This window comes from Cryptomeria japonica, chromosome 11 (genome assembly GCF_030272615.1).
Source record: "Cryptomeria japonica chromosome 11, Sugi_1.0, whole genome shotgun sequence".
NCBI classification, from domain to species: domain Eukaryota; kingdom Viridiplantae; phylum Streptophyta; class Pinopsida; order Cupressales; family Cupressaceae; genus Cryptomeria; species Cryptomeria japonica.
The window spans coordinates 44,106,613-44,178,701 of NC_081415.1; the positions used below are offsets into that span (position 1 = coordinate 44,106,613).

At 35.2% G+C, this 72,089-nt stretch overlaps 1 protein-coding gene across 1 annotated transcript; it reads left to right on the forward strand.

Moving 5' to 3' along the window:
- The first annotated feature begins 32,922 nt into the window (after window positions 1-32,922).
- Window positions 32,923-51,709, forward strand: LOC131076791 (BTB/POZ domain and ankyrin repeat-containing protein NPR1). The gene is made up of 4 exons (XM_058014117.2): window positions 32,923-34,828; window positions 40,078-40,825; window positions 50,504-50,707; window positions 50,815-51,709. The coding sequence occupies exons 1-4, from the start codon at window positions 34,220-34,222 to the stop codon at window positions 51,081-51,083; spliced, it is 1,830 nt and encodes a 609-aa protein (XP_057870100.1). The 5' UTR covers window positions 32,923-34,219; the 3' UTR covers window positions 51,084-51,709.
- Window positions 51,710-72,089: the final 20,380 nt, after the last annotated feature.

Consider the following 72,089-nt stretch of genomic DNA (forward strand, 5'->3'; position numbering starts at 1 on the left):
CAAGTTTACAAGATCAATAAAATGGAATCTAAAAATTAATTTCCCTTAAGTAATTTTCAAATAAATTAAGTAGTATAGTTGAATCCTATAAGAAGTTTTTTTGTCAAACCTCAATGATAGTTTCATGATCAAAACCATAAAATAAAAATAAATACTACATCAACTAATTACCTCAATCTAAAAACTATCAACATGCATGTATATCTTTATAAATAAATAAAAATTTATAATTGAATGAGCATCACAAGATCATATTTTCACTATCCATATAGTTATATGACTCTCATCTATGTCACACTAAAAAAGTGGGCGCTACCTTTCACAGGTAATATCACAAGAGTGTACCACATAGGAAGAACATAGGAACAAGTGCAAATGACCACTATAATGATCATAGATAATATAAACACATCACAAAATATATCCCCTTATCCAAGGCTTAAAAATAGTATCATACATATAGACTTCACTTGGTCTTGGTACAATAATAAATATCTTTTAATAAATTAATATAATGTCATGGCATTGGCTTTGCCACATAAAGTATAATAAACAAGACAATATATCCTCATCACTATCCAAATATGTCATGTGATATCAACATTGTTCATTGTCATTCTCATGTGACAAGATATTAGGTATAAAATTCAATCAAGAATAGTTAGTGGGATAATATGGAAGGATTGAAGGGGACCCCTATAAGCCCAATCCTTCTTTTTAATTATTTGGAAGACTAGATGAGATGGAAATTGGAAATCTGACATCCACTTTATCTCTATACATAAATATTTAGGGAACATAAATATTTAGGGAATTTTGTTGGATTACATAAGGCTCCTATTAGTGCATTTTATACTTATTACACGCTATATTTGGGTTAAGCTCAATTAGGGTTTCTTTTGAGCTAATTTGAGTTCCCTAATTATAGATTGGGTTTCTCTTTCTTTTTCTATAATTCAAGCCTTCATGCTTTTGTCTATTCATTCTTTCTTTTGAGGAATATAGAAAATATTTTATTGCTACTCACTAGAAGGTATTTTGCTTGTTGTATGATCTTGTAGGTGTTTGTGTTGTAAAATTCAATAGAGTATCATAGGAGTGGATTCAAAGGGGTTATTGAGTGAAACAAATAATGAAGATAAGGCTCGCACAATTCTTATAGGACTCCAAATTTTCATAATAATCTCATAATCAATAAGGTGCAAGTGGAAGGTGACTTCATATTGTTATCAATACAATTATAAAATAGGGCACAAAAATTTGGAATATCGATAGGATTTTATGCTAAATTCGGCAACTCTTTGATCTTTTGGAAGACATTTCAATCAAACATTGTATGCAATTCATAGTAGCCACACAAATAGACTAAATAGATTTATAATAGATGTTGAGAAGGGATGTCTCATTGGAAGGTCTATTGACAATTGGATAAAATACGATCTCAATCATTTTAATGATGTCTCTATATAATTCAAAGATCAACCCTCTTAGAATGGTAGTGATATATTAGGTTAATCATGTAATGATCTAAATTTAGTTGGGAATTTAGGTAACAATATAGGGATATAAACTTGTAGTATTGTCAGAATATGAATGGACAATATGGAAAAATCATAACAATATGTGTAGAGTGTGAAAAATGAACCACTACGAAGGGTAATCAAGCCCCTTAAGGATCCAAGTCCCAACTTTCCACTCGAAGAAAACCTCGAGTAACTATAGCCTCTGAGTTTGTTCACTATTTAAGAGGATTCGAGCATTTAACCAGCTATACTAATTAATTAAACTATTGAGATCATAGAAGATGAAAGTACAAGTCATAGAGACATTCCAAAAAACTCCATGAGCTCTCTATCTAGGATGCATTGTGTGAATCTAGGATAATAGCCCGACACACAAGTATCCTATGTAGACATAAGACAAAGATTAGAACCACAAAGTGCAGAGAAAACTATACTCTATTTTGGGAACTAATTACTATGAAAGTGTAGAATATAAAGAGTACTCAATATAATTAAAATAATGAAATAATATGGAGGAAGTAAAGGAATATCACTAGCGATCATGAACGAAGCTCCAATAAAGGAAACAATCTTCTCCACTAGAACCTACACACATAAGAGAGAGAAAAAATGTTGGGGTGGCTATATTAAGAGGTTTTCCTCAACCAAACCACCACTTTGGTGTTCCCACCTCTATGGACATACTTGTTGATGTGTTTTTTATGCACATGTGAACACAGAATAAAAGACCAAGGTATCTTATCCTCTCTTGAACAAAGTTTCCCAACTGCTGAAGATCTCACTGAAGGATCAATCAGAGTAACTCCAAGGTTCTTGTATTTAGGGTCTCTACGTATGGATAAGATATTGTGGTATGATGTGATTTTGCTGGAATCACAAGGGGACTTACACTCGATAACCTAAGCATCTGATTTTTTTTGGATATCACTGGAACGTGGGTCTTTACTGATCCTTGATTTTTAAAAAAGGGAGAAAAGGATAAGGGTTGGAGAGGAATCTAATTCTAACACTAAGAATGTAGGAGCAATGGATGACCTTTGATGAAACTTTAACTAAGTCTTTCTTTGACATGCTAGGATCATCTCCACAAGGTTAGTGCGATCTTCTAAGGAAAGCTTTATGATGTTTAGATCACCGCTACAAGCATAGACACCGTCAGGTTGATGCATATCAATGAAGAAGCGATAATTGAAGTTAAGCTTAAGCTGAATGATTCCAGTTGACTACGCAAGGAAAGTTTGCAATTAGCAAACCGCTAGTAGTATGGATATACAAATTTCACCATTGATCATACAAATTTCTTCCATTCATCTAATAACATGAAATTAAACTTGAAAAGTATAGAGACCATGCAAATTGTAGAATAGACACATAGAATTCACCATTCCTTCAATGAAGTTTACATGTCTTTTGCAACAACATCTTGGCAACAATCTTTGCCTTCTCTTTCTACTCTACTCTAAAATGCTATCTCTATCTTTTTTTGCTAATTCCTAACTATTAACTAATCTCTAACTAGTAACTATTAACCCTTACAAATGAGGAGCCAGGGCTTTATATAGAGAACCCTTTACAAACAGATGGCTCTGATTGACTTAGAATCGATGGCTAGGATTACAAGATAGAAACCCTAATTAGGGTTTGTTACAACAAACTTTCTTAGCCAATTAGAAAATTACATTCCCGGAGCGAGGACCAATAGGAAGCAGGGGTAGGTACACTGAAGTTTGTGCCACCTCTGATAAAATAGGTACATTGAATCTAGTCATGTTGAGGTAGACCAATCCTACTAGAGGAATGATGAGTGGGATGCCACATTGTCTAACGCTTGTGACTTGGTTGATCCTCCTCTGTTTCTGACGTGATGAATGATGTACTTCCTTGACTCCCTTGTGCTTGATAAGGCTTCCTTATGGTCAAGTCTTCTTCCTCCGGTAGCATATCTCGCCTTGAAGTGCTAGCAAAGCCTTTCTTTTTCATCTCGTGGTTCCTTAGTGTGGTGAAGTGAAGGTTTTGGAGACAACCTGCAATTCCTTGAACACTTGAAGTCTTCCAATGCTTCAAAACACCTTGAGTCCTCCTTTATGCATTTGGAATGTCCTTGATGGTGATGGGCCTAGAATAGGTCATCCTTGTCCTGGCCTGATTTTCTTCCACCTGCAAAACAAACCAAAAGATGATTAAGTACATATGATATATTTATCACATAGAATTTTCTACCTTAAATCATCAACAAAAAGGCATTAGAATGAAATTCGCTCAAGATCCTCCCCAGGGACAGGCCCTATAAGAATTTCGCTCTAGACCCTTTGGAAGGGTCAGGAGCGAAATTTGCATTTTAGCTCAAATTTCATCATCTCCTTGCCTTGAACTCCTCTTGACCTTTGAATCGCTTTCTCTTGAATACATCATTGATTTGACCTCCAAAAAGACCAAAAAAGAGGATTTCGATTTGGACCTTGGCCAAGGACATGACCTATAAGGAATTTCGCTCTGGACCCTTTGGAAGGGTCAGGAGCAAAATTTGCATTTTAGGACAAAATCTTCACATTTTGTGACCACAACTTTCTCAAATGCATGTCTAAGGATGCCTTTAATCTCAATCAACACTAGGTTTGATGCAAAATTGGAGCAAAATAGAGGTTTTAAGAATTTCGCTCTGGACCCTTTGGAAGGGTCAGGAGCGAAATTCCTGATTAGGCTCAAGTTATATCATTTCTCCACTCCAAAATGCCTCCCAAGGCAAGCACACACTAGTCTTCTTTCTACCTAGGCTTAGGAATCCATACCTTGACCTTCATCGTGAGCAAATTAGGTGAAATTGGGAATTTCACTCTAGACCCTTTGGAAGGGGCAGGAGCGAAATTCTCCTTTTGGGTTGATTTCTACCACTTAATCGCCTCAAACCTCTTCTCAAAGGCAAATATGCATCAAAGCCTCCTCAACCATACCTCAAAAATCCAAAACTTGGTCATATCAAAGAGCAAAATAGAGGAAAAGTGAATTTCGCTTTGGACCCTTTGGAAGGGTCAAGAGCGAAGTTCTCATTTGAGGCTCATTTTCACCTTTTTCCTCCCTTCTTTGGCTTGGATATAACTTATTAGGCCTCTCTAGATCATCCTCTAGTCCAAGTTAGCATTCACTTCAAGGTTTTGTGAAGAAAAAAGGGTCTCATATGAATTTCGCTCTGGACCCTTTGGAAGGGTCAGGAGTGAAATTCCTCCTTATGCTCAAATCCTGACTTCATTTTCATATTTCTTCACTCCAAATAACTGTTTTGCCCTCAATAATGCCTGGGAATGAGTTATTTCTAAGTTTGGATCAAAGTAGAATTTCCTAAAGAGGAATTCGGTCTGGACCCTTTGGAAGGGTTAGGAGCGAAATTTGACATTTTAGCCTCTCCATCAGGATTCATTTATGGAATATAACATTTAAGTATAAGTGACATTTCCTTATATCTTTCTTCTTTCTTATACTTTAAGTTATATTCCATATAAACTGTTAGGATGTTTGAGAGTGGTTTCGGACCTCCAAGAGTTATAATGCAAAATCTAGTTTTTGGAGGATTCTTCAATTTTCCAGACTTAGTCAAATTTCAGGATCAAGATGACATTCCAAACATAGCCAAATTTTAGGACATTTGAGGATCAGGATGACATTCCAGACTTCATCACTCACCAATTTGACCTAACTCAAATCTTCAAAGATGATATTCACTCACCAAGCTTCATTGACCTCCTGAAACTCAAACAAGACACTATTAGCAACAAGAGAAAAACTTGAAGTGACAATTAACAATTGAAGAATTTTTATGGAAGATAGGCAGGAGCGAAAAGGAGCGGGAATCCCAAATTTCAAATTGGGGAATGGTGGATTTCCTAGAGATTGCAGTTTTTCTTGAATCAGAACTGGCAAACAGGCAGGAGGCCAGGCTTCTCAAGGGTCAGAAGAGGACAAGGAAAAATCAAAATCGGGAGAGGATAAGATTCAAAACCCAGGGACCCACACAATAGAGGCAAAGGTAGAAAATGGTCTTCCCTCTTTGGAGTGAAGCCGCTGGCTAAATCTAGGATTCCAGAAGTTACAAATATCTCAAACTCAGCCTCTGGACTGGTTGTTATCTCTATTCCGGACAAAGTGGTTGATATGAATGTAGCTGGCTTATTCATGACTTTAGTGGGATGATGCTCTGGCTTTAGGCCTAACATCGATGATGTGAGGAATTTCATAAGGAGAAAATGGCTTGTAAAAGGTCAAGTGGACATGGTAGCGCTGCCACGAGGGTTTTTTTCCTTCGCTTTTAACTCTGAAGAAAACATGAATAAAGCTCTCTGCAAAGGCCCCGGGATGTTCGGCAAGTCATCCTTGGCTCTTTAGAAATGGGCCCCGAACCTCGCCCTTGACGAGTCTTTGTTTGTTTCTGCACCAGTTTGGATGTGCCTCCCGGGTCTCCCACTGGAATACTGGAATGAGGAAGTTTTCAAGGGTATTGAGAAATCCTTTGGAGAACTCCTAATGATTGACCCGATGACGGTGGCAAAATCAAGGTTAATCTTTGCTCACATTTGCATAAATGTTAATCAAATGACAGATATGCCTCAATCCATAGAAATCATATCAAAACTTGGAAAATGGTCCCAAGCTATTGAATATGAATCTCTTCCGTTTGCTTGTTTCCATTGCAAAAAATGGGGGCATTGGGCAAAATCATGTCCGCTCAAGAAAAGCAAGGAAAGCAAGACTGATAGCAATATCAAGAGCAAAAAGATTTGGCAAACGATAAATAAAAAAGGAGACCCATCAACTGAGTGTAACCAAAATAAGAATGTAATGGATTTAGTGAATGAAGTCAAGAGGATTGGGAATAACAATAATGATAAACAAGATTGTGTCTACTCTAACAACCAACCAAGGAGCTCTAAAGAAGTAGAGAAAGGAATTGAGTTGAACAATAAAAATAACCCAGAGGATTAGGAGGTTGGAACTGTTAGTTAGGAGAAGGAAGAAACCATTTCGGACCAGGAGGTTGAATTAGTTAGTCAGGAGAAGGAAGAAACCATTCCAGCCTCTTCTTTCTCAAAATCGGTTGAGGAAAACTTTAATGAAGCTCAAGACCCTTCTGACAATGAGCCCTTATTGCTTTTAACTAATGGAAGCCCAAAGCCTCTTCTCTATAAAACCCCCTCTCATAGTGTGGATATGCTAGAAGAGAATCTCTGGATTCTCGGTTCGAGAGAAGGAAAAATGAACAAGGAGGAACTCAATGGAGGAATCTCAACCAGAAGCAAGAACAAGAAAAAGGCAGATGTTGGAAGTCAGAACAAAAAGCAGGGAAGGCCATCCCTAAAACATCAAAGGGAACAGGAAAGCTGGAAGAACTGTGCTGATGGAACATAGTGTTCCATTGAGTCAGCTCTATCCCCAGTTAAAGTATGAAGATAATATCTTGGAATATCAGAGGGCTGAATGCCCCTCATAAGCAGGATGTGTTACAAAACATCACTAGAGATCATAAACCAGATGTGCTCCTCGTACAGGAAACCAAGATGTCTAAGGAAAAAGTTTAAAAGATTAGAATTTTCAAGGAAAATGGGGTCATAGGATCTAACTCGGAGGGAGCTTCAAGAGGAACTGCGATTTTTTGGAACCAAAAAACAATAAAAGGTAAGGAAATCATCTCTACTTTTAACAGGAACTCTATTCAGCTTGAGCATATTAAGGACAACTTTGTTTGGGTGTTATCTAATGTTTATGCGCCTAACACCAAAACCAGGAGAGTTAAATATTGGAAAAGCCTTGTAGTCGACAGACTCAAGTTTGCTGATCAAAGCTGGATTATTATGGGAGATTTCAATACTCTGCTCAAAGAGGAAGAGAAGATGGGAGGTATCCCTTTACAACTTGATGGGAAACAAGACCTTATTGATTTCATAAATGATCAAGCTCTCATTGGTGTGGATCTCCAGGGTATTAATTACACCTGGACCAATAGAAGAACCGGAGTTGATCTGATTCAAGTTAAGTTAGATAGATCTTTAATCTCTCCTAACTAGTTTTCCAAGTATAGCTACTCCCTTGCCTCTATTATCAAAATTGGGTCAGACCATTACCCCATCTCCTTTACTGCCAACTCTTTTTTGGCCAAGAGAAACTTCCCTTTCAGATTTGAAAAAGCTTGGCTTTCCCATCCTTCTCTAGAAGCTCGTATTGCTGATTGGTGGAATTTTGAAGTGGAGGGTACGACTCTTTTTAGAATTGCCAAAAAGCTCAATATCCTTAAAGCCAAAATTAAAATCTGGAACAAAGAGATTTTTGGGGATATATTCAAGAGTAAAATTCAAGTCAAAACTGAAATAAAGGAAGTTTAGGATAGAATCCAAGAGGCTGGGTTGTCTGAAGATCTTAGGATGGCTGAAAATGCTCTTTTATCTAAATACCACACCATCATTTATAATGAAGAGACGTTATGGAGACAAAGATCCAGAGCCTTGTTGCTGAAGGAAGGCGATAAAAACACCTGGTTCTTTCACTTAACTGCTCTTAAGCATAGGGCAGCTAATAGAATATCTAGATTATCCTACAATAAAGGCATCCTAACAGAGGATAGCGATATTTGGAAGGAAGCTCCTGAGCATTTCAGCACCCTGCTAGGAGATGTGGATAACTTGGATTTCAGCAATCAAAACACCCTTTTACAAGCTATTCCTTCTATCTTGACTGAAGCTGATAACAACTTTTTATCTCGTATTCCCTCTAATCTGGAAATCAAAAAGGCGGTGTTCTCCTTTCAGGGTGATAAATCCCCTGGACCAGACGGTTTCCCAATGTTTTTCTTCCAAAATTTTTGGCACATAGTGGAGGCTGACATCTGCAATGGTGTTAAAGAAATCTTTGGCTCTAGAAGACTCCTCAAGGAAATGAATGCCACCTTCATTGTCCTTATCCCAAAAATCCCCGGAGCTGATTCTCTCAACAAGTTTAGACCTATTAGCTTTTGTAACTCTGTTTACAAGATTTTATCCAAGGTTCTGACTTCCAGGTTGTTGGAAATTCTTCCAAGGATTATCTTTGTTCAGCAGAATGGCTTTGTCCCTGGAAGACAGATTTTGGACTCCATTATATCCGTTCATGAAAATATCCACTCCCTAAAAGTGGCAAATAACCAGGGCTTCTTCCTAAAGTTAGACATGGCTAAAGCTTTTGACGGAGTGAATTGGCAGTTTCTCCTTAGGATCATGAAAGCGTTTGGTTTTGGTGACAAAGTTATTCAGCTCTATTCTCAACTCATGGAAACTTCCTCCTCTGCTGTTATAGTCAATGGTTCCCCATCCAGTTTCTTCAAAATCTCTAGAGGTCTTAGACAGGGGGACCCCATTTCCCCTATCCTGTTCACTATTCTAGCTGAATGCCTGGGCAGATTTAATCTTAAAAATGTGGAAGATGGCAATCTCAGGGGTCTGAAACCTTCTTCTTCCAACGTTGTTTGTTCTCATGAACAATTCGTTGATGACTCTATTACCATGGGGGAAGCCACCATTATGGAAGCTAAAAATATGAAGAATATCTTGAATACTTATGAATTTGCCTCTGGCCAAAAAATCAACTAGGACAAAAGCTCTCTGTTCTTCATCAATACCCCAGTCCAAAGGCAACTAAGGATTGGAAGAATTCTTGGCTGCAATATTTCTGATCTTCCCTCTACTTATTTGGGGATTCCTCTGGGTCTCAAGCCCGAGGATTCCTTCTGGAATAAGCTGATAGATAGAATTAACTTGAAACTTGTTGGTTAGAAAGGGGCTGTGCTTAGTCAAGCGGGCAAAATTACTCTGCTCAAAGCCACTCTCCAAAATCTTCCTGTTTATGCTCTTAGCTTGTTCAAAATCCCCACAAAGTTTGCGGAAGCCATTGAAAGAATCCAAAAAAAGTTCCTTTGGTCAGGGGTGGAAGTCAAAAATAGAATGCCCCTTATTGCCTGGAATAAAATTTGCTCCCCTAAGGCCTCTGGTGGGTTGGGCTTAAGGAACATTGGTTCTATGAACAAAGCTTTATTAGCCAAACAAATATGGAGATTGAAAGGGGAGGAAAGAGAATGGAATTCAATCTGGAAAAACAAATACCTCTATATGCAACCTTTTGAGGAAGAATTCCTTGATAATTCTTTCATTGTTGAAGGCTCGGTTATATGGAATGTTGTTCAATCTGCTAAAAGCTAGGCTGCTGCTGGTAGAACTTGAAACCTTGGGGATGGGAGGAGAATAAGATTTTGGGAAGATTGATGGATTCTGGATAAACTCCTGGAGGAAATTGCAATCATTAAAGATTGGAAAGACTGGTTCAAAACTAGGTTTGGTGAGTTGGTCAAAGATTATTGGAGAAATGGGAACTGGATCGATTTTAGCTAGCAGTGTTCGAGGCTCAAGCCCCTTCAGATTGCTCTCTCTACTAAAATCCCTAGAGACAACAAAGATGACAGATTGATATGGAGGGAAACCCTAGATGGGAAGTATTCTATTTCCTCAGTTGTGGCTATTCATAATGATCCAGTGGAAGAAATTCCCATCTGGGCTAAAGTCTGGAACAAGAAATTAGTTCCAAAGGTCAATATCTTCTTTTGGATTTTCATCCAAAACAAGGTTTTAACCCAGGACAACCTTCATAAAAGAGGTTTTATTTTTCCTAATAGGTGTTCTCTATGTTGCAGGGGAGAAGAGACAACTTGCATATTCTCAATCAATGCACTTTCAGTTAGGATATCTGGAAAATCATCTTAAGCAGGTGGAACCTGAGCTGGGTCTTCCCGAATTCCCTTGGGGATTCCTGGCAGCAATGGCTATGCCCTAATTCTAATCCTAAAATTATGGAGACATGGAGACTTTCTCTACTGATTGTTATCTGGAATATCTGGAAAGAGTGTAACAATAGGATTTTTAGGGATAAAAGGGCTATTCCTGAAGTAGTGGCAGATAAAAAATTTAGGAGTATTTTTGAATGCCTCTATGGCACTGATCATGGACCTGCTACTAAAGATGACTTCAAAGACAAGTGGAACCTCTCTACCACTACTACCAGTAAGGAGACAGGAAGAGAAGGTCTCATTTGGTGTTTTCCTTCGGGGGTGGATTAAGGCTAACTTTGATGGGGCCTCTAAAGGGAATCCGGGTAAAGCTGGATATGGGGGCATTGTTAGGAATTTTGTTGGAAGTTGTTTAAAGGCGGTGGCTAGTCCTTTGGGGAATCAAACTAGCCATTTTGCCGAAGCCTCAGCTACCCTGAACACCTTAATTATAGCCAAAAATCTTAATTATGATAAATTATGGCTTGAGGGAGATTCACTTAATATCATTAAGTGTTTAAAGGGGGAGTCGGAGCCTTCTTGGTCAATTGAAAATATCATCATGAAAGCTAGGGAGATCATTGCAAGTTTCAAAGAAATTATTATTCAACATGCCTTCAAAGAGCAAAATAGTGTAGCGGATTATTTAGCGAGTATAGGGGTTAACTCTGACTCCCAATTGATCTGGAATGAGGATGATCTTAATTTAAACACTAAAGAGTTCCTTAGAAAGGACCATTATATGGGGAAAGAAGGACAGCTCAATCATGACAGGTAAAAAGAATAATTTATGCCTTGATGGAAAGGTCATCATTACTTGGCAAAGCGATAGATCTCCAACAATCGTTAATAATTCACCGCACGCTTTGTGGGTAACCCGGTTCAAAATCTCAAGCAACACCAGGAAAGAAGGACTTAGTTTGCAGAGAAACAGAGCAAATAGCTTGAATCCGAAGATGGGAGGAGACCTAAGGCGGGAGGAACCAGACAATACGTCGACTTGGAAAGCAAAGCCGAAAGTCTGGGCAAAACTGGAAAAGGGCTCTCTCACCAGCTTCATGGAGAAGCTCATGGACTATGACAAAGGTAGGGTAAACCTCATCGTTTCCAAGATTTCTGAAAACTGGTCTAATGGCTCCTTTAAAATTTATGGAGTTAAATTTAAGCTGGACGTCGGGCTCATACCTACTGTGACTAGCATGCCCCACACTAGGCTTAATTTCTTTCGAGACCTTAAAGTCTCCAACAACGTGGTCAATCTGTTCCCGCGGAAAGAGAAAGAGAGGGTTAAAATCGGTAAAGCCACTGGGGGCTACTACGAAGCTGCAAATATCAAGAAACTGTGGGGCTGGGTTCTAAATGCAATTATGGAATACATCACAGTTGAACGTCATTTCTCTAGGGCCCACACCTACCACTTTGTTCTCTTAAACCATTTCAGACACGACAAAAAGGTATCCCTTCCCTACTACCTTTTTAGGTCCCTCTCCAGGTCCCTCAATAAACATAGGAATAACCCTTCAAGCCCGATTCTCTATTGCGGGCTTTTACTGCTCATCTATGAGCATTGCAAAACCCTCGCCCTGTTGGAAAATAAGAGGATTTCTGCCTCTCTGGGTAAGAGAAAGATGGAAGGAGGAGACTCAGCAAGGAGAAGGCGTCCTCTAGCAAAAAAAGGAAAAGTGCCCCTGGGTTGGAAACAAAGGAAATTGAAAAGGAAAGCAGTGGAATGGAGATGGATGACTCCAATGGTGAAGACAACTGGAATGATGAGGAGTTGGGTAATGAGGAAGAAAGTGGTGATAATGAGCCTGGTCATGGAAGCCCTATCCTCAATGATTGCCCTAGTAAGGACAACAGCCATCCGATGGAGGAAGTGGATTTCAAGGATAATGAGGAAACTGATGCGAATTCCGAGAGGGAAATGAATAAAGATTCTGAGAAGGACCTAACTAAGGACAGGGTTAGCGAGGATAAGGAAAATGCGGGTAAAGGGTTAATCTTGGATAACCTCAAGAAACTCTATGAGGCGAGAATAAATTATGACAGATGGACCTATGAGCTCCTGAAGAATATAGAAAAAAAGGGGAAGAACACGGATGAGAAGAGGGAGGATGAAAACAGAGAGCAGATAAACTGGAAGTAGAACATGGAGGATAAGGTTAAATCACTGGAAGATGGGAGAGAGGCAATGAAAAATCTGATGACCGTTATCTCGAGTATCCTTTCTGCTGTCACTAAAAACCTGGAGGATATTGCTAAGGTCCTTGATCATACCTACTCTCCAAAACCGATTGTGGATCTTGACTTGGATGAAGAGACTATCCAGACTGGCAGTGGTGATGCTACTCCGGTGGGTGGCACTGCGAAGAGGACCAGGGCTAGTGTCAAGAAACTTGTGGCCGCTTCTGCAAAGGATCTCCCTAATCTCAGGGACAACATCAAAGAGCTGCATGAAATTAGCAACACCCTGACAAATGCCCTGGAAAAAATCAACTAGTATCTCTTCTGGATTCTAGATGGCCTGCTAGCTTTGTGGGGCTTTTTCTGGTTTTCTTTGGTTTTCTGCTGACTTTTCTCTAGACTGTTCCTTTTTGTATCTCATTGCTTTTGTTGTTTAAGTTTTGCTTGTAAAGGGTTTCGGGGCCCCTTCAAAACCTACTTTTACCTTAATCAAAAACAAGAGCAAAACTTTGTCCTAAGGAAGACTTTCAAAGATGACCCTAACTCGAAGCATCCACTGACACCTTTAGCTAAAATAGAGCCTGCTATCTTAGTGACCCCTCTGGCAACACTCAACCTGCAAGGCTAATAGACAAAACCCTAAAAGACCTAGAAAAAAACCCCAGAAAGAAAAAAAGTAAGGGTCCCCATTTGCAATGGGGCGACGTGTGAATACATCACAACAATACTATAAACATGATCGTAGATAAAATAGACACAAATGAAATGATCAATATGCTAACATAAAGATAATAATACAAAACCTAGATAGTTACCCTCCTTCAAAACCAAAATCAATGCAACTTGTTAGTATGGGGAATAGAAACAACCTTCGAGTTGATAGAGCTTTGTTGAATATCTTGAAAGTGGTGGATAAGTAAGACGGTGAATCTATGAGTAGAAGAAGTGCAACAATGGTGGCTAGTATGTTGTGAGAATGCTCAAGAAGTTTAGAAAATGCAAGAATAGCCAAGAGAGAGATCAAAGAGAGCCAGAAGAAAGAGAAATGAAGCCAAAAAAGAATGTTATACAATTAGGCAATTATTCTGATGTTGGTGCAAGCACAAAGGAGCATTACACTACCAACATTAGAAAGTGTAACATTCCAACGGCCAACTCAATTGCAGATATTTGTAGCATGTTAGTGCGACACACAGACATATCCACAGTGTTCATGCATTCGAGCTCAATCCAGACCTAAAGGTTAGGGAATTATGATGACAGGTGGAAAGGATACTTGTCGAATTAGTGATTTAAGGCTTAGAATTGTCTTTGATTTAGCTAAAGAGAAGGCTCATGTGACATGAAATTGCATAGGATGCAATTTACAATGTTACAATATGTGTCCCTCTAAAAGCTATTTATATTTATTTTTAAATGAAAATTGTATATTTACATATGCTATCAATTACCACCATATCTATAGAAATTCAAAATGAATACATGGATGTGGAAAAATAACCAATAAATATAGATTTTCAAAAAAAATATGTTAATTTTGGTACCCCAACTTGGCAAAGTCATAACTTCTAACCCATTGGGCGAAATATGGATTTGTTTACACCATTGGAAAGATCTCTAACTAGTGAAATTTCTAGGGACTAATAACATTCTCAAGGTTTAATTCTACTCCAAAGGCCTTAAAAAATGTGATTTACTAAAATGTAGAAAATACCAAAAAATAGATTTTTGATATTTTTAATTATCAATTGTGCAAGCACCACCCAAGTGCTCCAAAATTGCTACTATATCACACAAGTTAAAGAAGGTTATCTTTTGATGAGAAAATTTTGGCACATGTTACTGCATGGATAGATAATCAAAGAGATCATTTTTATCTTTATTGATTTTTTGACGATTAACCCTTTCAAAGATCACAATACCATAATCAGGCTAATTACCTAGAAGAGGTATGTTTTCTTTCTAGGAAATATTTTAAATGTGCAATTGAGAATTTTTTAAGATAAATATAGTGATAATGATTCATGATATTAAGCTACGTATAGAGCCAATATGGATATTTATTCAATATTGTTAGCAATCTTTATTAAAGTTAGTGAATCCAAGGAGTAGATTAGGATGGTGTCTAAGTCCTTGATTAGACTCTAATGGCTTTGGCGACTCAAAACTATGCTAGATGATAATGCCACTAGTGTTGGCTTTCTCTATGGAAGGTCTCAATGGTTTGTGTTTAAATTCACCATAGAGACAAAATGCTTTCAATTTGTGATCACATCAATTGGTTTCAATGATGATTATCACAAACACCGATCAAAGTGGGGGATTTTAATCACTAAATTTTCCTCTAGGGTTGTGATGTCCATAGATGTTGACTAATCCTTTATGTTGGAAGGGGCGACGACAAAGAACAATGAGTAGAAGGATGTTTAGAAGCTAAAGTGGCAATATTTAAAACATTCTCGTGGTTAATATTTATGCAATAAGGATAGTATATTTATCCACCTTTTATCTATATTTTGTATGAAGTTTTTAGGCACCTTATATGGGATTTGTAAAATTGTATCACAAGAATAGTTGTGTTCATAGACCTTATTTTATGGAATATCTATGATTGTTTTTTTATATTCAAAGTAGCATAACAATGGTGTTGATCCTATAACAAAATAGCCTGAAGGCAACCAATTCAACATGCCATTAACAACAAAATTGTTGAATTTTATTTGTTTATATATATGAATATGGTTCCCAAGACCACTTTCATCTTAAAAAGTCAAAAAAATAATATAAAGCTATCAATATCAATTTATAATTATTAATATATTTAATAGTCACAACATCAAACATAAATTATACATAATAATATTTAAAATTGTATCACAAGAATAGTTGTGTTCATAGACCTTATTTTATGGAATATCTATGATTGTTTTTTTATATATTCAAAGCAGCATAACAAGGGTGTTGATCCTATAACAAAATAGCCTGAAGGCAACCAATTTAGCATGTCATTAACAACACAATTGTTGAATTTTATTTGTTTCTATATATGAATATGGTTCCCAAGACCACTTTCATCTTAAAAAGTCAAAAAATTAATATAAAACTATCAATATCAATTTATAAATATTAATATATTTAATAGGCACAAAATCAAATATAAATTATACATAATAATATTTACAATACTATTTAAAATTGTATCACAAGAATAGTTGTGTTCATAGACCTTATTTTATGGAATATCTATGCTTGTTTTTTTTATATATTCAAAGCAGCATAACAAGGGTGTTGATCCTATAACAAAATAGCCCGAAGGCAACCAATTCAGCATGTCATTAACAACACAATTGTTGAATTTTATTTATTTCTATATATGAATATGGTTCCCAAGACCACTTTCATCTTAAAAAGTCAAAAAATTAATAAAAAACTATCAATATCAATTTATAAATATTAATATATTTAATAGTCACAAAATCAAATATAAATTATACATAATAATATTTACAATAATATTTAAAATTGTATCACAAGAGTAGTTGTGTTCATAGACCTTATTTTATGGAATATCTATGCTTGTTTTTTTTATATATTCAAAGCAGCATAACAAGGGTGTTGATCCTATAACAAAATAGCCCGAAGGCAACCAATTCAGCATGTCATTAACAACACAATTGTTGAATTTTATTTATTTCTATATATGAATATGGTTCCCAAGACCACTTTCATCTTAAAAAGTCAAAAAATTAATAAAAAACTATCAATATCAATTTATAAATATTAATATATTTAATAGTCACAAAATCAAACATAAATTATACATAATAATATTTACAATAATATTTAAAATTGTATCACAAGAATAGTTGTGTTCATAGACCTTATTTTATGGAATATCTAAGATTATTTTTTTATATATTCAAAGCAACATAACAAGGGTGGTGATCCTATAACAAAATAGCCTGAAGGCAACCTATTCAGCATGCCATTAACAACACAATTGTTGAATTTTATTTGTTTCTGTAGTGACATAAATCTGTCTAGTTTAATTAAATGAATATTTGATATTTATTTGATTAAAAACCCACTAGCCATCAGTTAATTAAATTAACATTTAATTAATTCATCCTCAAACATTCTCCTATTAATTAAATAAATAATTCCATTTATTTTAACTAATTCATTAAACTAAATTCACAATCAATTAAATGAATAAATCTTATTTATTTCATTTTAACCCCCTTTCCTCTTTTAAAAAAATTAAATATAAACATTTATTTAAATCATTAAATCCCCCCCACTTGCATTCTCCTAAAAATGCAAGTTGCACCTATTTATTGAAATAAATGAATTTTATTTTAATAAAATCCCTATTTTCCCTCACCCACCAAACCCACTTGCAATCCTAAATCCCCTTCTAGACTCTTCTAACCACTTTCTAACCATTCCTAATTAGCCTAACCCATCCCCTAATTGTTGTCACATTCCTAAGCAACTTGGAGTCACTTCTCAAAGACTCCAAAGTCTTTGAAAAACATTTAATGCTTTATGTGTCCAACAAGTTAACCTCTAAAGTCTTCCAAACCACTAATGGCTCTTACATGACCATTAATGGCTCTTACATAACCATTTATGGTTAGATCCAGTTGCACCCATGGTTAGAGACTTTGACCCCTAACTCAACCCTCATGTGACCCATGTGTCTCCTCAAGCATTTATTGCTTTGACCATGGTTATCCTTGCTAACTCTTGCACAAGAGTTTATCCATTGAATAAAAGCATTATTCTTTGAATAATGAATTTATTCACTCCACTCAACCTTAACCCTACCTCCCAAGTTAACCCCCAGGTCATGTCAAGCATTTAATGCTTCTTCCCTCTCCCCTCAACCCCTCTCATGTTGACACTTGTCATCCTGGGATTGGGTTGAAAGTCCTCACATGGATCTTAAACCATTCAATCCTGACCCTTGTTGAGATTACTCAATCTCAACCATCCATTGCTCCTTTTTACCTATAAATAGAGCTCATTTCTTCAATATCCAAATCCTGAAAACTTGTACGCATTTAACTTATAGTCATTTTTAGAGAGAGCATTTTAGTATAACCATTTACATTCACTCTTTTGGCTTAAAATTAACACTAGCTAATTAGATAATCTCTCATTTTAGCTTTTGTTTACATTGGCATTTGCATAGTTAATCATTTTCAATCTTGAACCTCCATAAGGCATCCATAGTGCAAAAAGCTGCTGAGAGCTACACTCATTTGGAACTTGGAGAGGAGAGGAACAAGGAAGGAGAAGCTACCAACATGGTAGAGAGCATTTGGAGATGTTTAGTTACATTTCTTAGATTCATTAAGCTTTTTATTTGTTGTGTAGTGTCTTTCTTGATATGCTTGCTTAGAATAGTGTTTAATCTTTGATTTGCTAACACTAATGACTAACATCTGTTTCTTGTGCTGCCCTTTGTGTGTGTAGCAATCAAACAGGTTTTTCTAACAATCCTTTTTTGCAGAGCATCAGTTTCTATATATGAATATCATTCCCAAGACCACTTTCATCTTAAAAAGTAAAAAAAATAATATAAAACTATCAATATCAATTTATAAATATTAATATATTTAATAGTCACAAAATCAAACATAAATTATACATAATAATATTTACAATAGATAAATAAAAATAAAAATCCTTATACTCTTTTTTTTTTTGGTAATGGGCTGAAGCCGAATTGCTTTTGACTAGAGCTATGAACCAATGAGACCACATTTTTTAGGGGCCTCATCCTCATATTCGTTCGACATTAACACCCTTATATCTCCTTGTGTCATCTTATCTTCCACACCTAGGTATCACCTTATCTCTCCATTGCATGTGTGTGGGACACATGGGGCTCGAGCAAACTCGAACCCAAGACCTCCCATGTAGGAGGCTCCTAGCTAACTATTGCATTGTGAGGTCATCCCCAAATATCCTTATACTCTTTAAATCCATAACTTTTAAGTTTAAATAAAATTATTATTAATCAAAATATTAATTATTTAAATAACCTAAAGCAAGGTAATGTAAAAGTAATATGCCAATAATTTGCTTAAAAGAAGGGAATGCACAATATCTTGTTATAATAGAAGCTAAAGCTCGTTATTAAGAATCTCTAGAGCCACCAATATCAACAAGACATTATGCTTGTCTAAAGATGTAGGATGAAGTTTTTTTTGGTAGCCATCATGATAAGGGCTTTGTATGTGTTTGTCAACTATTTGTTCTCTTTATTTTCTCTTTATTAGAGAAGATGGTATTCATATTATAAACAATATCTATTATATAGAATTCTCCTATTTAAAATCATATAAAAAATGGTGTATAATTCATAGTGATTAAGCATCTTTATTCATATACTAAATATTTTCTTTATTTTATTAAGTTTTACTCTGACATAGTGCTACAATTTGTTTCCCTTTGCTTACAGTTGAAGAACATCACAAAAAATTAGAAGAAGTGAAGTACCGGTTTTTGTAACTTCATGATAAGGATATTTATTGTGCAAGACAACTCCAAAGTATATTTAAGTTCAGATTGTAATAGTTTCTTGTGTATTATCAGTTGCATTTTTGAATTTAAGGTTTTGGTAATGGTTTCATTTGGCATACTTGAGCTAGTTATTCTTGTCCATTGGAGGATTTTTTATAATGTTTTCATAGATTTTTGCTATGACGAAACTATTATGTTACATTAATGTTGCTCATGGTAGTAGTGTGATCATTGTCTTTCTTATTGCAGTTCCATTTAGGATTGCTATTCTTTTATGTAATTTTCTTTTCAGCTCCATTCAATAAAACAACTATACATACAAATAAATTTATGTTATTTCTCGCTTCATCAATACAAGTTTAACTCTAAATATTCACATTATAAAATGGTTGTTTATTTATTATAAACATTTCTCTTATTTAAAATCATATAAAATAGTTATGTCAACTCAAAGAGATTGGTTACGCTAATTAACATATCACATGTTATTCTTCACCTCATCGAGACAAAATCATACATACCAATAAATTTATGATATTCTCCACCTCATTGAAACACATTTATATATATTGATAAATTTCTATTATTCCCCACCTCATTAAGATAAATTTTAATTTTATGTTATTCTCCACCTCACTGAGATAAAATTATATTCTAATAAATTTATGTTATTGTCCTAGTGATAAAACAAATTCTTGCATGCTTTAGATCTTTCCCTAGTGATGTAAAAAATCAAGCCCTAAAATAATTGAAATAGTTAAATATGAAAATGTTGAGAATATTTTTATAATGTGGAATCCACAATACATATACAAAGTCTTTCCTTAACAAACATGCAAAGTCCTTTTTTTAATTAATATAAAAGTGGATACAAGCATGTTCTACCTTTTTATCCAGACCATTTTACTTCATATTTATTCCAAAGAATCTCTCTTTAATATTTCTTTGGCCACCGACTAAAAGGAATAATTAAAAAAGAAATCATTGGATTCCATAAAAACATCCCAAGTATAACATACTTTTAAATGGCTTCTTCATTAAGGCATCTTATTTATGTTATCCATACTTTATAGCATATATGCTATTGAGGGAAATGAAACAAACTATATTGAATTAATTTCATTCGAGGTAAGACTTTTACTATGGGAAAGAATATTTGTAACTATAAAGATAATGAGCAAGGGAATAGATTTTTATTAGTTAGATTATTATATTTTTGTCATATTTTAATAGATCGAATCAAATTTGGGTTTTAGATGAATTTGATGGAATAGATATCTTTTGGTTATTCATTTTAAATTGAATAAAATTAATGATTTGTATACATGATATATGTGCTACAAAATATATTAGATTGTTTATCTTTTCAACAATAAGAATATAGAATTAAAATTGAATTTTAATATTCTTTTCTTTGATAGTTTAACTTGTAATCATATTTAGAAACTTGACATAAAAAAATATATTTTTCATTTAAACTTTGTAAACTTTATAGTATTTGTCTCAATATTCACACGTAGACACACATTTAAATACAAAATTTAAGATAAGGTTGTTTTAAAAGTTATAATCATATCAATTGATTTCTTTCATAAGACTTCTATAAAAGAGACTTGCATTCTTGTTTTTAATTAATTTTATAATATTTAAATTTGTATATCTAATTTTGACCTCATGATCAAATTTACAAGCTAGCTTAACATTGCGAATATACCCATAAAACAACAACAAATTAAGAAAGAATAAAACTTGTAATACAATTAATTAAATTTGTATATCTAGTTTTGACTTCATGATCAAATTTACAAGCTAGCTTAACATTGCTAATTTAGCCATAATAAAACAATGAATTAAGAAAGAATAAAACTCATAATACAATAAATAATAATAATAAATAGTCATATGATTTCAATTATACTTATAAGTTATATAAAAATAGAAATTAAAAAATAATTTTATTACTATAGTTCAAATTAAAGCTATTTGACTCTACTTTATATCTAAATAATTGTAAATTTTAATTTGCTATCTTAACCATACTATGTTATTTATTTTATTAAAAAATATGATATATTTCTTACATCTTAAGGCAATAATATAACAAATGCAAGCATACTTTAAAGATGTAAATGAGTTTAAGGATGAATCTACAAACACATCAGCAAATAAACAAGACTTATTCAATACACACAAGAAACAAGATATGATAATATGTCCATTTTGATAAGATAGAACAACATAAATAAATTCAGAGTTCCAAAAAATGATTGTAATAATTTACACAAAAATAGACATAGATAGAATAAACAAAAATCAATCCATTTATCTAAAAACTTGTAAAAAATAAATATGAAAGAATGAAATGACTCCAAAAGAGTAAAAACATAAATAAATAAAATTAAAAAAAAAGTTATTAAAATGATTTAAGATTGAAACACATTCTTAAACCCTAAAAATAACAAGAAAGGAATGACAAAAAAACATGAAGAAATTAAATATAATTTATGAATAGTCATAAACAATCAAGAACAAAAGAGAAGATTATGGTTTATTGTTTACAAATTTATTCTCGATAATCTTATATTAGAATGGGAAGCTTGTGAATGAACCCAACAAAGGGTCAAAATGTTATATACATCAAAATTGATTTTGATAAGGCATGTGATAGAATTCAGTATTGCTTTATTCTTAAAATGCTTCAATGGTTGGGTTTTGATCCTAAAGTTCGAGCCCATATCCAAATATTATTTCAAGATGCTAAAGCTAATATTATTATCAATAATATGGTGTCAAATTCATTTCATTTACAAAGATCTATTCAACAAGGATGTCTTTTAGCCCCATATTTCTATGTTCTTATAATTGGCGCTTTAGGTTTTTAGCTTCAAAATACCAATAAAATAAAGCTTATTTCAAGAATCTCTATCTCACATAATGATGTAATTTATTCTCATTATACTAATGACGATTTTTTATCCTTACCAAATTTTGAAAAAGATATATCTAATATAATAATATTTGGACTTGTATAGTGTTATTTCAGGATCTAGCTTGCCCATGATAAAACAAAATTCTTGATGGTTCAACCAAGGCCTATTCTCTAAATGATTAAATGAAAATGGAAACAAATAAAACATGAGAAAATTATGAGGCACCTCAAAATACCCTTTGGTATTGGGGTTTCTCTCTTTGATATATGTAGAACTAATATCCTAATAGAGTCAAGAATAAACATTTTAGCTAGGGGAATACATTATTTTCTTTGTGTAATGGTGGGAAAATGGTGAGTGATAGATCAAGAGGAAAACTACCCTTTCCCTCAAAGAGAGATGAGAGTTTAACTATTGATTATCCTTCAAGCAATTTTTACATTAGAAAGAGGAGAAGATAATTCACTAGATTCAATCTCTCCACACAAAGATGGTAGATTGAATTCTGAATGAATGGGGAATGTTAAGTTTATCCCCTCTTCCTTGTTTGAAATGGAAAGGAAATTGATTGAATATGTAGTGCAAAAGTGACAAAGAATTGATTATAACTTGAGATCGGAATATGGGATGAATTTGTGCACTTGGATCTGGTAGTAAAATGTCGAGACAAAGTTGCCATGTGAATTTGAGGAAAAGTTGTCTGGACCGTGGTGAGAATGTACACGATCCTCTGAAAAATCCATGAAACGAAAAGGGTTTTTCTGCCTCTACAAATGAAGCCCGAATTCGAAAGTACAGTTGCGCAACTGCAACCTACACACAAAAAAGAGAGGAAAATGGGTTGGGATTGGGGGTTTGCCTTTAGGTCTAAACCTCAGTTTTGGAATTAACCAAGTAATGAAAGAAATACTTGCAAGTAGATGTAAATGAAAGATTGAATTGTAAATCACCTCAAGGGAGGTTGTAATAGCAATGTTGATAAAAGTGCTTGTGTGGAATTGAATGTGAAATCAATCTCCTCTTCAATGGTTGAATCCTTAACTTGAATACAACACCTAGCCTTGAAGGGAGACTTGAGAATGCTCAATGTTGGAAAAGAATGCTTGAATGCTCTTGAATGCTTGATCACTTGTACATACTCCAATCTTGTCCAACTTCCACCTATTGAACTTATGCGAATGAGAGAGCGAATGCCCCCTTAAATACATGTTGGTGGATTTTAATTTCGTCACAGGCTGACATCGGGGGAGTTTCCCGCCCGAGGCACAACCAACAATGCAGCCCTAGGAAGGGTCCTGCCCCAAAATAGGGCAAAGATAGGGGTGACACGCCCCTATCCAAGGGGGGACAAGTGCCACGCCCCTATCCTAACCCCTTTCTCCAAGGCAGAGTACAGACAGGGTGATGCAGAGGCCAAGAAATAAGTTGTTTCTGCAAGCTGAGCAATCTTCGGTCTCCGATCAGGCTAGAGGATTCGAGTTCACATGTGTGAGGACCCTAATGCAGTAAAAAATTTCTAGGGTCACAATTTTACGACACTACACTTTGATTGGTAAAATCCTAAGTAGCTAATAGAATATTCTTGTCATGCATGTTTATTACTCATCCTATTAGATGTCTTCTAAAAAAGGTATGATGAATTAATCAAAATTATTCAAAGGTTCTTGTGTGCTAAAACAACTGGTAATACAAGATTTATATCCACATCATTGACTCATTGCATTCATCCTAAATGCAAAGGTGGTTTGGGGTTAATAGACCCAAAAATACAAGGGATTTGTTTAATAGCTAAATTGATTATTAGAAATATCGAATGTAAAGAACCATAGAAGATTCTCAGACAAAATAGAATTAATATTGCTCAAGTCAAAGGTAAATGATAGTCAATGGGGTGGTTAGACAAAATATCTCATGCTTCATTTCTACTAATCAACGCTTCACCTCCCCTTTAGTCTATTTGGAAGGCTTGAGAATATATCTATTAGTTTTTAAAATGGAGAGAAGCCTCTCTTCAACATGGTTTCAACATGTCCACCTGGTAGATATTGTGAAACAAAGATATTCTTTATCAAGAAAAACCCCTTGCTTTAAGATTTTCAAAATAGTCTTATTTATTGCTTAGAAAAGGAGTTTGCAATGTTGGAGACCTTTCGGATTTTTATATCATGAATTGAGTCACCATGGTAAGTTGTTAAAACTTAATTTAGTCTAAACAATAAATATGATTTTTTTTTTTTGGTGCAATGTTTGATTTCACTAGAATTGTCTATGAAGTTATGTACCCCTATCCAATGCAAGATCTTATCCTTTCTTAATTTTTTCACTAAAGAAGATATGCTTGCAAATTCTTCCTAGTTTTCCCTTAAATTCCCACCTGAACTTAAAATGGAATTACAAGTTTAGTGAAAAGTTTTGGTCAAAACTAACAACTCGTATTTGGATATTAAAAGTCAATTTAGATGCTTAATTAATCGCTTGGAAGATACTACATCACAAACTAGCCATTAGGAAGAGGTTGAAGTGTATTATGATCTAACCATCTAATTGTCCATTTTGTTATAGACATGAAAACATGACGCATATTGTTTGGGTATGCTTGTTTATTAAAAAATAATATATTTTATATTTAATGACTTGCCTACAATTTTTTAACACAAGCTAAGTTGGAAAGAGGTAATACTTGGGAGTAAGTAGCATGCTAATGTTATTGTTTTTTATTAAAAAAGTAGTGAGAACTAGGGCACTGACCCTTTACATAGCAGAACTATTAACGAGACCACAATGCAAAAACAACACTATAAAAACATTAACAACAACTAACAACAAAAAGAGACCAAGTCATAGAAATAAAAAACAACAGTAGAAAACACAAAAACAAACTACAAGGGTTCCTTTCGCACCCCAGTGGCATCAATGGCACTGTTCCATTCATTGGACAGGAACTTGTACAGGTCCCTAGCCTCCTTCTTATCCTCCTTCGTGTCCGCAGTACGTTCCCTCAGCAGAGAGAGGGTGAGCGTCGAGCTATGTAAAACCTGCATATGAAATTTGTTAAGGCCCGCAATTTGGGCATCCCAGGCCTTCATATTGCTCTTGAGCCGATTGACATCGTCCATGATAGCCTATAATTCAAGCACAGGGCCCAGGTTATCAATCCTCTTTGTGATGTCCAACACGTCTGCGTGCAACTTTTCCATTTGCTCCAGAGTAGGGACACCCTGGGGGTTCATAGTAGCCATGCCATCCATAGTCTTATCTATCTCCTTGGCCACATCTTCAAAAGGGGGACAGTCAATATCATTACCCAGGCCCATCAGGGGGAGATAGTTCATCACCTGTTCCGCCATCTTTAAATCTGGGTCCAAGTTACTAGAGTCCAGGGCTTTGTTATCAAAGTAGGGACACCCTGGGGTTCACAATAGCCATGTCATCCATAGTCTTATCCATCTCCTTGGACACATCTTCAATAGGGGATAGTCAATATCATTACCCAGGCCCATCAGGGGGAGAGAGTTCATCACCTGTTGTGCCATCTTTAAATCTAGGTCCAAGTTACCAGAGTCTAGGGCTTTGTTATCAGAATTTTCCTCACCCATGACACCCTCTGTGCCCATGTTCATAGGGGTCGTATCCTTAACATCAACAGAGTCCTGGGTTTGCATCTCAAAATTGCCCATGTCAGCGGCACCGACAATGATCAAAACCATGGGGCCCTAGTCATATCCACATCCACAAAATCCCCATCAGGGGCCCCCATAGTGGTATTAGGGTCCTCTCCCTCCTTGTCCCCAATGGGGTCCTCCTCCGAGTCAATATTTTTGATCACATGGGTCTTCTTTTTGTGCAAGCTTTTGGAAGCCAATCTGAAGGATCTCCTTTTAACCTCAGAATTAGGGGAATGATTGTCATTATAAGTATCCTCAGAGGATGAATTGCCATCAAAGACAATACGTTTGTGTTTAATAGGGATTTTTCCTTTGCCCTTGGATAAGGAGCGGGAAGCGCTGGGAGAGGCGGACAGAGTCAAACTTGGGGAGACCGCAGATAAGGAAACAACAGAGGCATAAGCAGGCAGAGACATGGAGAAGTTGGTCATAGCAAAGCCTTCATGAGGATATGGAAAAATCTGGGGAAGGCCATAGATAGGGCGGCAAGCTGTTGAGGAGCAGGCATGGGGGGTTGAGAGAGAGAGAGAGGTTCTGGGGGGGGGGGCAAAGGACCTCATGAAATTTATACAACCTATAATGAGGCCCTGGTGAAGGAGGTAGGGCAACTTATCCCCATGCTTGGGATCCATGGTGTCTTTAATAGTTGTTGATGGTGTTAGACATGTTATTTTATTACATATATGGAGAAACATGTGTAGAGTAATCTTTAATCATCATAATGATCACAAAGAATTTGTATTTCTAAACCTTTACTTTGATGTGCACTATTGTCTTACTGTTTTATTTTCTCTGCTCTAGGCATAATCCAAGAGGAATTTAGAGATGGATTTTCAAATCCAACAAATCAAATTGCAACTGGAGTAGAGTCTAAGTAAAAAGAGGGTTTGTATAGCACAATTATTAAGGTATTTCTTTATAGAGTTGGTTGTTGTTCTATTGCTTCGACTTGTTCGACCAATCTCCATATCTCTCATTAGCTATTCCAATTTTTTTCTCAATTAATGTTGTTAATTGGTCTCGTTTTCTCCTTAATGAAAGCTTTGTTGCTTGGTGTAATATCTAATGTCTATGTGTGTAGTTTTTTGGTCTTATTTTCTCCTCCCTAAAGACTTTGTTGGGTTTTATATTTATTATCTGATGTCTATGTGTACAATTTCTTATTGCAATTTTTAACTGCAATATTATACCTGTAATATGCATTCCTTCAATATTAGAAAATGCATTTTTTCTAATTCAAGAAGGGAGAAAACACTCATATTTATATATATTATTACTTTAAGGTTTTTTTAATGTGAATAAAGAAAGAGGGGATGGAATTAAAGAGGTAAGGGAAAGAGGAACACTTCCTCTTCATCTCATGACCCTTCAATTGTTGAACCAAAGATAAAATTGTTGGGCCATAACATAAACATTACACATAGTTATGTAACATTAATGATAACATATCCATTTTATTATATAGGTTGTGGTTATACAACCATTGCCAACCTAATGTGATAACTTTACTATCTAATAAAGAAAACGCTACGTGTTGTCATTGCAACTATGACATTAAGACTTTGACAACGAATCTCAGGTCATCACATTACAAGTATTTAGACTTGAAGGCCTTCATCAATCATTATTTTTTTTCTCAATTATTTGTATGTTTAGATTCTTACAAACCCATATATTCTTCTTAATGTATATTTACACTCTTGTAATCTTACATAAATGTAATTAATGTTATTATCAAAACTTTAACTTTTATGGGATGTGACATGTGTGTTTTTATTTTAATTTATGATAATTTCTATATGCATTCATTATATTAATGAGAGTACTTATTGTATCTTATTGACCCACTTAATATATGGAAACATTAATTTTCTATTACAAATACAAGTAAAGATTATGTTTGACCATTATCTTGCAACTCTTGCCATATTTTTTATCTAGTGAGATATACATTCATTTTGTCAAATCACTTCTTATCTCATCTTTTATTGAAATTGTTTGTCATTGTTCATATGAAGATTACAAGCAATGGTGATAGAAATCAACATCACTATTGCTATACACACACCTCATAATGATTAAAAGAAATGTTTCATACTAAATGATGCCTTAGTCATCAATTATAGGGGATCTCTTTGTGTTTTGTTAAGGTGATTGACAATTTTGAACATCATAATCACAAAAATTAAAATATTTTGATGCAATGGATTGAACTATAATTAAAATCTTTAATTAATAAGGAGAATTGGGAAAGGTGCCCATGCCACCAAGTTGAAAGGTGTAAATTCCTTCCAATTGAAAGGTTATCACAAATTTTATAATTTCATCATTTCAAAGGTTGACCAAATTACAACTAGAGTAAAGAGCATTATCAATGTCAATTCAATAGATGATGTATTGCTTGAGAGTCTTAGCATATTTTTTGGTGCAGTTAACTTAGTAACAAACATTCTCCCCAGCCCACGTGGTACTAGAGGATGTGTCGCGCCAGCGTCATTGATCATGTTATAAAAATTACCAAACTTATTTTAAAAAAAAAAAAATAGTAACAAAGAACATTGAAGACACCCATTTAAATATTATGTACTTCAACAATTTTACATTTATTCTAAATAAGTCATATTTTAATCCAATTCATTATATTTTCACATACTTTCTCAAAAATAAAATATTTATATCAATATACATTCATTCATTTAATAGTTATTTCTTCTTTATTTTTAACTTTTTAATACTAACCAATCAACCTCAATTTTCTTATTATTTAAAGTATATTAAACGAGTAAAAATATAAATTAGTAAATAACATACCTAACCAAAATGTGTAAACAAGCCCTTCATACAAATTTTAGAAAACATGACTTAATATTAAAATTTGTTTCTTCTTTATAAATGAATATTTAAATTCTCCTTTTTCTTTGAATCCATTTATTATAACCATATAATATAAGTTTCTCTTTTGATTAAAGTGTTGAAATGTAATTATAAACATTCCCTAATTATTCGTAGCTTAGATAAGATATTTTTTCCCTAATTAGCCACAAAAGTCCACAATGTACGACTTATCCATAAAGTCACATAATGTGACTTGAATCCTATGCTCATTCATATGCTTTTTTAATGAGTGGACAAGACTTTTAAGCATGGTTGAGCAAACTAAGATAAATCACTATATAATGTCAAATTTATTCAAAACACGTGTGAGAAAAAAAAAACGGTACCAAAGGAAGTATTTGAGATGCTCTAGTAACCCTAATCCACATATGTGGATTTTTCTTCTATTTAATGAATTTTTTAATTTTAAAAAGATATAGCTAATCTTGATTTAGAAATTTAGGAATTTATTTTTTAAGGGAAGAGTACTATGAAGATAGTCACACAAGATCTAGCTGTCTAATGGAAAACACAAAGAAATGAGAAGATCAATATGGTAACAATAAACTATATTCTTATCAAAGAATGTAAATAGAATGCGTATACAATGTATGAGAGACCCCTGGTTATATAGACAAAGGTGAGACAAAGGACAATATCAAATTATGACAACTATCTTCATTTTATGATATGAGACATAAAGTGAAAATGCCCTAAAAGTGCCCTATGTAGACTTAAGTAATATGGTGTGAAAACAATCTAACTGTGAAAGTAGTTAAGAAATAACCTTATTGAAACAACACCCCCCTTTAAGTGCAACATAAGTAGAAAACAAAATATGCAAACATACAAATTTGGGTCTTGCCAGTATAACGCCTAATGAGTTATCCATGGATATTAAATTTGTCTGTTCAAATATCAACATCTCCATGAATTAATCAAAGATGGCATAGTATAGGCCTTTCCCATAGCCAACTGATGAGCCTCAAAACAAGAATAAAATGTTGCATATTCTAAAGGAAACTTGCCTAACAAATTGAAGACCAACTATGCATCATTCATATCAATACCACATTTTTTGAGTTGTCCTCTTAATTCATTAGCTTTTGTTACATAGTCTTGAATATTGTCAAAAAACATTGGATCTAGAGTAGTGAGATCACTTTCAATTTGATATCCACTAACCTCATCGATTTGACCATACAATTAAGAAAGTTTATCCCAAGCTTCCTTAGGTGTTTTACACTTACCGATATGAAAAAGAAGGTCAAAAGAAATAAATATATGTAGATATCCAAGCACTTTATTATAGCTAATCATTCATTCCCTTTTTTTTAGCATCTTTTGGTTCTAGAATAGTTTGCTCAACGTAATAACCCTCTTGCATTAATGAATTCCAAGCATGTTGTTAGTTATGTGGAGTTAAATGAAGTAACTTATGATAACCCATGCCTAAGATCACGAGAGCACAAGAAAGAACTCAAAAAGAAAGTGAACACAACCACACAAAACAACATCCCAAATTACCTCAATCAAAGAATCCTTTAAGAAAATATGATTTGACACTTTATACTTATTGCAGTTGCAATCACCACTTGTTAAAAAAGCAAAGTGATATTTGATCTCAATGCTGTACTATTGTAAAAATAAGGTTATATGATGAAATAATTTTTTTATCACGACGAATTCAAAATAATACCACCATTATGAAGAACAGAAAAAAATTTCTACTTTAAAAATTACACATGAAAAGGGGCACGTATGAGCCTAAATCTAGAACAACAAAAGTTTTCAAAATGAGAACGATTCAACAACACCTATGACAAATCATATTTTTAGAAATCTTATGTGTCAAAATTAGAAACTAATAGCACCACCATGTAGATGCAAACAAAATACCCAAATAAAAGAATTGCTAAAAAAAGGAGTTTATGAGTCCATGATATGAGCCTTTAGAGTTAGACTAAAATTTTAAAACTACCAATGTAGAGGGGGCCAAAAACATAAAGTTTCCTACTAACATTATGATGATTTATGTGTCGATGTTAGCATCACTTAACAAAATATTCTCTAGTTGATAGAATATTCCCTTTGAAACTAAAAACTAACACTAGCTTTCTAACATTGCCTTCAAGACATTGAAACCTTAGCCTAGATTCTCAAAACCACTCTTTCAAACTAGAAAACTACCATTTTATAAACTCTCTAGGTCCAGTCTTTGGACTAATAACCTCAACATTCAGTTGTCCAATAGTATTTGCTGATTCCAATTCAACTTTCTTCTTCTCTACACTGCAAGGAACTTTCTCAAAATGAACACAACAATCTAAAACAACTTAAATTCAATTAAAAAACTCCCTCTCACAAACAAACACAAAAATCTCTCTCTCTCTCTCTCTCTCACACACACACACACACACACACACACACACACCTTTAAATTTTAATAGTCATATTATTGTTTTACTTTGTTTCAAAATCAAGTATACAAAATTGTATATGTGCTTCTTTAAAGACTAAATAATGTTCAAATGATCTAGGACGTTTCTTTAAATTCTAATAATGTTCATATGTATGTATGTATATACATACATACATATGTATGTATATACGTATGTATGTATATACATACATACATATGTATGTATATATATATATATATATATATATATATATATATATGTATATATGTATATACATATGTATATATATATATATATGTATATATATGTATATACATATATATACATATATATACATATGTATGTATATATGTATATATGTACACACACACACACATATATATATGAATTATACATTAAAATTAATATTGTATATATGTACACACACATATATATATGAATTATACATTAAAATTAATATTGACAATTGTAAATTATCTATACAGTATATAAATGTGAATATATTCAATGACACACACACACATTTTGAATAGACATTAGCAAGAAATTTATATTGTTTGATTCCTTAATAAATTATTTGAATTTCTTTAATTTAAGCACGGTATAAAAATACATGTCTTCATTTTATATGACTCAATAAATATCATCACAAAATTTGTCAAAATTTTTACTCATGTTAATATTATCAAAGCTAATACTTATAAAACCTATCAAAAAAATTCTTTAGAATTATGTACCTAACATATTCAATGTGCAACAGTTAATTGAAATTAAAGAATTCAATGAACATACATTATGATGAAATTTGTATGACTTAACTTATTAACATATCATTTGACTTTCTTTTTGATACATAAAATCCATACAATTCTACCAAAAAAAAAAAAATTTAATTGTAAAAGAGTAGTATGTCACCTAGCATTTTTTAAATAGACAATATCAATAGTGATAGCAATAACAATAATAACAACAATAGAGGAAGATACTACTAGTCATTATAGCTAACTTCATGTATCATAAGCTCATAGATCAAATTTTGAAGATTTTTTTGGGTTGTGTTTGTATGCAACTGAAATGCTTACAACTAGGGGAAAGGACCCAGTAGTTGTGCACCCTAACTTCATGCTTCTCAAAATCCTATTTGGAAATTTCAAATCACTCCGATTTTTTTACAACAGCTTACTTGGCAAGTCCCCTGCTTATAACTAAGGTTTCAGGGCCACATCATCAAATATGATGCCACATCATCAAATATGATGCCACATCAGCATGCTTTTTGCCAAGGTGTCCAAAGCAACCCCCCCAAAAAGTGAGACCAATAGGCGTGCAAAAGAGACCCCAATAGTTGGGCAGCTGACATGGCATCACCTGATTGGTTACTTTTTACAATATTAGTACATTTCTTAACAACTATTGGTACATTCCCTAACAACTGTTGGTACATTTCCTAACAAAAATTGATATTTTTTGTTTCAAACAATAAGTTTTATTTGTTCAATTTTTGGAATAAAAGGTATCAACAACCCTCACAACAATTAGTACATGCTCAACTAGTGGGTCCTTCCCCTATTATTTTGGCTTTTGGGTAGTTGCTATTTGTTATCTACATAAGGAACAAAAAGTGGTCATTTTGAGTTGTAGTCCTATTCATTATCCCTATTGCCCCATTAACTTTTGCTTTGACCACAAAATTTGTACAATTGATCCAATACATACACACAAATACCCCAATAAACATATAATATTGATGTACAATTGATCTAATCACTAACTTAAATTTTCTAGACTAATAAGCAAAATCTAAACAATTAACCGACCTTGCTTGTAATGTTTGAATAATTACAGTGACAAGTGCTGTACCATTAATGGAAGGTATCTAATTTGTAACTGTCCAATTACACCTAACAGTGGCAGGGCAGTCACTGTCATTTATTTATCAATGAGGGTTTTCTTCTTAACTTTCACCGACAGGCAAAGACACAGAACCTTCGACGTCATATGACGTACAGAATAGCCTTTTTTGACAATACACTCGACGACATCATTTCCATGCTTCCTTTTGACGTATTCCGCCCTCTGTCACCTGCCAGAGGGAAAATAAGTAAAAATAACTTCCATGAAACTTCGCCGTCGCCAGACACAGAGAGTTTTACGGCATGTTTCCGTCCGCGTAACGTACGCGGTAAATAATTGTCAATTACCAGGAAATGACTCGTCAGAGAGCGTCCTGTGCTTTACTGTTGAGAGAGCCCCATATTCTCCACAATTTCTTTCGAATGTGTAAAAAAACGATATCCTTCAGAGGCCCACATAAATTCAACGACCCTGTTTGAATGAAATCCGGTAAGATTTTGTTCCTGTTTGAGGTCATCTAAGCCTAATCGCTACTATTCGTTTGGCGTTCTTTTTTCATGTCATTACAGGCTAATCAGTGCAATTTGAGCCTTCGCTGCATTCCCACTTCCAAATTTTTGAAGGATATAAACCGAGGCATTCCGTGTTGAATTCTCCTTTGAAACCCTAGAAACCCTCATTGTCATTCTTAAAGATTTCAACATATATGAGGCGCCGTATTTTTGAATACCCATCTAGACAAAACTTTCAAAGTCTTTATGAATACAAATTAAGGTTATATCTCTCTGTCAAATACTGATTTGAATCCCTCATATCACTCTCTTGCTGAATTAGATCAGTTTGAGGCTGTGTGTATATTTGAATGCCCATTTGGAGAACACCCTCAAGTTGTGAATGGTTCTTTGAAATCCTGTTTTGGAAAAAAAAAAACACCCTAACGTTGTCATTTCAGAATTACACAAACTTAAGGCTCTGGATGAGCACCCATTGATACAATAATCTCATATTCCGAATGGGTGCAAACTAAATTTAGCCTCTGTTCAGTTTTGCATTGATTCTCTATAATTTCTTGTCAGTTTTGCAAAATTAAATGAATTTGAGGTTCTTGTAAATGTCTGTTGAGTCAAGACCCTCAGAATGCATTTAAGTCAAGGCCATGCTGTGTAATTGTGTTCTGAAACTCTTACAAATAAAGCTGAGTATAAAGATCCCGCAACGATGTTCTGGCTTTTAACCCTTAGCTTTGGTCTTGATCAGATGAATTTGAGACTTTTTTTTGAGATCCGTCAATTCCTTGTAGTATGAACACAGCTCTTCGAGATATATAGATGCAAACTTGTGGAAGGAGTAAAAAAATCGAACTATAGTGTTCAGCAGCCCTAGCAAGGATTGCCATCGTATGCCTGATCGCTTGTGCACACCAATGGCTCAAGTCAGCCTAAATGCCTTTTCTCCCAGCTTTAATTCCTCTTCAATTGTGTCCAATAATAGCTCCTATAGGTCTACTTCCAGCCCTATGGGCGAAACAGGGGCTTATTCTGTGGATTCTTTCCCAATTTCCGGAGGAGCCTCTAATGGGCCTGAGATTGCAGCGCTGCAAAAGCTCAGCACAAATATTGAGTCTCTTTTGAGTGGCAGTGATTTTGATTGCAGTGATGCTGAAATTGTGGTGGAGGGTCGTGGTGTACCTGTTCACAGATGTATTTTGGCATCGAGGAGTCCCTTTTTCAAAGAAAAGTTATTTTGTGGTAACAGCCAGGCTGGAAATTCAAAGATACGATATGAATTGAAGGATTGGGTGATGCAGGGAAATGTTGGCCATGAGGCCTTTATGATATTGCTGCGTTATTTGTATAGTGGGAAGGTGAAGGCACCGCCTCTTGAGGTTTGTACGTGTGTAGATGCCAGCTGCGCACATGATGCATGCAGGCCTGCTGTGAATTTTGCAGTGCAGTTGATGTATGGGGCACATGTTTTCATGATACCAGAACTTGTATCACTCTCACAGGTAGTTAATTGTTGCTCTGTTTTTCAGTAAAACTAATTTGATTTGATAGTTCAAAAGAAAGAAAGGAATTATATTAATGTTTAGGTATATGGGACTATGACTACAGCAAATTACAATAGCTAATCAGGAGTGCCAAAAAAAAATTCTGCAATTTTTGATGTTTCAGGTGTTGGGTGGGTAGTTTGCGGGACCAACATTTTTGTCGTTCCCTTCTAGTAGTAATTTATTATTAGTATTTATAATTTAACAGAGGACTTATAGGATGTATGTGTAATTTAACTATCTTAGTGGTGCTTTGCTGGGAATTACTAGCTTTATTTTTGCCAGCACGCTTAGTATGGCATGGAGTATTTTGTAGGTTTGTTTTTTCTATTCCATGTTTTGCCTCAGTTGCCAGGAGTTTGCACTTTCCATTTAACTTGCAGAACTTCTGTATTATTTTTTGCTCAAAGAGACTTTATACCCAGCATGCAGATTTTCCCCTATTTTGAGAATTTCAATTTACTTAAATAATTAAATTTGTACATTTCTGTTTCAATATGTAGGCAGGCTTTCAACTTGAAAGAATCTTTATCAAACTACACTTGTGGACCTTGGTAGTCAACATTGAGATTTGTGACTCATCTTTGGAGAGATCCCACTGGGCATTGGTGTGCATGTTTTTGGAAGCCATCCAGTGACTATGTGGAAAGAGATGAAATTTTTATTTGGGACTATAAAATGCTTCATATTAGATTTTACAGCAATGTCTAATAAGGCGTATAACAAAGATGAAGGAAGTTATATAAACTCTGCAGATAGCTGAACATTAAACAACTGTGAATTGAAGCACTGCTAAAAACAGTGTCTATCAAAACCTCAAGATAGCCTCAAAAGTCTCTGTAAGCTGAATATATAACCTATAAACTGCTTAATTTGCATTAGCCAAGAACCCAAAGAAAAATTAGCAAGTCATATTGCTTTTTGAAGATGATTGAAAAGGAGTCCATGTGATGAGGCATCTAATTATTGTTGAATCCAGATACAAGTCTGTAGATAGAAATAAATCAAAAGAAGGTGGACAGCGGGAATGGCTATAAAGGTAGCTAGAAATGAATCAAAACGTAGTTGACAGCTGTAACTGTTGTAGCGGAAAGATAAATGAATTAAAAGTAGGTGGATGGCTGGCACAGTTGTAAAGGTTAGTTAGACTGCTAGAAATGTCGAATACCATTGTAATAATTTTATCTTATATATACAAGCTCCTCCTATGTGAATATTCGCTCAGAGCTAATTATCTCAGAAACAATCATATCACTATAAGTTGGCTGAGAGAATTATGCAACAAAATTTTGAGAGGCATATCACTATTAAGCTGGCTGAGAGAATTATGCAACAAAATTTTGAGAGGGGCCTATTGCTTTTCAAGACTATGTAGTTTCATATACATGATAAAGAGGATCTGTTCATCAATGTAACAATTTAAACCGCATCCCCACAACTGAAGTAAATAATGGCCAATAAGAGGACTGTATGGATATCCAGCAACCACTTTTGCAGGGCCTTAAAGGGATGCTTCTGACTGTCTTGTATAAAATTTAAGAAGTATAACCAACATTTAAAAGTTAAATGGTAATGACTGTATCTAATATCTACTATCATTATTCATTCGTATTCTCAACCACCATTTATCTTTCTGTATTATTTACAACACCAGTTTTCAGGAAAAGTTCAATTTGTAGCAAAACAAGGATTGACTTGTCTTTAATCATGACTCTTTTACGATCAATTTTTATTGAAACCTAATTTTCATATGCTGATATTATTTTATGATTTTTGATATAGAAGTAAACAATACTTTTGAATGCTTTGGATTTTAATTTTATTCTGTAATTGAATTTGTAGTGATATCTTAAAATTATATAACATCTATGATAAAATAAATTTGATTTAGACTTTACTATTTTTCATGATGATCTTATATTGCATCACATAAGAAAAATAATTATATATATATCAAGTGTCAACTTCATGTTGCATGTTTATAGTTTTAGTGTACCCATCCCTGCTTTTGTGGGTCCCCATCTTGCGTACACCTGGATTCTCACACCTGCATACCCAAATTTTGGTGGTTCACAATGAGTGCTGTGTGCATGCACATGCATTGAGCCTTGTTAATATGCAATATAATTCAAGGCTATGATTTCAATTTTAGAATTCCAATAACAGTACATTTTTCTGCAATCTTGAATTCTTTTAGGTTTTATATCTAAAGTTCTTTTTCACCAAAAATCATTCATAGGATTTCATGTCACTAACTTACAGGTATACTTTCCAATTTTTGATTGTTTTAAGCATTTTTATCCTGTGATCAAGGAATTAGGTTATATTGGTCTCCACAATTGTTACTTGATATGATTCTGCTAGTTATTAGCACAGGGTGAAAAGGCTTTTGATGGGGAATACGGGAATACTATTTAGGAGCCAATATCATGAAAGAAGTATGTAGTATGTACTATGCCCTTTTTTTTTCTTGAAATGTGTGATTCTAATAGCCTGAAGATCTGGACTCTAGAGTGTATACAAGAAAAGTTAGAGCTAATTGTTCACTCATTGAATCCTAGTAACTGAAAGACGAAAGTTCACCACCAAAAGGTTCCAAGAGCTATGTCTCAATATGTTATCTATTTTCTTATTAGAGAGGCATAATATCTGGAAAGAATTTGAACTTAGATTCCAGGATCTTATTTGTGCAGTTAAAAGCATTATGGTACATTAAAAACATCTTTGAGATATTTGCTCAATTTCTGTGTGACATCAGAATGCTTTTCATTACTTTTTCCTTTGCTGATGTCATATGTGATTCGATATCTGGCATTGAGTAATTACTCTGCTGTCTTATTGATTCTCAAAGTTATCTAACTTAAAGTGAATCTTACATGTGAATATGAATGAAAGAAAAAAAACAGGAGATGGTTGACTGGAGTTTTCTTTAGGTTATGTTATTGAAGAGTTGAATATTCCCTGTAGCCTTGTAATAATTGTTTTCTAAATGTATCATTGCCAAATTTGAAATATTCATTATCTTAGGATTAAATATGAATCAGTATCCAGGATTCAAAACTAGAGAGCAGAAATGAGGAAATGTGCATTTTGGAAACAGGAATGCATAGGGTGCTAGGTTGATGGTTGCAGTAAATACCAGTAAAGGTTCAATTGGAACTGGAAAAAAAACACCCAAAAATCCTTAGCTCAGGAGCCATGGAAACTGCCAGCAATAGCAACTGGGATTCTTGGTAATTTCCAGAGAGGCAGAAACTGCTTAGATCTTTCAACTTTCAACTTCCTTGTACTTGCTGTAGACATCACATGTGTTCTCTAGGATTGAAAACCAATTCGAAGATGTTGGAAGTGGTTTGTGATACATTTTAAATCTGTAGACCAAAATGGATTTACAAGCATAGCTACTATGGATAACTAAGATCTAATATCAACAATAAGTTAATATCTCTGTATCTTTGCCTCATCTAACTGTTCTTGTTCTTTTTTTATCACTAATTTTGAAGCACTTGTTCAACCTTGAGACATATCTCATTCATGGCACAGCATTCGTGTTAACACTTCATTCAACTATAATTTCTTGCTGCCCGGAAGGCCTTTTTCCATGGAGCTAGGGTGAGTTAACTAGGAGTGCATGATATTGGCATGATGAAGTACTTTCAAAATGTGCACATTAACCCCTAGAAAAAAGCTTAAATTGACCAGGGGATTATCATATTGGGTGATTGTACATCGGGAAAAGATAAATTTTACCTGGAGACACTAACAAAAGTGGAAACTTTGTTTTGCAGTAACTACAGAGAATTATTTTTCATGGGTTCCCTACTTTCACATGGTTCACTGAACAAAGGAATTGTAATTTTTTTACAACTCTACTTTATGAGGATATCTGCAATTTTCCATTTTACAATTATTCTTCCAAATACCTCTTTTACTTTTTACAGAAACATTTTTTTTTTTTTTTTCATATTTTTGGCAGCACTTTTATCAATAGTTACAAAACAATTTTTTTTGTAATAGTTTCTGGCAGATAAACTTGTGATTGTATCTGATTTAGTTATTAAGAAGTGCTATTCAATAAATTATAGGACATCTCAGGTAAGCTAATAGTAATTTAATTGAAGGCCAAATTAGATGGAATTTTGAAAAAGTTCATGTTATTTTTCATACTGCATATCTTCTTTTTACATGGATATTGGATTTGTCATTTGGTTGCCAACTCATAAACCTAACGAGCAATCAATTGGTAAGCTTAGTTGATGACAGTTGCTCTGTCATGTATTTAAGTCAGATGAATAAAGATCTTTAGATATCAATCTACTCCGTTCTTTAAGTTGATTTAACTTGAGCTGATATTTTAAAAAATACAACTCGCTTTATAGACCAGATTTAAAATTGGACAACTAAATTCATGTCAGTAATGGCCACGGTACTTAAATGATGGGGGTAGGGGGACCTCTCCATTATAATGGTGGCTTTATTTTGCTTTAAAATGATGGCTAGCGGGACTCTATCTAAACAGTGATAGCTCTGCTCCTTTAAAATGATGGTAGGGGAAAACATGAAATAGTGCTTTTAGAAAAGCTTCACTTCTTCAGCTTTGGTGGATGGGAAATGAAACATACAATTTACTTGTAAAGGGTGCTCCTTTGTTGTTCTTGCACAGTATAATCATCAGTAGCAAAAGAGAAATGATACTTAAAGTAGTCAACCAAGAAGATAGCTTACTTTCATTTGGTAAACAGCTTTAGTGGGTGGGAAGTGAACAGAAAATTCACTTGTAAAGGCTGTTCCTTTGCTGTCGTTTTTGGACAGTATAATAATAAGTAGCAAAAGAGATGATGCTTAAAATAGTCAACCAATAAAATTGTTTACTTTCATTTGGTAAGCAATGTGTTTCCTATAATTCCAAATGTTTGATTTCTCAATTTCATTCACTGTATTTTTTGTGCCTTGAAACATTGGAAGGTGCAGTAAAACTGATATATGGTGTAAAAGGCCACACTGATGATAATTTGTGTTAAAAAATAGTTTCTATTTCTAGTTGGAAATTACTTTGGTTTATTCAACATAGATAGGATCTTTTTTAACAAGTTTGAGTTTCATTTTTATTTTATTTTGTCTTTTGTATTATCTATCATGCTTATTTTGGCCTATTAGTGTGCATCTTTCTAGCTCACATGTTCTGAAATCAATCTTTTTGGTTGCAGCGACGTCTTCTGAACTTTGTGGAGAAGGCTCTAATAGAGGATGTAATACCTATTTTGGTTGCAGCAAATTCATGTGAGGCTGGAAATGATCAGTTATTTAGTCGTTGCATACATCGTATGGCTAGATCTGATCTTGACATTGTAGCACTTGAAAAGGAACTTCCAAAGGAAGTTGTAGATATTGTGCTCAAGTTTCGAGTGGATTCAGTTGGAACATCAACTATTGCACCAGCAGACAAGAATATACGGAGAATTCAGAGAGCACTTGACTCTGATGATATTGAATTGGTGAAATTACTACTGGAAGAGGGAGAGGGCCGGACAACTTTAGATGATGCTTATGCCCTGCACTATGCTGCAGCATATTGTGATCCAAAGGTCACAGCAGAGTTGTTGGAGCTTCAAAGTGCAGATGTTAATCGTGTCAATCAAAGAGGATATTCTGTGCTTCACATAGCAGCAATGCGCAGAAACCCTAGGACAATTGCAGCACTCTTGACAAAAGGAGCTCGCCCTTCAGATTTGACATCTGATGATCGAACAGCACTTCAGATTGCCAGGAGGCTAACGAGGGCAATAGACTATTGTCAGCCTACTATCCAAGGAAAAGAATCCCATGCAGATCGCCTATGCATTGAGATACTGGAACGGGCGGAGATAGAGAATCCATTGGTATCTACAGTACCTGTTTCACTTTCTTTTGCAGGTGAGGACATGCGGATAAGATTGCTCTACCTTGAAAACAGAGGTGAGATACTATTCTTAAGAACCTATTATACTCAAATTGATAAACTTTGGAGATAGGGTTCTTGGCCATACATTGAATTAGAAATTACATTTACCGTTCTAATAATTTTTATTTATAGAAGTGATAGCATGATGTGGAGCAAGTATCCAAAACCTTGTAGTGCACTGGTTTATAAGCAAAGGATGCGCTTTTTATTATCTAATATTGTTCTGTATTATCTCCAGCATTATCTATTTGCTAGTCTGTCCACATTTGCTAGCATAGATGGTGAATTTCTAAAAGGAATTTAATTGTATCAGTGACTGGTTCAAAAGTCACTTTGTTCTGGTTAATATAGTTTGCAAGATTTTCGTAAAATAATCAATCTAACTGTAATGAATGGTATACCTTTCCAGCAAGGATATAGGATATTCATGTATAAACACCCATATTTACATATGAGTATTCTGTAGGATGTGAAGGCTTGAATGGCTAACTGATTTAAGAATTCTTTATCCAAATTTATTATTTCAAACAAGAAGTGCAAACTATGCACATAGCAAGTAGAGAGTTGAACACTCACACATGAAATCACAAGCCTTTAAGTGATATCTTGCTAATGTCAAGATGCAATCACAGCCCAAATAGCTTGCAAACTTGCAAGGTGGGATTTGTGTTTACTTGGAATGCTGCTCACCAAATAACCTATTGGGATCAGGGATTGGTATTGGATGGGTATTGCCATTCTACTATACTACTCAAAAGTGTATGCACAAACTATATCTACTTAAAAAATAATCTGGTCTATTCAGAGACTTCAAAGTGTTTCTTGGAGTATGTTCAGCTGATGTAATTTGAAGAATCATGCTTGGTGATAGGATACCTATATTTGCAACAGGTTGAAGACTAAATCTCTAAACTCGTGCTTGTATGCTTAGCAACAGAGCTGCAAAACTGATGTCCAATGATCAAGCTTTCTGGATTTTGTATTAATGCAAACATTTACCACATTCTCATATTGGTAAAAAAATAGAGAACCTACAGCAAGTTTATGTTATCACAGAAAACAAGTTGTAAATTACTTAGGCCAGTTTATATAAGTTGCCCTTACAGTAACTTTGCAACAATTGCTCAAAACAACGAATGCAATTTTAGAACTTAGGCCAGTTTATATAAGTTGCCTATATTAGAACTTGGTTTTAATAAACCATGCAATTTTAGCCTAATCAAACAATGATTAGTTGGATTGAATATTGTAAGACACATCCTCATTAATATAATATCCTCCATTAATGACTAAAGCAGATACAATTTCATGTTTTATTCTTATGTTGACAAATTTATCTCTGCCAAGGGATTTGGTCTCTATGTCAGGAGTTTGCACCTCTATAGGACAATAAAAAGACAAACATCTTCATTATCAGCCAGCTGTCAAATTTAATGATGATAAAAATTCAATATGCTTGGTTCTAGCATGATAAGTCATGTTCTTCACCATCTTTAGCACATTTTGATTGCCACAAAAAGGAGGTTGGTGCTGTTTGGTTGAGAGTAAAAACATAATTTGTTGCCGAATTTCTAGTGTCAATTTAATCTGATCCAGCTGGAATTACTATATCCTGTTAGCATGAAGTTTTTAGATCTCTGTTAAAGAATGTAAGTCAAGTGTTCCTTTAAAATATTGAATAACTTATTTTGGAGGTTGCTAGTGTTCAAACTATCCATTAATTGACTATACATTAATTAATTAACTTGTGAATTGGCATAAGTTGACAGTTTTATCCCAACTTCTATAGGTGTAGATGTTAGGTTACACACTTAGTTATATGGAACTTTTCTAGTAACTCTTTGGCATACTTAGTTTGTGATACAAAAATAGCATGATTGAGTGGCCAAAATTCTACACCTAATCAATCGTATAGGAGGCTTAGATATGTCATGTAAAAAATAGAACACATATTAGATTTATTTGTTAAATGATTTTGGCCTCACTTCTAATGATGGCAAGATCATCGGCCTAGACCTAAGTTACCGGATTTGGCAGCTTGAGGCCAGAATTGGGGCCGGGTTCCATTATGTGTCTGGATTCAAGACTGGTCCGGCCTGGAATTGATCTAGATTCATCCATCTGTAAAAAGCTTTAAAAAACTGTTCTTTTTCTTGCTGTTCCTCCGTCTGTCCATCTTCTCTGCATCCGTTCGTCTGTGGGTATTCACTTTGATTTTTATCTTCGCTTATGTTTAATAATAAGTTTTAGTATTCGCTTGTGTTTAATAATATTTAGTATTCGCTTATGTTTCTGTATAGTTATAAGCTTAGGTTATTTATTTATTTATTAATTTTAATTTTTTTAAATTCATACATATAATATTGTTATATAATAATATTAATATTTTAATTAATATTATTATATTATATATATAATAATATTAATGTTATTATAATATATATAAAATAGTATATATATAATAATATTAATTGTAATATATGTCTTCGGACATGTAGTGTCGCAGTTAAAACACTTCGTTGGTGAAGCGGCCACCAAGGTTCAAACCCCTGCTGGGCCATTGTGCTCGCAGGCTTTGTGTCTTTGCTGGGCCTTCGCTGGGCCGTTGTGCTCGTGGGTTTGAACAAGTGAAGTGTGGGGATGAGGTCCCCCGGTTGTGACCTCACCGGTTCATAGCTCCGGATCAAAAGCGTTTCACATGGAGCTGGAGGGCGTGTCATGCCAGCGTTGCCGGTCACATTAAAAAGTTTACAAGGCATTATTTTAAAAAAAAAAAATATTAATTGTAATATATATATATATATATATGGACGTACCTGTACTTGTATAGGCCTAGACATTTAGGATCACTGTCATCACTATATATATATATATATATGGACGTACCCGTACTTGTATCCGAATCCGTACCCAAATCAGTAACTTAGGCCTAGACATTTAGGATCACTGTCATCACCACTGATTTGGATGTGGAGATTGAGAATTGAATAACTTCTATATATTGAATCTCCAAGATGCTGATCAATTTTAAAATGCTAGGTTTGAGGAGTCCTAAGATGTATGTAAATTTACCAAAAGAGTAGGATCATTCACTAATTGGATGGATTTTTTTTGTTCCTGTCAAGAACATATCAAACATTCTTGAAAATATAAATCAAAATATTGTTCCATATAACACAAACATTGGCACAACCTTCAACATAGTCTTGTCCAAACCATATCACCCAATGAATAAAATGCATTTCCACTTTCATCTTCAACAAGAAGTTAGATACCAGTCTCTACAGCATATATGTTAAAATTCCAATCATGATGACTGATTACCTAATGCTTAAAGAACATTGAATTAATAATACAAATCATTGAAATTCAAATTAGTGTACACAGATAATTACACCTCATAACTTCTTTTCAATTCCTTTGAAAAATGTACCAGGAAAGCTCCACAACTGATATAGTCACACAACTATATCTTACATTTAGTTTTACAGTCTTTTGGAAAATTTAGTCTCTCATTACTTCATAAGACAGTCTAAATGAATTGCTTACAATCTTCTATCTTGCTTCTATCTTTATCCTAATTCAATTAAAAATTTAATCTCACAAAAATCAGGTGTAATTACAAAAGCATCCTTATCACTTAAAAGGAAGAGATGAAAGATAAGTCTAAATATTTATCTAGATTTTATTTAGACTTATTTAGCCAAATAAAAGATTTTCACCTTAATCACTAAAGTGAAATGCAAAATAGACTAACTTCAACCACTTGAATTTTTCCTCACATATTCACATTGAACCTGTGCAAAAGTTCATATCTGAGCTAAAACTTCAACAATATATAATGTTAAGATGCACCTGAGTCAAAATACTAGGTTGTGAACTCAGTTGATTGGCCTGTGGGATGCAACAAACAGAAGTTCTTTTCTCCTTTTGTTCATGAATCTTAGTAACATTTCCTTACTTGACCTCCACTTGTGTGTTATGTCACTCTTTCTTTTCAGGCAATTTCTCTTAACATCAGTGTTCCACGGAAACACGTTTCCTCCTCCACAGGGCCACGTCTCCGAGATGGGGAGACAGGGACATGGCATCTCCCGCCACCGCCACCAGTGCTCCGCTGGAGTCTTGGCGTCTCCAAGGAGTCTCTCGAGGGGTGGGGAGACTTGCAGGAGTCTCCTGTCTGGACATGGTCTGGACATGTCAAAAAGCAATTGAATTTTTTTATTTTTTTAAATTTTGAGCAATTTTCTGGGGTTGGGGGGTAACCCTAATTTGACGTGGGCCCCACCCCTTCCACCAATGCAATACAAAACCACTGAAACTACTGATTTCATTCACATTTCTAATTCTGATTTTTTTTACCAGCTAGTTAAAGAGGAGAAAAAACTTAGAAAAGACTTATGCAATTAGCATTCAAGAAATCTTCGTATTTAGATTTAGTATTTCAAATTTTGCTATTTTATAATTTTACTAATTTCCTATAGTTTCATTTGAAATGTAATTCTTATTATACAGTTATACATCTTTTCACAACTATTTTTTCAAGTACTATAAGTATATGTATAACTATATCAGCAGCACCACCCTGCCACCCCCCGCCGCCATCCCCAACAGCCGTGGAACACTGCTTAACATAGCTAGGCTCATTACAGCAATAATATTTTCATTTTGATCTCTAATGTTTATAACTGCCTTTTTGAGTCATTATATGAACTTCTAGAGTTGTTTTTACCTTTGCCTTTAATCCTTGCACTAAAGGCACTCTTTATACTGCCTTTGATCCTGTGCTCCTTTCGTAAAAGAAGTGTCGATAACTTCTTTAAGTCAAAATGATATCCAAGGTATCTTTGTAAGATCAAAGCTACCATATTTTCATTGTTCATTGGTTTTTGGATAGCTGATAATTGATTATTGTCTTATTCCTGCAACTTAAGAGAAAATAAGAGATTATTTAGATGTATGGTATTTGTTTCTAAGAATTCCCCTTAGAGTTAGTGCCAACATGGCATTTTGGACCTCACATAAATTTCAGAAGTACTAAATTTTTTTTATTTCTCGTGTCAAACTTAAGAGCCATCAACAGGTCTGTTTTTTTCTTCAGCACAATTTGATAAGGTCATGATATTCACAAATAATGAGTATTTTATGGCTCCACAGAATATATTTTCTCCTAGTTAACTTTGGAGAGTAGTAGAAGCAAAGCTTACTGGCCATAGTTTTAACCATTGATGACAAACACTAATAAAAGGCCTTTTTGACCTCTAGGGATCTATGACAAGTAGGAGGTATTTTTTGAGGTGTATCAGATTATGAGTTTTATTAGGATTCAATTGTATTGTTTTGAATCAAACTCGTTGACCCATATTTCATGGGTAGTGTCTCACACAAACCCATCTCATGAGCATGAATAGTCCACTTGGCACTCATTGCATCCCGGTGATGCTAAGTTGCTAACAGGTTTGAAGCATTGGGGCTTCTTGGGAGGTCACCCATCCCAATACAACTCTAACTCAAATGCGCTCAATTTAGGGACCAAAGCACGCCCTTAAAATCTTGTGACTGTAAAACATAAAGTGGTTCTCTGCACTTTAACTTTGTATCAAAACCACAAATAAAAACATATTAAACTATATACATGATGATTTTGATAAAAATAAAGGACTAATAAATAGTTGAGGCCCAAAAATAAATTAAAACATCGTATAACTTGATCATGATCCATACAATGTCGTTTTGCAGCTTTGCAGTTCATTACTTTACTACCTGGATATTCACTAGGGGCTCTGAACATCCCATTAATTGAATAAAAACAAAACATCCAAAAACTTTTTCATTTCTTTAATTGCACTTCTTCCTGATTGCAGTCAATCCTTTGTTGCTACCACAGCTGCCTTTTCCTCTTCTTTCCACCTTCAGCACTGTAAAGTTAGGTGTGTCAAAAGATTCAAGAAACCATCCCAATGCTGTTCACAAAGACCTCCTTCTGCTTCCTATATAGAGAATGTTGATTGTTTAATGGCCAGCCCTTTGGATTTCAATGTTGAAAGATCCCTGATGGATCTCTTTTACTAATCTGCTGTAATTTTTATTATTTTAAATTGATTTTTCCTGCTTATTAATATTTTCTTTCAGAAATAGACAGAAGTTGCAGAAGGGTTGGATTCTTTTTGTATTTTGATGATTTTTCAACAAGTAAATAATGAAGTACAAGTACATGAACAAAGTACTGAAAATGAAGTTCATATACAGCCAAGACAAATTCGATTCAAGGCAGATTTCTGAATATAAAATCAAATATTTGACCAGATGAAGATTTCCAATAATTTCAGGAAGATTACAATCAGGAATAATCCCAACCTGGATGCTGAAAGAGTAACATAACCAGGAATGAAGCTGCGGCAAGATTCCAGCCCTCCAAGTGCTGCACGTGGGAAGGAAAGTGGCTGCCAGGTACAACCGTACTACTGCCAAGTACACCCAACTGGTTAGAAACCCCAAACTGAACTCTGTCAGAATCGCTGAACCTCTAGAAAGAATGCCGTACAATCTCCAAGATGCTAATAGCTGCAAATAAATCCAAACCACTGTATTGGGGGCTACGTCCCAAACAGGCAAGGCATTGGGGTTGGCGTCCCAGATGCTGAAAAGCTCTTCCAGGGCCAAATCTCAAATCCAAGATGTAAAATATGTAAAAAAAATAGCAAGAATTAGGTCTCAACTTCCTTATAACACCTTCCCACTTAGCTCGAACCCTAAAAGTGACTCAATGGGGCGTTTAGGGTTAAAATGTTATATTTCTCATTTTAAGTTGCCAAGTGCATAGAAAACGACCTTTTTTCAAATATAAAGAAATCCGTTCACCGAAAGGATCTGAGTCAAAAGAGAAATATTTAGAAAAGTCCAAGACCTTTCCAACGAGCTATTACACCAAGGGATATGCATTCAGATGAGGCCAAAAACCCCTTATTACTCCAAAATGGCTATAAACATAGCTTTATTTAATTAATTAAACGCTAACTTAGGAAATATTTAAATATATTAAAAATATATCCCAAATAGCTGTAGAAGGCTCAAATGACTCCAAAATCCTGAAACGGAACCTGTCACCTGTCTGTGACTGATGTCGGAAATCATGGATCAACTGACAATCTCATCCCTAAAATCTAGGGATGCTCCTAGAAACTAGGAAACACACCCAAATCTCCTGAAACTGAAACCAAGGAATGGTCTCATGGAACCCCAACCCTGGACGCTGTCACAACCTCCTAAAAAGTAGGAACTGCCTCCTAAAATGTAGGAACTGCTTCCTAAAATCAAGGAACTGCTCCAAACTGGCTCCAAACTGCCTGTAAAGCCAAAATCCAATCACTATATGCACTGAATGAGTTGCAATCAACCTCTGCTAGCCTACGAGACTCCAATGATAGGCCAACTCCTCCGCCTCTGATGTCCACTCTAGAAAGGGGACATGACAAATGTACGGCATATAATCTATGAACACATGGAGCCGTGTGTTTCTGAATAGTTTTCCAGGGTTCCTTTTTGATTGCATTGCTAAGCATTTCTTAACACATTAGGTGCTCGGCCAATTGTATGAAGGTTTGTGCAAAGAATGATCCAGTTGACAACTTGAATGAATGTGACTGTCAAATTTTGGTGCACACTCAATTATGCCACCCAGCAAATTCAAGTATTTACTGTTAGATTCCACAGAAGCTTTCTCTGATACCATATTATTGTGGAAAACAAGTTGTAACCTTACATTAAGCCAGTACATAAGCTATCCGTAGAATAACTGTGAAACAGTTGACTTAGAATATCAGATGACAAAGGGAACTTGGTCTTTACGAGCCACCTTTTTGAGTCTAATCAAGCAATTTTAGTTGTCCACAATATACCTAATAGAAGGTTTTTTTTTTTTGATAGTTTATCCATCCAAGAAAGCTCCATAGAATGATGAAAATCCTATATGGCACCGACATATTTAACTTATTCAGAATGCCATAATATATGGAGATCCTTGACATGATGATACTATATCCTTTTATACAGACAGCTTCATTGTTATTGTTTTGATTTTGAACATCTTTTCTTTTTATCTTTCATACGGGAAGTTATACGATTTACAATGGCCAGAAAACCTTGAAACAAACAGGTTTCACAAAAATATGGAAGATATGAATGATAGATAGAGTTGGGAAAACGTCATATTTAATTTCCTTTTTTAAAGTAATAATATTTCTAGTTTAGGTATATTATATATAAGTAGTTATGTTGCTATTTTTGTTGTTCAATACATTTTTTTGTATTTATCCAATAGTATTATTGAAATATATACGTCATATGGCGTAGGATGTAACAAAACCAATAAAGGCATTGCTTAAATCCAAATTTAGTAGTAATCCATGGGGATGTGTCCCTCCAAATTCTTCTTGTTTCTGGGAGGATGTCGTTGGGATGTGGGGACTTTGGGGAAACATGCCCCTGCTGCAGTGCCACCTCCACCAGTAGACAAGGGACATCCCTGGAATGTCTTCTTATTAGAGGTGATGTTCCTGTGGTGCTCCCTTGATTTGGTAAATTCAGGGGAATGTATGAACATCCTTGGGACCTTCAAGTGACTACTTGGCATCCCTCAAATGAAGTAGAAGTGCCCAACCGTTCCTTGCATCAAACAATTTCCAAAGTGTTTTTTTAAATAAAATCAGGCATTTAAAAAAAAATTGGCCTGCTAACCGCAACCCAAATAGTCTAATGGGCTCCACCTACTCCCTAAACACTCAAGATTCTTTAGCTTCATTGTTAGTTCTTTGAAGATTGAAGATTTGGTCACAATTAGTGAGGACTTAGTGGTGATAAAATCATGAAAATGTAGTTTGCCATAAAGTTCTAAGTGGTCTCGAAGGCTTTAAGGGCTCTGTCCATAAACATTTGCCATCTGCTTGTGGGGTATTCATTCTACTTAATTTGCCAGGGGCACAACCCCAGCCTTATCCCTCTAGAGCATTGATCGTTTGCACTTATCAAGACTTGATCCCTGGTGGGTTCTTTGGGATTTTACCTATTTGTAATTACACCATGATATTTCTCCTTATCGTGTTATGTACACAACCGAAAGTGAATCTAGCTGCTTAGTACATATATGTTTGCCACCTCAACTTAAACTACACTTAAGTCAGTTTTACATTTCATTATCAGGGCTGACAATCTACATTAAATATTTTTGTATCTTGATAGAATGATGGGACATCACCATTTTGAATTACAAGCAGGAATGGTTTCATGGAATTTTTCCTCCTGTTATGACGAAAATTTGCATTCCATCAAGTTATATATTCATTTAGAATGCATAATTATGTTGTAAAAGCCTTTGGGACTTACTTATAATGGTATATTTTTAGAGTTCTAAGTAATTTGATTATAATCATAGGGTATGCATCTCTTATGTGCCTTTATCAGAGGAAAGTATAAAATAAAAACGGACACATTTGACTGAGATATTAACTTATATTTAAAATTATATTGTGTTTGTAAATGCTGGAATAGTAACACAAACAGGGAACATTTGTTTGAGATTCTCCTAAAGGCGAACCATATTTTGTGCAAGTCAAAATTTAAGTTTGAATTCTTTTAATGGATTCACTAAGAAACTGAATCTTAAATAATAATGCTGCCTTTATTTACCTCAACAGTTGCCTTAGCAAAGATTCTCTTTCCCACGGAAGCAAAAGTAGCCATGGAAATTGCACATGTGGACACAACTTCAGAGTTCATAGGCTCTGGAGCTTCCAATGCTGCACCTGGGCACATAAGAACGGTCATGGATCTGAATGAGACCCCTACTGCTGCAATGAAGAAGAAGCTGAGTTCTAGAATGGCAGCCCTGTCAAGAACTGGTAAGCAAAATTGTTTAAATTGAGTATATTCTTTGAGCAACTGAAGTTTCCATCTTCAGTATAAAAAATTAAGGTAATTTAACTGACACCTGGATTTGTTTATGCAGTGGAGTTAGGAAATTATTTCTTCCCTCGATGCTCAGAGCTCTTAAATAGGTTTATGGACGATGATTTGTCAGAGCTCACTTGTTTGGAGAAAGGCACTCCAGATGAACAGAGAGTAAAACGGCAGCGGTTTGATGAGCTCAAAGGTGATCTCTCAGAAGCATTCAGCAAGGATAAAGCAGAACTTGATAAGTCAGTTATGTCATCTTCGTCATCTTCATCATCCCTAAAAGAAGGCGGCATGCGATACAGGACTGTGAGAAATCGATAATCTGGCATGCTTTCCAAAACGGTCTGTTTTACTTGAGATGTTGCAAATCTCTGACAGGTCTTCTTAAAGGATCTTTAAAATGAAGAGACCATTTATGAAGCCAGCATGATCTGCTCCAGAAATGGTAGAAATGGAACTGTAAAAATGTTCAGCCTCAGGATCAACAGCAATGATTGGTTTAACCTTATAAACTCCTATCGGTTAAGCATGTGAAACCCAGAATCACCTATTATTTCTTTTCCTGCAGCCACCTGTTGCATAAATTTTTTCGGGGGCTTTCTTAACATGTGAATGTTATGAAAATTCAATGATAATAAGAATTTACTCCATTTAGTATTTGTTGCAGTTAGGATAATGCCAGTTAAGAAGCTGGTGCCTGCATAATAAGCAGGTTACTGTGCAGTAGATGAGCATGGCAATAGCCAGTGATGTCTTGCAATAGTCTTTGGCAGGCAGAGCTGTATCTTTATTATTTATACTAAAATTCAATTGCATACAGCACACGACATAGAATTGGACAGGAAGAATTTTTGGAGTCTTTGATAGATCTGTTTTATTTTTTCTTCAAGGGTTGGTTTATATTAACAATATGAATATTATGCTTTCAATTTGTTTGATTATTTTTATGCTGTGTACTTTTTGAACCAGAGCCTCTGAGCTGTGAATCAGGATGCAGTTCATGATCATCATGTTGTAAGTTAGACTCATTTGCCAATGTAAACTCCTCCACTTTTGTGGTGGTAATTTATAACCACATATTCTGGGCTGGTCGTCATTTTTTTTATATATAAATCTTCCTTCTGTCACTTTGCAGTCCAAAGATGACCTCTAATTACTTTTGTTTAGGTATATTTCGTGTTGTCTTGTTTTTCCATTTTTGAAGTATATGCTAAAATTCATCCAACTTGGTATATTGAGCCTTCTTATAATTTGCTTTATAGCTTTTACACCCCTCTTGGCTTGTTTCCCTGTTCAATCTATTCAAGCCATACAATTAAATTTATTTGTTTGGTAACCTTGATGTAATGCACTCCCTAAACTTGTACCATAATAAGATTTGGACGGTAGATGTTGTCCTGATACATCAAATGTACATTTGCCAATGGAAGGCATCTTTTACTGAATGGAATAAACTATTGCTTCCCGTTTGTAACGTGTACTATTCATGAATTTATGTGGTTACCCATCTTGGAATCTATCATTAGATTTGGATAATGCTGTTGTAAGTTTTACTTACAAATTATTTGTTGCTTGTCTATTATATCATTAAGATGCGACCTTAATGGACTTTGCCTCAGGCAGTTGAATGTGAACGAACAAATCTTGTTCGGATACTTGTCATGATCAGTTTCAACTTTGAAGTTTTGGAGTGAACCTTGGCTTCGAACTACGTAAACTATGTTTACAGCATGAATGCAAGCTTTGATCTTTTTATTTATTCAAAAAAATTCGTTTCAAATATTACCGACAAACAGCTATTTAGTTTGTGTGGCAGCTATTCCTTCGTTGCTATTCCTATATTTGCATGTATCTACACTAATAGCAGCAAATTTTTGAAAATTTTTGAAAATTTTAGTGAGTGGTGCAGTATTGAGGGTAGTGTTTGAGTATTGAGGGGAGTGTTTGAGTGTTCATTCTGTGGCAGACAAAGCACAATCTAAAATATGTAAAAGCATTATTGTGATTTGTGAAGATTCAATACGATTTAACAAGAAAATAGTCCGCATGATTCACTTGAGTGCTACAGTAATGAAATGGTCAGAGAGTATTTGGATATGCATTTTATCACACTCCTAGAACATAATTTTAAACATAAAAATGCACTACAGTGACAGATAGTAGCAAGAAATTGTGAAGATTCAATAGATTTAACAACAAAAGATCCTAAGTTTGTTTGTTATCTTTAGTAATACAGTAACTCTAAATTGTTAGTAATCAAGGTCCAGATGAAGATGGGCAACAAGCTGCGTTATATGCTAAGTTTGTTGCTGCAATTGACATGTTTGTTAAAGCTCAGTCGACGAGAGATGCACTGGAGTTGTGGGGAGCCCTTTCAATAATTCGTTCTATGTGCCTTACCTTTATCTTACAGAGTTTATAATGAGCGTGACGAAAACTTAATTATCCTTGACACGTTCGTCCTAAAACGATTCAGAGTTTTTCTCAACATCTTTCTGCATGTATTGGTCAGATTAAACTATGAGAAAGTATTAACTATGAAGATAGCGAATGTAATTGACCATTTACGTTTACATGTCAACATTTTAATGAAAGTATTATCTATGAAAATGGTAGATGTATGTGATCATGTATAATGTATTGGTAACTGATTGTTACACGAGTGTATTGTAGGCTGCCTCAAAACAATTTTAACTAGTCATAAATGGAATTTGCCTTAAACATATGCAGACCCTACAAATTTTCATGATTGAAATTTTCCATAAAGGAATCTTGTGAGTGTATTGTAGGCTGCCTTAAACAAGTTTTACTAGTCATGAATATTAATTTGCTTGATCATATATGGTTGACATGACATACATGACATACCCTCAAAGCTATTAGCATTTGATACTCGGAATTTTAATTTTTTTTAATGATTTAGTTGCAGATGATTATAGGTTGCATGTTCTTAGAGCATTAAGTTCAATGTTACAATACCATTTTTTAATGGTCATGCTAATTCCCATTTTGTTTTGGACTTGTTTTTATTGAATGTCTTAATACAAATATATAATGACAAATGACATACTCTTGTGCCAAGTTTGGTTCACAACTTGGTACTTTTTCTTGCTTGTTTCATCTCTTTACATCAATTTCCATTTATTTGACTTTATACTCTCTCTTTATGCACATTTCTACATATTCATCATTTATTCATCATTTTATGACATGTGATGTGTGGTTACATGCTTGGACACATGTAGCATGAATTGGAGAGGCTTGATGTTTCAAAGGTGTTCATGGAGACTCTAAAGATGTATTGTAATGTTTATTGTTGAATAATACATGAGTCACGAATGCTTTTGGAGGTTGAATTTTTCTCTCTTGAGAGTTTTCTAAGGGTATATCTCATGCCATCTTTGATGGATATGTTGTCTTTTCTCTTGTCTTTCGATTTTGAATACTTGTTTGCATAGAATTTTCTTTTGGGTTAATGAAAATTGTTATCATGTGGCTACAAATTTCCTTTGATTTGGTATCAAAGTCATGGTTGTGGTTGTATAACTCTTCATAGAGTAAATCCTTATTCAGTTTGAATCTATAGGTTTGCATGAAAGAGTTAAGACATGACAAAATATGAGGGATGTCTTAAGTTTTTGTGTTTTCTATTATGATGGGTTGTTAGCAAATTTGGGGTTTCAAAAATGCTGGGTTAAATGGGTTTCTTGAATGTGCATTCAAATTAGGGTTTTGTGGGGGAAGTTTTGTAGATGACCCCTAGGACAAAATGGACCTCACCATTGGATCCAGGATGGTTGAGAAAAAATTTCACCTATTTTGTTAAAGTTGAAAAAATACAATTTTTTAACCATAAGATAGTACAGTTGCCAAATTTATAGGTTTGCATAAATTATAAATTAAAAGAAAAAATATAACCTCATCACATTCAAAAAATTCCTACAAAAATCAAAATTATGGAGGGAACGAGTTTTTAAAGTATTTTGGAGAAGAGTTTTTTATTTTTCTTTTCGGCGGGGGGTGGCGGGGGAGGAGGGCTATGTAGTAGCGATACGTTATCTGACCATCAACGATGCTAGAGGGTATTGTCAGTGGCAGGTCATTGGCCAACCATGGTTTGGCGGTACCCCCCACTTAGCTTGCCACATTTACATAAGCACTAGCATTAAATAAATTAAGACCCTAGCTTATAAAGTTATTTTTTTTATATTAAATTTGAAATCATCTGCTAATAATAAACACTAAAATTGCTTTGTTTTATAATGTCAACCCTTTTTTAAATAAAAATAAATAAATTCAAACATATTTTTTGTCGTTGACTCCAACCACCACAACGCTACCCAAGCACCATTGTCATGCCACTGTCCAACCGTTGTCAATGGGGGTCACTTAAAGGCCACTCCTATTTGAATATATAGGCATTTTAGTTTTTTTCAAATGAAAGTAAGTTTCATCTAGATGGTCTATTTTTTGACTTCTTATACTCATTGGAAAGTTGGTTCCTAGCACTTCATAGTGGTATAGATTTGATTCCCTAACTTTTCCATTTTGATTAATTGTTGGGGCCTAGAGGTAAGATGTTCTAGTTTTCACAAATTTGAACACAACTTTTATAAATAGAATTATATTTTCAATTTCAAATAGGTATTGGAGAGTATGTGTAGTGTACTTCATAGTGGTGTTGTTATTTTCTTAGTTTAATGAACAAGGAGAGTTGTGTACTTTTTTGAACACTTGCAGGTGCCTGAGATTTAGAGTGTGATTGTGTGATTCTAAATGCTGCACCTGGTTAAAGGCTTTACAATTTATAGACTTTGTTAGAGTCTTTTACCCTGTTAAAGGTTTCTCTTACAACTCAAAATATTACAATCAAATTCTTACAAAAAATTTACATCTGGAATGTTATAGCAGATTCTATGTGCTCAAAATGATATTACCTTGCTTATAGCATACCTCGGTAATCCATATATTAACTCGGTAAACCCTTCTGTTTACTCTGTCCCTTGACTGTTCTATGAAATCCTTCTCGGTGACCTCTGTGTCTCTGACAGTCACAATACTCTGTGCTTCCTTATCTATTACACATGTCTCGCTTCATACATTCTTATGTTTGAACCTTAATTCATGTTGTATAAATAGATCTCTTATGTCGGTGATCAGGTTCATGCTTCAATCTTACAAACATGATTTATCAAATGAATAACCATACAAAATATTTCATTGGATAGATGACCTCGAAATCATACAAAATCTTTAAGTGCAATTTCCAATCGGTTCTATGTTCCTCGATCTTGTAACACGTTTCCATATGTGTGTCCAGGTTCATTGAATCTGGTAACACGTTTCACTCGGTGTATCATCTTTGCTGCTCAGTAGTCATAGAACATTACTCGGTAGACTGCTCGGTGTATACTAAGCTTTGAGACTACTTTCTTTTATAACCGACTGCACTGTGCTTACTGACTGAATATTTTGGTAGTAGTAATCGACTAGAGTATATAGAATGACTTTGGATATAAAACTAATGGCAACTTAGTAAGTAGTAACAATCTCCCTTTTTGACATTAGTTGAGATGTTTGACAAAACTACTTTCAAAGTCATAACTCAAAAATCTATATACTTACAAAATTTGACTAAACTGACAGTATATACAATTGTCAATGAAATAGTATATTTAGATATACTCTCCTTACCAATATACTGTACATAACTCTGATTTTGCACACTCTTTGATTACTACTTGGTATACTGCTCTTGTATACTACACTCCCCCTTTGATACTTGTATACTATACTCCCCCTTTTTGACAAACATCAAAACTTAGTTACCATTCGATGGAGGCAACTGGTCAAAAATGGATTTATACTTTGTTCGGGCATCAGTGAGAGCGGTAGAGAGGGCATCCTTTACACTATCCATTAAAGAATTCTGAGCTTGAATGTCAGCTAATAGTGAAATTAAACCATCTAATGTGCTTCCCTCTTGTGTAGTAGATAAATAGGTAGCACGGTTGATCTGTTCTTGGACGGAGGACAAGTGTGGAATGAACAAGGTTTGAAGAGTCATGATATCCATTCTGATCTTGTGCTCTTCATTCATGAGTTCCAACTGTTGAGCCATGAGCTTTTGCAATTTGGTGTAGAAATTCTGAATAGAATTTGGCTCAGTGGTCAACTTATTTGAGAGATCAGTGATCTCTTTCTCAATTACTTTTGTTTTATTTTTGATATCTTTAATGAATAAAGAGAATGTACAAAGTTTCTGAAATAAATAAAGAATGTGCTTGAGTTGAGAGGACAACTCAGCAATGAGGTTGACAAGCTTAACTTTACCGACAACAATGGCTTTCTGGACTCCTTCAATCATTTTTGCAGTGAGCTCTTGGTCCTTCAATTTGCTCAAATATTTAGATGCGTCTACTCCAGATGTCTCTATCTGATTGAGGAGTTCATCCAATTGAATATGGATGGCTGCATCTTTTGACACTGTAGTTGCAGGTAGCATATCTATTAGGAGTGCTTTCACCTTCTGAAGAACTTTGATTTTCTTTTGTATAGCCATTTGCTTCTCTTGTTCTGCTTTGCATTTGCATAGTTCACCGAATTCAATGAGTGCTTGCCCTTTTAATTTTGATATGTCTACATTGGGCAACACTATTGGTTTCAACAATTCTAACTTGAAACTATGCTTTTTCATTTTCTTTTCTTTAGATGATGAGGCTTTCACCGGTTGAACTAGGACAATAGCTTGGGAGGCTTGTATACCCTCGGTAGGTTGCTCGGTAGAGGCAATTTTTTTGTCAGTTTCTTTAGCTTCTGTTGAGTCCTTCGGTGAATCTTTGCTCGGGGTCTCAGTTGTAACATTTTTAGTGTTAGAAGGAGCTTGAGAAGTCTGTTCCCCGATGGCATAAGGAGTAGCTTCTCCTTCTGTAGACTTGTGATCCTCTGTTCCTTGTTCAGTATCATGAGGGGCCTCGGTTGAAACAGGCTGAGTGACTGGAGGATAGGGCTGAACTTGTTCCAAAACTGACTCATTGGATACCAGTTTGGAATATGCATTCCCTTCTATCATTTCCTATTCTAGTGCCTCGGTGTCCATGATATCCTCATCAATTTGTATAGTGTTAGCAAGGTCTTGCTCGATGATATCAGGATCTTGCCCGGTGACATCAACTATTTCAACTTCACCTTGCTCGGTAGTACTCTTGATTCGAAAAATTTCTTGCCACTTTTCTTTTGTCTCCTGCTCCACTTCAATATAAAGGCCATTCATTAATTTCAAGGATCTTTGCTTGACTAGGAAGTTTGTGTGGTAGTTTTTCAGATGTTCCTTTATCTCATCTACCAACATGTCAGGAAAGAGATGTACCAGACTTCTTTCTCTTATCTATTTTTTTCGAGTCCATGGCATATTTCCACCTGTTATCAATATGCAAATACAATTCTTTTGGAAGAGAGTTAGTTACTTCCAATGGGACCAATTGGAATTTCAGAAGTGTGCAGATGACAACTTCTTCTATTTGTCTCTTTTCATCATCAGATCTGGATTCATACTTAACATATCTGAATGCTCCAAATCCACCATATTGTTTCAAATTTGTGCAAAAATTTTCAACACTATGTACATCTACCTTTTTGCTCTTAACAATCTGAAATTTACTTGCTTCTTTAGATTCGGTGTCACTAGACTCTTTAGTCAAAATGAGTCTTAGTGTAGATTTCTTATAAGTTTTTGTTACCTTTGGAATAGCAACATTTTTCTGCTTCTTGCTCGGTGACACTACAGATGATCTAGTATAGGGGCGCTTTACTGAAGGATTCGGTGATACCTTTGATGTGTCCTGTTTCTTCCTCTTCAGAATTTTTTCTTTTGGCAGCTCGTTGCTCAATGTAATAGCAGCCTCTTGGGCTTTAGATTCCTCCTTAGTGATGACTAGAGTGCCCTTGATAGGTGTGGAGGAAGAACCTTCTCCAAATTTCTCTGATAATGCCTTGAACATTTTTGTTGCTTTCCTTGTAGCCTTAGGTACTACAATGCTCATCTTAACTTTCTCTTTAACTTCTTCATATGTACCATATCTCAGCTCAGTAGCATGCCTTGGTAATGTAAGAAAAGCATCTATCTGCTGTTGTGTGATGTCAAAATCAATCTCATAACCCATAGGTGGCAAAGATTGAGTTCTTGGTTCCACATCATTAACATAGCAGTAGTCGGTGTCCACTTCAAAACATACATCTTCCTTGTATTTCTCCATTAGCTAGGGTGGAATTCTATGCTTGTTATGCATCTTCTCCTAAAACTTGCTAAAACAATCATCCATAATATCATTAAAGTTATCACCTAGTCGTTTGATGAAGTCATTGATTTGATGGGTGATTGGTCGGTGTAGCTCCCAAACTACTTTACCGACTGTTGGAAAGAACTTCTCAAAATAGAAAAACATGCATACCAGAAGTGATCCAAACTTCAGTGTATTAGCCGAGTTGTTCTTCTTCAGATTCCTTATGGTGTTTATATTCTCAAACAGGTTTTTCAACAACACTTCACAAAGATCAATTTTCATTCCTTTCTTCACAATTTTATATGCTAAATCGACTGCTGCACATGGTACACTGTTTTCTCTTGCTAATTGAAAGAAACAGTAACCTATTACTCTAATGGCAAACTTCAGCTCTACATCTGTCACATTTTTTTAGTTTCAGTCCTCTATAATCGGATTCAACTCCGTTTAAAGTGATCAATTCCTTCTGTGATATCATTTTTTGAGCTCAAGCACGATCAAAATAGGGTAACTGGTGATTAAATGAATGATTTCCTTAGTGATTTTGAATGGTTTCTCTTCTAACCACATGAGATCATCATGAACTCTACTTAGAACAAACTTGACCCATTGGGGTTTGAAGACACGGGGATAGGTTAGGGCTTCGGTCAATCCCTTGATTTTAATGTGTTCATACTTGCTATCCAATTTCCCATCGGTACACAATTCATCATATGAGTCTTTGATTTCAACATGACCTAGTTCCTCAACACGACATTTGGTGAAGAATCTGACATCCTCAACTAGTAAAACCCTTTCCAGAATGAGTGAAAATGCAGTTTTATCATCCGGTTCAGATGCTACTTTGGGAGTTAGAGATTATTTCAGTGAGGGCTTTTCAATGTTCTTAACAACAACGGGCTTCTGGATCTTAGATGCCATTGCAAATTTTCAGATAAATACCAAAAGATTCTTAGGGTTTTGAAGACTTTCAAATGACAGACATTTTCTACTTAGCAAATATTCACAACTGATATGATCGATAAACTAGCTTGACAATGCGTTGTGATTGATGTAAATACCTTGAATTTTGCTTCGTAGGAGGTTTGATTGCCTTTGAATCGCTTTGCTCTGCTCTCTTGAAAACTTGGTAAGTGTAAAATGACCGCGCAAAAGCTTTAAGTACACAATATACCTTATCAGGCTTCGTGCAGGTTAGGTCAGAAAATATTAAATGCACTCGGTTCCATTAAACCAATTTACCTTTCTTTGTGTGCTTTTACCGAGTAGCCAGACTTCCTGTATTTACCGACTAGACAGGTTTCCAAAAGACTTGATAAAATTTCAAATTTCCTAATGCATCTTTAGCTATGCAGATTTTTTGAATTAAGTACATGATAAAATAGGAACTGTTTAAGATTTAACCTTTGAAAGAATGCAGTCCCTTAATACCTTTACCGATTAATTTGGAATAGGTGCACCTAACTCGGTAGGTAAGGTGCTTTCTTCATTTGACACAATTTCCTTCTTTCTCCAAATCATCTGGAGTTTGCTTTTTATTTCCTCGATATCTCCTCTGGGTTGATCTCTGCAATCTCCAGCCAAGTGTCCAACTTTGTGACAATGAAAACATGCCATACCAGGATTTCTCCATAATCTTTGGTTTTTCATTCCAAACCTTATAAAGCAGTTGGCACTTATGTGTCCATATCTTCCACAACATTCACACCATATCCTTGTATTATAATCCCATGGTATTGCAATATATTGTCGGTTAGGATTTGTGTGAGTTCGGTAGCTTCCAATATTTGCTCGATGTGCAGACCACATATAGTTCTTATGCTTAAACCAACACTTCTCGGTATTGTGTCCATATCTATTGCATTTTTTGCAAAACCCCTTGAATTTTGCCTTCTGATAATTGCTAACAGACTTTGTCCTACATTGATTAGATGTTTGACCATACTTATTGCAATTGTAACAATAACCATTGGACCTAGTGTCATTCGGTTGCTTACCTTTTCTAATTTGGCACATGTTGGCAGTATGACCTTGATTTCCATAGTAGTTGCAAATAGGCTTCTTTCTCTTGACGTTCTTCTTGTTTCCAGCTTGCTTTGATGATTCTCCTCTCTCGGTAGTGTGGATTCCCTTCTCGGTAGAGTCTTTTCCTTTGTAACCGAGTCCTGCATCTTTGTTGAGTCTTCTTGTATTCAGTTGCTCATCCAACATCTTTGAGGCTTCATAACTCTTCTTCAGTGTTTCTTTAGATTTCTTCTCTATTTCAACTTCATTGGTCAACCTTGATACTTCAAGTTTCAATGCTTGATTCTCATCATCTTTCAGATTTGCTTCATGATGTGCATAACCCAATTGATCTGAAAGATTTTGTTGAATCCTAGTCATCCTTGTGATTTCATCATTCTTTTTCAGATACTAATGCTTCAAGTTGTTGTTTCTCTCTTTCTAGATCTCTTAATTTAACCTTGGTTGTCCTCAATGCATCAAGATTTTCAATCATCTGTGTGCTGAAATGCTCATGTTCTCTTTTCATTGCTTTTAGCTGTTCACTCAGTGCTTTGTTCTTTTCTTTAGTTCTCCAATCATTTCTTTAGTCTCTTCAGATATACTGTTCTCAGATGATGTCTCAATTTGTTCCACCAGCGCTTGGGAGTCTTGTAAATCATCAGCCAACCTTCTTCTGACTTTCAATGATTTTAGCATTTGTCTTTTCATGTTTGCAATCACTTGATTAGCATGATCCAATTTATTTTGAAGATTCACAATTCTTCGAGATTGTTTGTAGCCTTCCATTGATAAGATCTTTCTCTTTAGGTAGTTAAACCCTTTTCCAAGATTCAAGCTCTGATACCAATTGTTAGGCCCAATATGGAAAGCTAATGTACTGAGAGGGGATGGGTGAATCAGTACTTCAAAACTTTTCTTCAACAATAACTTTACTGTTAAGCATAAACTGAATATTGTTGTAACATAATATAATGCTAAAACAAATAAATAACAAACATACATGATTCACTCCATAACACATATATTTTGGTTATGCAGAAACTCTTGGTTAGAGAGAAAAACTGTGGTGGGGATGACACCCACAACTTCACTATTGCAATAATAAAGGTTGCTCGGTTAGAGCTACATGTTTAGCTATTTCTGATAGCTTACCCTATTAGGAGTATCAAGATCTATTAGATCTACCTTGCTAAAGGATTTTACAACACTTATTCTAAATGCTGCACCTGGTTAAAGGCTTTACAATTTATAGACTTTGTTAGAGTCTTTTACCCTGTTAAATGTTTCTCTTACAACTCAAAATATTACAATCAAATTCTTACAAAAAATTTACATCTGGAATGTTATAGTAGATTCTATGTGCTCAAAATGATATTACCTTGCTTATAGCATACCTCGATAATCCATATATTAACTCGGTAAACCCTTTTGTTTACTCTGTTCCTTGACTGTTCTTTGAAATCCTTCTCAGTGACCTCTGTGTCTCTGACAGTCACAATACTCTGTGCTTCCTTATCTATTACACATGTCTTGCTTCATACATTCTTATGTCTGAACCTTAATTCATGCTGTATAAATAGATCTCTTATGTCGGTGATCAGGTTCATGCTTCGATCTTACAAACATGATTTATCGAATGAATAACCATACAAAATATTTCATTGGATAGATGACCTCGAAATCATACAAAATCTTTAAGTGCAATTTCCAATCGGTTCTATGTTCCTCGATCTTGTAACACGTTTCCATATGTGTGTCCAGGTTCAATGAATCTGGTAACATGTTTCACTCGATGTATATCAACTCGGTGTATCATCTTTGTTGCTCGGTAGTCATAGAACATTACTCGGTAGACTGCTCGGTGTATACTAAGCTCTGACACTACTTTCTTCTATAACCGACTACACTGTGCTTACCAATTGAATATTTTGGTAGTAGTAACTGACTAGAGTATATAGAATGACTTTGGATATAAAACTAATGGCAACTTAGTAAGTAGTAACAATTTTCACCATCCAAGGCATCAACATCAATAGTATCGACTTGTTCAGTGATTGGTTCTCCTTCACTGTCATATACCTCATCCGGTTTTCCGGTTTCTGGTTCCTGTTCGGCCTTCTTGTTGGCCTTAAACACTTGATGCAACCAGACAACAACTTTGGCATGCAGATGAGTGTCCTCCTCTACTTTAGAGGTTTTGCCTTCTAGTAGCCCGAGTCTTATTCTTCTCATGAAGAAGAGACCTTTATGAGTGGCCATAATCTCATATAGTTCAGAATTGGAGGCTTCAGGAAAGTACTGAGAAAATACTTTCTCCCTTATTTCCTGTTCTTTTTCTATGGCAATGTGCCATTTGTTGTCCAAATAATTGTATAAAGAATCTGGTGCCTTAGATCTAATTTCTGATGGCATCCGGTCATTCATACACAAATAATTAATGACTTCCTGTTCTATTTCCTCTTTTTCACTATCGGCAAAGTCATCAAAACACTCCTTCAGATCACTAAGCAATTTTCTTCTTATATTCTTGATAGTCCTTTGACAATGTGTCATTGGCTTATAAGAAGAGATGTCAATATTTACCGGTGCGGATGATGCAAGTGTATTGTCGGTAGTTTTTGCCTTCTTCCTTGTCTGCCTAGTCTTCTTAGGCTGTACATCTGATTCTGTATCCTCAGACCTAGGTGAGTTGCTTTTGGTCTTCCGCTTCCTTTCAAATACTTTAGTAGGTGCAACTTCTGGTTTCTTCTTGGCAAGTGACCGCTTGGACACTTTTGGGCTGGTTGAGGTAACCGGTGTTGATGCCACTGGCATTGCTTTTCTCTTTTTCATAGAAGGTTCTTCAATCAGTGTTACCCTTTCCAAGTAGGTGTCGGTTCTCTTTTTATTTGCATTTAAAGGAGAGGCAATCAGGGTAGAGGCATACCCATCCAACATGTCATACATCACCTCATATCCCATAGGTTCTACTTCTTCCTGTCTGGGCTCAACCGCCTCCATTATGCACTCATCTACTCTAATGATAAAGCAGATGTCCTCTTCATACTTCTTAACAATATCGCCAGATATCCTCATCCTTTGGCTCATCTTCCGCTTGAATTCATCAAAATATTTATGCAAGACTTTAGGATATCCGGTTCCCACCGCTTGGAGACTTTCCCTAATTTGTTTGGTGACCGGTTGGTCAACAAACCATTGAATGTCACAGACTCTTGGGAAATAGCCTTGAAAGTAGAAAAACAGACCCACCAAAAGTTGTCCAAATTTGAATCTTAGGGCATTGTCCTATTTGATAGACTTTAAGTTTAAAAGAAGGTGCTTCTGCAAATAGGTGCATAGATCAAATGAGGCGTCCTCCATGATCATTCTGTAGGCGGCATTAACCACAGCAACAGAGACATAGTTTAATTTGTTGGCATAAAACGTCCGATATCCAATCACCATGCAAGCATATTTGACCAAATCATCTTTGATGGAGTTGACGATCATTCCTTGTTGATCGATCAGAGAACCGGTGAGCTTAGTCATATCATTCTTGATGACCTTCCTTAGGGTTGGCACCTCACCAACGTTGCAGAAACTGGTAATGGTATGAATTGCTTCAGGCGCAATGTCATATGTTCTTTCAAGATACATCGTGTCGCCATGTACTTTGCTCAGGATGATGCGGATGTGGTCTTCCGTGAACTCTTCAAGAAAGTAAACCGCATCGTGAAGTTTCTTCTTCTCCAGAATGTTGTATTTCGGTTTGATCTTCTTGTCATCCCCACAAAATAGACTTAGCTGGAAATGAATCGCTAAGGATCCTAGGTCTTCTGATTTGCAGTCGATGTACCTTGAAATATCCCCTTCGACAATGACTCTGATAGGTATTTGGGATAGGGCATCGTATTTCATCTTTCTTTGAATGAAATCAACTGAGTCCATAGGTACACTAGAGCTAGAGTGTGATGCAGAAGCCATGATTTAACTGATAAACAAAATTTTTGAGAAATACCTTCAGAATTTTGAAATTTAGGGCTTGACAAATGCAGCTCACTCTACACCACTTCGATTGCTTGAATACCGCTTGGTGTTCTTCACTTGATTGATTATAAATCTCTCTTGATTCTTCTACAAGATTTGAAGTCTCTCTGAATCGCAAGTCGAATCGCCTTTTGTTGCTTTGCTCTTGAAAAATCTTCTCTCGAAAACTGATAAGTGAAAATGACTTCAAAAATTCCTTTTAAATGAATTCTTTACCTACCATAATAAATGCTCCACCGCTAAGGCATAAACCCTAATTTTTCCTTTTACCACTTCACAATCTTTTGCCGATTGATAGGTAATGTATACCGGTTAAGGTCTTCTACCGTTATAAACAGGGGGTTTGAAACATTTCACCGATTTATTCCCCCTAAGCTCTTCTGAAGCTCAGTTTGCTAGTTCAGAGACTTCCACACTAGGTGCGGAAATCGGTTCATCTTGTGACACTTCTTCAAGTTTCTTTTTCCATGTTTAATTCATTCCTGCTTGAACAGTTTCAACATCAATCTTCCCTTCTGGAGTAACTGGTATATCATTTGATAGGTTCTTTCTCATTCTGCAGGTTTTGGCAGGGTGTCCCGGTTTGTTGCAATGATAGCATACCATTCCAGGTGTTCTCCATGGTCCATTGTTCATTCTACCATTCTTCCTCTTGCATGTTGCAGCAGTGTGACCACTACCATGGCAGATCAAATAGGTTGCTCACCAACTGATTGTCGCTTGATAGCCACCACCACCTAACTGATGGTTATAGCCATTATACCGGTTTGGATTCCGATTCACAGATGATTCAGGAAATACTCCTTGAGTCCTTTGAGGATATCTCCCAGTGTTGTGCATAACAGACCTGCATTCAAATGCTCTATGCCCAAACTTGTTGCATGCATAACAGTTTCCATTGAATCTATTAGATCTAGGCTTATCATTTAGGAAATAAGGAAAGTTATTGTAGGCCTTATTTCTAAACACATTAGCAGTATGTCCTTCCTTGAGACAATTAAAGCAAATAGGTTTAAACTTTTGCTTATGTTTATCCTTTGATGTCAGTTGCTTCTTGGATGCTCCATCTTCTTTTCCAGAGGTCTCACCTTCCTCATAACTGGAAAACCAAGTCCAGTGGTATTCTTGTAGACGTATAAAAATGACCATATTCCTAAATGAATATTTTATGTTCATTTCTCTATTTAATTAAATCCAATTTAATTAAATTATCCACATTCCTCTATTTAATTAGGTAAATTACTCAATTAAATTCACTATACCCATTTAATGAATAAATCATTTTATTCAATTAAACTCCCCCTATCCACTTTTAATTAAATTCAAATTTAATTGAATAGTTATCCTAAATTAAATAAATCTAATATATTTTATTACAACCAAATTGAATGAAATTCATTAAATTCAATTAAATCCTATTATCCCTTCACCCACTTGCAAAATCCTACATCTCCCACTTGCCTTCCTAAACCCCTTTCTAATCCCTTCTAGACTCTTCTAATTGCTTCTAATTAGCCTAACCCATCTTCTAAACTTTGTCACATCCCTAAGCAAGGGGAGGTCACTTCTCAAAAACTTAAAGTCTTTGATAACCATTAAAGGCTTCAAGTCTTCAACCACTTAATTCCCCAAAGTCTTCATAACCATTAATGGTTAACTCAAACCCTCTTACATGGTTAAAGAATTTCTTTTAACTCAACCTTCATCCAACCCAAGGGTCTCATCAAGCCTTTAATGCTTTGACCATGATTATCTCTTAATCATTTGCACAAGAATTTATCCTTGGATTAACTCTTAATCCAATGGGTAAGCCTAACTTAAGCTTGACCCTTATCTCTAGATAACCATAAGGTCTTCTCAGGCATTTAATGCCTCCAACCCCTTCTCTCAACCCAACTCTATGTTGACACTTGTCACCATTTCATTGGTGCAAATTGCAAACATGGATCCCCAACTTTCAAACTTATCCCTTGATCAACTCTTTCAATCCTGACCATCCATTGCCCCGTTTTTGCTATAAATAGAGCTCTCATTCCTCCATTTTGAGACATCCTCCAAATTTGTAGTATCATACTTATGCTCAAATACATTCAAGCTTTCATATATCATTTTTATGCTCATCATTTTAGCCTCTCTTTAACTAGGAATTAGTCTAAATATGCATGTTTAGAATATTTTATTTATCATTTAGCTCAATCATAGACTAATATATCATGTTAGGATAGTATTTATACTAACCTTGTCATCTTATAATCTAGTTTATTGCATTTTAAGATCATGCATAGCTTAGGATGCATTTCATTCTAAAATCTATCAAAAGCATCCCTCGTTCTTGCATTTGCCATCCCTAAACCATTTTGCTCAGTGATCTGAGAGCAAAAATATTGGTTTGAGGGACATTGTAAGATAGAGAACCATGGGACCAACCTTGGGAAGCTGAGTGATACTTCATTACTCCATAGCTTGCACCAAGAAGTCTTGTGTGTGTGTGTGGACAAGTTTTTTTTGGAATATTTTCATATATTGAGTTCTATCGACCCGCTTTTCCTGCATACAATTCTTTACCGGTTTTGCTGATTTAAGCTTTTGTTCTAGCTTAACAGTACTCTTATTGAATTTGGCATGTATTTCCTTTGACTCAGTGAGTTCCTTGGAAATAGCAGCATTGGATTCCTTCAAGGTTGCAATCTCAGAAATAGCCATGTTCAGCTCACCTTGCATTTCTCCTTTTTCCACTTTACTCTCTTGGAGATGAGCAGTAAGGGTACTGATTTCTTGCTTCAGCTTGGAGATCTCATGATCTTTGTCTTTTACCAGATCTTTAGCTTTCCTCTGGTTCTCAAGCTCTTGACACATTCTGATAATCAGTCCTTCCAGTTCCCTTCTCAAGTTGGCATTAGATTCATTCAGTTTTTCAACTTCTTCAACTAGGGCTTCCATGTCTGCTTCATCCGAAGAACTATTTTCAGTAAGCTCCATCAGTTTCTCAACATGCTCTCTTCTTTTCGCCAGAGAGGCTTTATATTTGACTTTGAGTTCATCAAAGGCTTTCTCAGTCTGGGTGAGATGCTGAGTAAGTTCCCTCACAGTGTATTCCCCCATATCTCCTTCCAAGTGGTTAAACTTATAGAAAGGTAGGCTCTGATACCAATTGATGAATACTAAGAGGGGGGGGGGTGAATTATTATACCAAAAAATACTAAACTTAAACTCTTAAATAGTTTAACAATTAACCAGTATAACAGATTTACCAACAAACCGGTTAAGACACATGCAAACCAAACAACAAATAAAGCATTCACCCACAAGAGCACAATCACCATAACACAAGAGGTTTTGACGTGGAAACCGAAATGGAAAAAACCACGGTGAGCAGAAAATCACAAGTAACTATCTGCAGAATAGAAACTAGACCGGTTAAGGTCAGACTGGTTAAGGTCATACAATGTTCTTCACCAGAACAGATCCTGTAAGGAATCTAGATCTCTGTTAGGAGATAAGTCCTGTTAAAGACTACCTTGTGAGAGGATTTTAGATTCACAGTTGTGAACCACCTTGTTAGAGGATTTACAAAGGCTTTGCCAGGCCTACTCGGTTAAGGGTTTCAGACTTGTCGAAGATGTGAGTAATCAACAAGTGAGTGATCTAGATACTAGCACGGTATGCTTGGTTAGATCCATGATAGCTCATTGTTAATGCACATTTAGCATTACTTCATTCTTCAATATCTCCACACTCTGTTTCTTCACACAGACTTGATCTTCATACAATCGCACATACAAAAACCTCATCAATTGTTAAAACCTTAACCTACTCTAAAACCCTAGACATGATGTCCTTATAAAGGAATCTGATTTCATGTCGGTCTAATAGGATTACATTGCAAGTTCCTAGGTTTAGTGCATCTAGACACATTTGGTAACACGACACAAAATCATCGCCAAAGTGTCAATGGATGATAACTCATCACAAAAATACCGGTTGGTAACTCATCACAAAGTAATACCAGTTCATACATTTTACCGATTACCGGTTGTCAAAATGAAGACTGGGAAAAGTGTTAACTCTGCTTTGTTCCTTCGTTTCGCTTGAGATCCTCAAACCGCTTGAGGTCTTCATACCGCTTTGGGTCTTCAGTCGGTTTGAGACCGGTTAGCACCTTCTGCAAAACACCGATAGTCTAAAGACTATAATACATAATACCGGTTGGAACAATTACCGGTTGAGCATAACTTCATACATAAGGAAGTGATCATAAAACAAGTGTGTGTCCATCAATGACAATCACAACATCATCAAATTGTTAACATGTACTCAGTCATGATTTTAGGGATAGTCCTTCGTACGTAGCCTTCTCATAGCAACCCTATCCTTGTGTGATATTTACAATGTATGAATGAACAGATGTATGAGTGATATGCAACAAAATGCAATATAAACATATGAGATGAAATGGTGATCCATGGCTTAGTCATAGTGCTTAATTTTCATCATTGAGCATAGTAGTACTGATCTTGGCCGAGGTAGCGAAAAACAAGGTTGAGTGCTTCACCTGTAAACAAACATCGCAGGCAAGGAAAGTTCCCCTCCATTCTGGTTCATATACAAATGGTTGAGTTATACGTTGTAGTCAATAAACCATAGCGATCCATGTCGTTATTTTTGCATAGGATCTCGTAGCTTAGTGAACTTCCCACATAGACACCATTAGTATATGCCCAAAACTTCATTGGAACGATCCACAGACAACAAACAAACAATATCAGGAACCATCCCGACTACTCTAATCACTTGTGGATATCATGGAGTAGCATAGGAACATGATATAAAGGCACAAAATTCGACCAAGTGCTTATCAGCCAAACATAATTTTCTTGTCAAAGAAAAATATAACCATGTGTTGTTTGTAAGGAAGGATGCATCCTTGTGAAGACGGTTGTGCGTAGATGTGTGATTTGTGGGTTGATTTGATAGGTGGTCATCATTCAAGGAGTTTCAAAATGTTGTTTTTGCATCTGTTGTGATGTGTATGTACAAGGAATAATTTATTTTGTAATGGTTTTGATTGATTTTGATGTTTTCATCATGTTTTTGGATTTTTGAATGTTGTGAATGTTTTTGTGTTTTCTTCAAGACATTTTACAATTGTTTTTTGTATTTTCTAAGATTTTATGAATGTTTTTGGTATTATTTCAGGACGTTTTGAATGAGCAACTCAATGAATCACAAGCATGGAGAATCCACTCCCATCAGTAGGTTTAAGAACATTGCCCCCAGTTAGATGTCAGTATGAAAGCATAACGTAGGACACATGAAGTAATAACCTTGATTGCAAATGAATAACAAGCCATGGTATAAATGATGGATGAACGGATGCAATGGATGTGATTGCAACAAGTCTGAGAGACAATGGAGCAGTAGCCTTTATGAATGGCGCCTGTTTACTAGGTTTTCACCACCGTACTTATCCAAGGCACCATCAGAGTGTTTTTCACCATTTGGATGAATGGTTTTTTTTCTTTACTATTTTCTTGATTTGTTCATTTTTTTGTACTTTTTTAAGGCCTTTTTTTGAATGTTTTTTGGTGTTTTCTTAGTTTTGACGAGCTTGATGTTCTGCACAACTTATGTGTGGAACTTTTTAAGATGCATGTTGTTGATCGAATCTCCTAGGGGTTCTCCTTCTGAAGTTGCTAACTGATATGTCCCTGACCCAAAGATGATAGTGATGACATATGGACCCAGCCAATTGGATTCAAATTCGCCCCGGTGTTCTCAATTTGGTTGATTGTGAGGATTATTTCTGAGAACAAGATCTCCTATCTCAAATATGTGAGGTTTGAGCCTATGATTGTAGCTTCTACTCATGCGTTGCTGATAGGCTTTTAGGTGATTGTAGGCAGCTTGTCACTTTTCATTAAGTAGTTCCAAGTCTTGAAGACATGAGACTCTATATTCTTCATCATTTATTAGATTGTGCAAGGAGACCCGTAGAGATGGTAATTCAACCTCAATAGGCAAGATGGCTTCTGCTCCATAAATAAGTGAGTAGGGGGTTGCGCCTGTAGGGGTTTGAATCCTAGTTCGATATGCCCATAATGCTAGATTCAAATGAATGTGCCAATCACGACCAGCATCATTGACTGTCTTTTTGAGGATCCTCAATATATTCTTATTTGATGCTTCTGCTTGACCATTGCCTTGTGGGTAATATGGGGTGGAAAAACGGTGTTGGATATGAAACTTCTCACAAAGTTCACAAACATCTTGATTTTTGAAAGTGATCTCGTTATCTGTGATGATGGACATGGGTACACCATACGGGCAGATGATGTAATTGAGGATGAAAGAGGCGATTTGCTTGTCGGTGACTTGGGTAAGTGGAACGACTTTGATCCACTTGGTGAAGTACTCTGTGGTGGTAATGATAAATTTATGACCATTGGATGAAGATGGATGAATTTTACCCACAAGGGCCATGGTGTTGTGATAGGTTACAATTCTTGTGCTGGGGCATGCATCAGATCTCTGTGAACTTTGCACTTCTTGTACTTTCTAACAAAGTAGTAGGAGTCTTTTTCCATAGAGGGCCAATAGTATCCTATCGGCATGATCTTTTTAGCCAATGAAGGGAAACTTGAATGAGCTTCATAGATACCTTTATGTACTTATTCTAAAGCTATGGTCACCTCACCTTGCTCTAGACATCGAAGGAGAGTACCACCGAGACCTCGTCGGTATAGGGTTTCAACAATGATGGTGTATCGAGAGGATTGGCGTATTAAATGTTTTTCGTTGGTTGTTTGATTGGTTAGGGGAAAGGATTTGATCATGTAAATAGGCATAAAATTCACTATACCATGGGGAATCAGGACCGATGAGTTGACAGACCATCTCGGATTCTAAGATATCATAAGCGGGGATCCAAAGTTGTTCAACTAAGAACTTGTAGCATGTGGAGTTCTGTGGAAGATCAAGGAGAGAGGCTATTGTAGCCATTGCATCTGCAGCT

Excerpts from the sequence above, each read along its gene's own strand:
- LOC131076791 (XM_058014117.2), top strand. The coding sequence starts at position 34,220 with ATGCCTGATCGCTTGTGCACACCAATGGCTCAAGTCAGCCTAAATGCC. Across the intron at positions 34,829-40,077 it reads AACTTGTATCACTCTCACAG|CGACGTCTTCTGAACTTTGT; the intron begins GTAGTTAATTGT and ends TTTTGGTTGCAG. Across the intron at positions 50,708-50,814 it reads GGCAGCCCTGTCAAGAACTG|TGGAGTTAGGAAATTATTTC; the intron begins GTAAGCAAAATT and ends TTGTTTATGCAG.